Source organism: Aulonocara sp. 'chitande type north' Nkhata Bay, linkage group LG3 (assembly GCF_057382095.1).
Source record: "Aulonocara sp. 'chitande type north' Nkhata Bay isolate Kocher_YH1m ecotype deep benthic linkage group LG3, A_spYH_male_GT1.1, whole genome shotgun sequence".
Taxonomy (NCBI): Eukaryota; Metazoa; Chordata; class Actinopteri; order Cichliformes; family Cichlidae; genus Aulonocara; species Aulonocara sp. 'chitande type north' Nkhata Bay.
In genome coordinates this window covers 8,097,175-8,148,537 of record NC_141346.1, presented here as the reverse complement: position 1 = coordinate 8,148,537, position 51,363 = coordinate 8,097,175, and the positions used below count along the sequence as shown (strand labels likewise).

The 51,363-nt window shown below is 41.3% G+C and overlaps 2 protein-coding genes across 2 annotated transcripts; one reads left to right on the top strand and one right to left on the bottom strand.

Moving 5' to 3' along the window:
- Nucleotides 1-21,340: 21,340 nt before the first annotated feature.
- Nucleotides 21,341-23,355, bottom strand: LOC147333773 (C-type lectin lectoxin-Lio3-like). The gene is made up of 4 exons (XM_086269858.1): nt 23,191-23,355; nt 22,755-23,096; nt 22,581-22,669; nt 21,341-22,497 (listed from the first exon to the last, which is right to left on the bottom strand). Exons 1-4 carry the CDS (start codon nt 23,237-23,239, stop codon nt 22,372-22,374), a joined length of 606 nt encoding a protein of 201 aa, XP_086125984.1. The 5' UTR covers nt 23,240-23,355; the 3' UTR covers nt 21,341-22,371.
- Nucleotides 23,356-24,873: 1,518 nt separating this feature from the next.
- On the top strand, nt 24,874-26,981 carry LOC147333772 (uncharacterized). The gene has a single exon (XM_086269847.1). It carries the CDS (start codon nt 25,766-25,768, stop codon nt 26,372-26,374), a length of 609 nt encoding a protein of 202 aa, XP_086125973.1. The 5' UTR covers nt 24,874-25,765; the 3' UTR covers nt 26,375-26,981.
- Nucleotides 26,982-51,363: the final 24,382 nt, after the last annotated feature.

The window sequence follows — 51,363 nt, the reverse complement described above, 5'->3', positions numbered from 1 at the left end:
GGACATTGGCACTGTCCTCATTTACCAACAAGCAGAAGAGTAAAACCCAACTCTGCATCTTCAACCATAACTTTTTAGTCAGGACTAAGGAAAAAACATGCGGTAAGTAGCTCTGACCAACATATGTAGCCTTAATGTTGTTCACCTTCGCTATAGACACTCACAGTTCACAAGGACTACACGGTGAGCTAGTTCAACCTACTGACATAAGAGGTATGTGAAGTTTGGTGTAGCTTTGTATTATTAGTTCTGAACCCTACTTCGTCAATGTCCAGGATAAGCATTGTATCAATTATAGAGGGAAATCAGTCAGCTAACTTAGTGAAGGTGCTTTTTTTGTAATAAATTAAAAAAAATGCTTATGCAATGTTGAAAAGAGAAAAAAAAAGTACTTGTTAAACTTTTACATAATGTTAGTGCAAGAACCTGCATGTCCTTATATTTAAAATCCTTACTTTCACACACCATACTGCCTTTACCTCTCTATTAAAATACACCTTCCCCTATCCTCCTCCTTTGTCCAAGCCCGGCAACTTGTAATGGTACGAAGCTTATCAACAGCACTGGTGTTGGCAAGTGTTAACTCAGGGCACTAGCAATCCAGTACGCAAATTTAATTCTTATCCACATATTTGATTTGGCAGTGATTTGATGTCAGGTGCCATCCCTGAAGCAAGTCTTCCCATTTTATCTGGGACCGGAACAAGGAATACACTGGCTTGTTGTTAATAACAGTAATAATAACAATGAGGAGGGAAAGAAGTGAAGGTCATCGTAGTTTAAGGAGCTTGAAAAGTGTCTGGACTTCTTTAAGTTACTTGAAGACGTTTCACCTCTCATCCGAAAAGCTTCTTACAGTTCTAAAGTCAAATGGGGGAGAGTCCCAGATTTAAGTCCTAAGGGAGTGTCCCCCAAGGGGGTCACAGAAAAGAAGATTAGACACCAACTGTCTGCCATCTATAATCCAGTTTTGAGATCCTTTCCCAGATGCCTTAACGCCCACTCTCATCCTTGGCCTTTTGACCTCAGGAAATTACAGCATGGGGTGGGGCTAGGTTTTGACAGCGGCTTCACCTTGGCTGATTGTGACCTACACCCATTTTCACACCTTGGCTCGTGCGATTAGGTAGAGGATCAATAGGGGGTTCTCGACCCCCTTGGGGGACCCTCCCCTATGACTTTAATTGGGGACTCTCCATCATTTGACCCTAGAACTGAAGAACCTTCTCGGATAAGATGTGAAACGTCTTCAAGCAACTCAAAGAAGTCCAGATGCTTTGCATTCCAAGCTCTTCAGACCATGTATCAGCATTAAACATTAAAAACTAGTTAGTTCAATAGCTACCATAGAAATAGCTGCAAACAGTCATTCAAAAAATCTAAATTTTATGATTTTAAAAAACCAACATAATTGAAAATTAATGCAGGTATTGTGGTATTAGGAGGTAAAGAATTTCTGCCGGTGCTTGCGGTTGATGTGTTAATAAATACATTTTTTAAAAATGTGCATGTAATTTGATTACCCAAATGACATCAGTCGGTCTCAATGTGTTTATAGGATATATTTGAAATGTTTAAGATATTAATATTACTGACCTGAGAGCAGCAGGATGACCAGTAAACAGGTTTCTTCCATTCTCTGCTTATGTATAACAGATATAATCATGATTATTATTGTACCATATTTATTACCAAAGATGTTTATTTAAGATTTCTTATCTGCAGTCTAAGTTTCTTAGTATATTTAATTTAATTTCTTTATTTAGGACAGTGCATGTTAATGAACATAAATGTAAAAAATTACATGAATGTAAACATACCAGATTAGAGCCAAGGGCTAATTTCCATCTGTTGTCCATAAACATAGAAAATAGACATAATTCATAAAAAATCATAATTCATTCATAATAAAAACTCCATCACCAAACTCACACATACACACCATTCTGTTCCCAAATAAAACATTAAAACTATACAACTTGTACATGATCACATCCTTGATTTGTCCTTAACCAGTTTTTAACCTGTGCCTTAAACACAGTTTATATGCATGTCCAAAAACATTATATCCAATACTTTTTAAACATGTAAAATCTGTCGTGTCTTTAAAATGGTTTAAATGATCATTTCTAAGTTTTAGAATAATGTTTAGAATATAAAATACACAATAATATAATTTTATAATTAATGATGCATAACTTACCTGACAGCTTATCTTTGCATCTGTGGACTGAAGTTGGCTCTTAAGAAGGTCTGTATTTGGTCTTTTCATATATTTTACTGTCAAATGAGGAAACCAGAAGGGAGTGACCTCTCTGTAGAAACATACATTTACCTAAACTATTATTGTATGTTCTGAGGTCTGATCAAAGGCAAAACCAGTTTACTGATTACCTCTCTAATTGGAGATGAAAATGTTTCAGTTTAAAGCTTCAAACTGAATACTGTACATGTAAATGTTTGATATCTTCAAGTAGGCGTATCTGTAATTTTCAAAAAGGTAACAAGTTATTTTCTATAAAACCTGTGGGGCAACAGGCTTTGTGAGTCAAAACAGTCATCAAATGTTTTTGCAGTGGCACCTCAGTGATTAAAGAAACACACGCAAGGTTACGCTAAAATGATTCTGCTTCACCAACATGCAAACCATTAGGAAAATCAAGCTGTTAAATATGAAAAAAAGCAAATAAGCTCAGACGTCATTCTCGGAACAGACATAGTTGTTAGGAGGAACAAGTGGGGAAGGATTATGTTAGTCTTCCTTGGTCTCTTGTGTTCTGGGGGCCTCTGGATGTCTGGAGTTTTGATCTCCTCCATACCTGCTTCATGCCCTGGAGGACGGGGCTGTGGCCCCCCCACACCCTCTAACAGATCATTACATGAAGGAACCTTTTAAAAAAACAAGCGCGTCCATGCTCACAGGTGTACACACGGGTGATCACACCCACAAACTACACCCTTTTTGGCTCCTACCTCAAAGCACACTGTGTTCTGTTGATCTTATGTGCTGCACAATAATGTTTAATATTTAGTATTTACTGTCATATTCCCATATATCATTGTGATGTTGTTTATTCTATTACTCTTGTTCTCTTCTGCTTGTTTTCTTTTTTCTTTCTCAACAGGTGATCCAGGTGATCGATAGATGCATTTTTTCTCTGCCCGTTCTGTTGGTTTTTGTTTTTTGCCCTTCTCCCCCGTCCCTCTTCTCAGCTGTTTCTCTTTCTTTCTCCCCTTCTTTCCCCCAGTCAAGTCTGTCCCGTATTCAGCAAGTGAAAATAAAATAAACAATAAAAGGTGAATCAAATGGACCATTATGGCAAGGCTGGGATGGTCAATTTGGTAAAGTAAATCCGTTGGGCATCTTTCTTTGCCTTTAGACAATAATTCTGATGGCAAAAGAGCCAAACGGGACAGGCAAAAAAAAAAAAAAGGATTATGGAGTCTGTGTCTCCATGATTCAGTTTGTTAGTGAACCTAAGGGATGGGAATGCTTAGGCCTCTAAATCCTAACCAGTCGCTGGCTTTAGACAGGAAACAACATCTGTAAAACCTGAAAAACTGAAAGCAGCAACTCTGTGCTTTTCAGTAAGATTTGGGTTATTTCAGAAATCCAAGGCATAGTGTCACAGGAGAAGATGAAAGTCAGACAGAGAGTCAAAAAACAACAACATGTATCTTTGTAGTTCACTACCAAAACTTATTATAGTGGTATTTTTGGCCATGTGACCATACCTGTTTCTTTAAAACCAGGAATTCTGTAAATGACGTGCCTCAATGCTTAAAGAAACATAAGCAAGGTTACACAAAGATGACTCTGCTTCACCAGCATGCAAACCATTAGGAAAATCAAGCTGTTGAATAGGGAAAAAAGCAAATAAGTTCAGGCATGGTTCTCCATGATTCAGGGCACTGTACAGGTTGTTAATAAATCTCAGGGATGGGAATGCTTAAGCCTCTAAATCCTAACCAGTCGCTGGCTTTAGACAGGAATCATCCAACTGTCTTTAAACGTCTGTAACACCTGAAAAAATTTCAATGGTTTCTGAAAGCAGCGACTCTGTGCTTTTCAATGAGATTAGGGTCATCTCAGAAATCCCAGGCACAGTGTGACAGCAGCTCCACAAAGCTGAAAGTTTAGAGGAAAGATAGTCAATGAGTCTGACGCAGCTTACATAAAGCTGGCATTTTATTGGACACTTGGTTGTTTTAGTAGGGTTTTTTTTAGTAACAGGCTTTTGAGTGTCCTTGCAAAGAAAGGTGGCTATATTGGTCGCTGATTTGTTTTTGTTTTGTTTTTGAATATCAGAAATGTATATTTGTGAATGTGGAGATGTTATATTGGTTTCACTGGTAAAAATAAATAATTGAAATGGGTATATATTTGTTTTTTGTTAAGTTGCCTAATAATTATGCACAGTAATAGTCACCTGCACACACAGATATCCCCCTAAAATAGCTAAAACTACAAACAAACTAAAAACTACTTCCAAAAACATTCAGCTTTGATATTAATGAGTTTTTTGGGTTCATTGAGAACATGGTTGTTGTTCAATAATAAAATTATTCCTCAAAAATACAACTTGCCTAATCATTCTGCACTCCTTGTATATGTAAATGTTTGATATCTTCAAGTAGGCGTATCTGTAATTTTCAAAAAGGTAACAAGTGGACTTGCAGATATTTTCTATAAAACCTGTGGGACAACAGGCTTTGTGAGTCAATACAGTCATCAAATGTTTTTGCAGTGGCACCTCAGTGTTACACTTTTATTTAACATATTTCAAGGCATTTTATAATGCTCATGTTTCAAAGACTTTTATTGACAATAAAACAACTACATGTAGTTCTGGAAGTGGTGTCACTCCCTAAACTAAATATTATGGTATTTTTGGCCATGTGACCATACCTGTGCTTTCTTAAAACCAGGAATTCTGTAAATGACGTGCCTCAGTGATTAAAGAAACACACGCAAGGTTACGCTAAAATGATTCTGCTTCACCAACATGCAAATCATTAGGAAAATCAAGCTGTCAAATATGAAAAAAAGCAAACAAGCTCAGACGTCATTCTCGGAACAGACATAGTTGTTAGGAGGAACAAGTGAGGAAGGATTATGGAGTCTGTTAGTCTTCCTTGGTCTCTTGTGTTCTGGGGGCCTCTGGATGTCTGGAGTTTTGATCTCCTCCATACCTGCTTCATGCCCTGGGGGACGGGGCTGTGGCCCCCCCACACCCTTTCAATGGTTTCTGAAAGCAGCGACTCTGTGCTTTTCAATGAGATTAGGGTCATCTCAGAAATCCCAGGCACAGTGTGACAGCAGCTCCACAAAGCTGAAAGTTTAGAGGAAAGATAGTCAATGAGTCTGACGCAGCTTACATAAAGCTGGCATTTTATTGGACACTTGGTTGTTTTAGTAGGGTTTTTTGTTGTTTTGTTTTGTTGTTTTCTGTATTATTTGCCAAGATTTGGATGTGGCCATAATGGCCCTAATAATACTGAAGTCTTTGAAAATGAGAGCACCGTCACTTTCCAAGCAAAAACCTTGGCCTGTGAACACAGTTCCTAAATCCCAGCAGACAAGACAGGATAGGAGAAATTTAAAAATTTTCTTTTGTTGTTTTCAAAGCTAAAAATAACCCGAATAAAACTACAATGTTTAATGTTGAGCAAACCAATGTGGAAAATGACTTTAATAGATGTGTACACTGTTTCTACCACTGAAAACCAGCAAGAAAGGACAGAGGTAGACTTTGGTCAGATCTACTGTGCATTATCATTAATAATTTTCCTATAATACATGTAGAGTTATGTGTGTGCTGTTAAGTACCAACACTTCACCAAGTTCTTTTGATTCCTCAGAGGCATCCAATGGAAGACAAAACACTGCTCAGTAGATCATTTCACACTTTTATTCTCTTTCACATTACTTCTAGAAGGGAGGTGCGTCCTGCATGACACGCTGTCGCGGATCTCAAAATGGCGATGTGCCCCTGACCGTCTCATTACAGAAGCTCTCATTCTAGTCTAAACAACAGTGTCTCAGTAACTTTCCACTAGAGATGGTCCCTCTTATCTACATTTTCCCAGGCAAACATGAGCGAGAGTCTGCAGCTTTCTACTCCCCAAGGACACATGGTCTCATGCCTTTATTTTTCAGGGCTGTGTCCACTTAATACTATATGACTTTATAACACTTATTAATATATACTATATATAAATATATATATAATGTTCTTCCTCTACCCCCCCATTTTTGCACATGTCGAGGAGCGTGTCAGGCTACATTTCACTGTGTGTTATACTTGTATAACTATGCATGTGACAAATAAAGAACCCTTGAACCTTAATAAAAAGCATAGCATTATTGTGACACTGCAAATAATTTCATCTCAAAAGTGCCCAAAAAACACTACCTATGCATCAATGAATTTAACAAGAAGTTAACTGCTTTCAGATGAAATATAAGCAGTTCATTATTAAAATATGATCCATACCTTGAAAAACGAAATCACTCGTGATATTAAACTCACCTTGTTTTCATAGAGTATGTGATCAGGCTTTATCTCTTGAAACCAGCTGCTCTGGATCATCACCATCTTGTCTGCTCATCCAGTTTCAGTCAGTGGAGTCTTAGAGTTACCAGCAAAACAACTGGTGGTAACACAGCCAAAAATAATTTTAGTATTCACTGTTGTGTGCTCAGGTAGAGCAGAAAAGATGCTGCATACAAACCATCTATTTGGAATTTAGTTTTTACAGTGTAAACAAGTGGAAGTTAAAAGACAAAAAATATATAAAATAAATATGTTCATGTGCGAATGAACATAAATGTGTTAGAAACATAAACATATAAATAAATATTCATGCAGTGACACATGATACACAGTAATATGAGTCTGAACGCAGCCTGTCCTGTACAGATATATGTTCTGATTTAACAACAGATTTCTCCACATGCAGGTCAATGAAATAGTGAACCATATATTTGTTTTGAATTTGAATATTTCATCTTAAAACTATAAAGGAGGAAATGTACTGACATCAGAGCACATCCTTGCACTATATCCTGGGTTATAATGACTTCATGATACTTCACAGGCATCTACACTATATTCTCCAACCTCTATATCTGTGACATTGTTGAAGGACTGTGGCTGTGATGCACTAGAGCTACGTGGATAATACAGATATAGCATCTCTGAAGCAGTTACAGGTGTGTCGTTTATGACTTCTCATGTCCGTATGGAGTTTGTTTTATACTCTTTAATGTTGCTGCTCTCCATCAGCGACCTGTTCTTCCCTCCTACAGCCACTATCAGCACTTTATGTCCATCACTGGTAACTCACTGGTGTGGTCTCATCCTTTCTGTTTGGTCTCCTTTCTCTGTCACTCACAGTCACCTAACATCCCAGAAAGTACCACGCACCATGAAATATTCCCAAATGCAATGTTAAGATTACTATAGGGACACTGTTGCCTCAGTTCATGTGTTGTTGGCTTCTTGCTCTCCTTCTTTATCGTTTCTTTCCCTGCTGTCCTGCACGTCCCACTGCTCACGCCTCCTTCACGGTCTCTGCCATCGCCATCGACCGTCTCAGTGTCACCATTACCCTGGATGCTGAACCCCTTATGGCTGGCCCTTAACCTTTCACTGCTGTGGGACGCAGATCATGTTAAGCAGTGGTCCAAATGCTGAGACATGGAGACAAATCTAAATCTAGGTGTTTATTAAGGCTGATCGATAACCATAAAAAACAAACTGTAAATGGACAGTAAGACTTGATTTTTAGATTAAAATGTGTGGTCAAAGGTTTAAATCATGAGCTAAAAAGGTGGATAAGTTCAGAGTTTAAATGTTCAGTGGGTCTGAGGTCTGGTGACCGTGGAGAACAGTCAGCACAGTTAGTCTTCAGGTGGGTTTTCAAAGCTTTGAGGTGTGTGTGATCATCATCTGCAGCTTTGATCCACTGTGCTGTTGCTCTCTCTGCTTACAGCAGAAATGCTGTTTATTACCATTAAATGTGATTAAACATAAAATATTAAAATTGAAGAAGATGTGATGAAGGAATTTTTGCTTAAAAAACAAAAATATTGTTCATCATGAGTTTTCTGGGGCTCTTTGTTGGTTTAATTAAGCCACAGCCAGAAGCTCTTGTGGTGGGGTTGGGTGGACTGTCCCGGGCTCTGTGGGGCCAGGCGGCGCTGCTGTTCTGGGCCCCGGTCCGGATGGGCCTGGGCCCCCTTTCCCTGGTGGGTGGCAGAGTATGGGGGTGCCTACCCCAGGGAGGGGTCACTTGCCTCTCCCTTCCTTCCCTCCCCATCTCCAGCTGCCTCCCTCCTCCCGCTCCACTACAATCACCCACACATGCAGGGCCTTGGAGTAGGGGTATGTCAGCAGGGTGCAGAGGAGGCTACCCCCCCCCCCCTCCCCCCCGGTCCCCTTCTGGCTGCCTCTGCCTCAATTTTATCTCACAACTTAGACATTCACATTACTCACACCCTCATTAAACATACATATAGGATCTTGGGGGTGGGCACGCAACACGGACTCCAAAAGACCATCAGGGTGTACACCTCACCCCTGGCATCGTTGCCCACCTCTCAGTTTTAAATACACGTAGACATTGAGGGCTAGCAGGAGGGACTATGCGCTTACCTGCTGCTCTCTGGCAGGTAGCTCCATGCCCTCCTGGGTTTTAATTGCACCTTAGAACACACATGCATCAACACTACAATGAGCGGGTGGAGGGAGGTTTGGAGTCTTCTCTCACCCCCGTTCTCTGCGACCTGCTGGAGCAGGGGGGCTAGGAGGAGGAGTTGGCCATCCAACTGTGGTCTGGAGTGTGGGGCCTCCCTGCTGCTGTGGAGTCAGGGCGGTCTGCCTCTCCCCACCGCAGGGAAAAGGGTAACACCACCTGGGTCTGGGTGCAGTTCCCCCCTCCAGGGGCAAGGGTACCTAGACCCGGTTGGTAGAGTACGCTTGGGGAGTGTGATCGCGTATACAGCGTCTCTTTATGTCTGTCTCCACATTGGTTGAGTGTGGAGTGAGTGCATATGAGAGCATGAGGGTGGGAATGGATGTTTGTGTCTGTGTGTGCCTGTATGTTTGTGTCTATATGTCAGGTTGGGTATCAGACGCCACCTCTCTGGGGACACCTCAGGCCCTCCAAGGTTTGGAGGCCTATCTTCCCCCCACCACTTCCCCTGCCGGTGGCGGACTCCCTCAGACATCGGTGCGTTAGTGGTTCTTTATGTCCGGTGGTGGGCGCCCAGGTACACACCGGCTCATTCCTTGGTGGCTGCTTATCGGGGCCTGGAGTCTGGGGCTCGCTCGGGCCCCTTCGGGGGTGGGGTGCCCTCGGCCTCTCGGTCACTCTGGCGCAGCTGGCTGCCGGTGGAGCGCATCACTGCAACCCCCCCTGGCTTCTGCTCCGCGGCTGCTGAGTGAGCCCTCATCTGGGACTCTCCTCAGCTCTTTCTGGGACAGTGGTGCAGCTGCCCCTCTGTTGGTCTTCCTTGGTCTCTTGTGTTCTGGGGGCCTCTGGATGTCTGGAGTCTTGATCTCCTTCCAGATCCCTCAGGTCATCTGGATCCGGTCTTTTATCAGTTCCCAGAGTCAGACACGGAGAAGCTGCATTCAGCTTTTATGCTCCTTATATCTGGAACAAACTCCCAGAAAGCCTCAGATCAGCTGAAACACTCAGTTTATTTAAATGCAGGTTGAAGACTCACCTGTTCTCAGCTGCATTTAAATAAAGCACCAAAACTGCACTTAAGCTTAAATTTCAAAACTTACATTTTAACTACTGATTTTACCTGTTTTGATTTTTGATTTTATATACTGTTTTGTTTGTTTGCTTGTTTTAATCTATTTTAAATCATGCTTTTTATTTGTTTTTGTTTCTAATGTCTCTGTAAAGCACTTTGAATCACCTTGTTGTTGAATTGTGCTATACAAATAAACTTGCCTTGCCTCCTCCATCCCTGCTTCATGCCCTGGAGGACGGGGCTGTGGCCCCCCCACACCCTCTAGCAGATCATTACATGAAGCAACCTTTTAAAAACAAGCGCGTCCATGCTCACAGGTGTACACACGGGTGATCACACCCACAAACTACACCCTTTTTGGCTCCTACCTCAAAGCACACTGTGCGCCGTCGATCTTACGTGCTGCACAATAATGTTTAATATTTAGTATTTACTGTCATATTCCCATATATCATTGTGATGTTGTTTATTGTATTGCTCTCGTTTTCTTCTGCTTGTTTTCCTTTTTCTTTCTCAACAGGTGATCCAGGTGATCGATATATGTTTTTTTTTTTGTCGCTTCTCCGCTGTTTTTCCCCCTCTTCCTTTCTCCGTTTTCTTTTCCTGATTCAAGTCTGTCCAATATCTAGCAAGTGAAAATAAAAATAAATAAAATAAACAATAAAAGGTGAATCAAATGGACCATTACAGCAAGGCTGGGATGGTCAATTTGGTAAAGTAAATCCGTTGGGCATCTTTCTTTGCCTTTAGACAATAATTCTGATGCAAAAGAGTCAAACGGGACAGGCAGCAAACAAAAAGTATCCCTGGGTAAGTTGGTCATTGGAGTATGAATGTCTGAATGTAGTTAGGAGGCACTAGGTATAGCAGAGACGAAAATACGACTCTAACCACCGAAGTGTGTCATAATAAGCAACATGCAGTGACACATGATACACAGGAATATGAGTGTGAATACAGCCTGTCATGTACAGATGTGCTCATGTGGTCTGGTTTAACAGCAGATTTCTCTACAAGTTCCTGCCTCTTTCACACAAGCAGTGGGCAAATATATATTTTTGGAATATTTCATCTTTAAAGTATGATGTGAGCCATGTGCTGATATCACTGCTTCTGTCCAGTCATCAGTGCCCTTCGATCTCTGATGAATAGTAGGATGTTCTAGCTTTACAGAGGGCTTTTTATAGAGCAACATTCTCTTTTTCCAGGCTAAATGAAGATCTTCTGCAGTACTGAGACATCTTCAGCTTATGAATTATCTGCTTTAAGGTTCGTGAGTTATACCAGGGAGTGAAATTCCTATGATTTAAGGCGTTCTCCTTCAGAGGAGCCACAGTATCCAGTGCTGTACACAATGAAGATGAAACTGGCATGGTTCAGGATCAACTGACTCAGTATTTTGAGTTGTTCATAGTGTTGGGTCTTCAGTGTGTCAGCCTGTCATTCCCCCTGTGTTAAAGTCTCCCTCTCCTTTGTTTATCCCAGTTGCGTCTTTGTGTCTTGTCTCCATTTTCTGTCCTCCTTGGGTTTCATTCCATGTTTTCCCAGCCCGTCACGTGTGATGGGAAATTCGACTTAGCCCTCACATTTAGATTTATGTGGTTAGAATTTCACTGTATGTTTTTTGTGTAACCTTTTCATGCTTAGATAAGGTATTTGTGTATGTGTCAGTATGACCTCGTGAAATAAAAAACAGCTTAGCTAGGCCTAACAATGTTTCACTTTGTTATCTGCTAACCGCTTTGCTCAGAAGGATGAAGCTCGGAGCCAGCGCCAGGTGCTGCCCTGGGAAAAGATAGTGGGAGTCTGTTCAGCAACAGCGGGGGTTGGAAAAAAGACTGTTGTAACTGAAAGATACACAGAGTTTGTGCGATGTTATAAAAGGTGTGCTGCGATGCCCCAGGTCAGAGTGCTAATAACTTAGACCTGTGATGTTTTGATGTGTGTATCCCTTTTCCTGCGCACAGTAATAAATAGCTTGACCACAGCTCTCTCTGTGTTGCAGACTATTTATAAAAATTCCACAACATATGTCTCTCTCCGTTTCTCTCTCGTGTCCTCACTCCCTCTTGTGTCTGCCTTTTCTCAACCCCTGTGTCAAGCTCCTGTTGTCACAGTCCAGGTTTCACCATGTTCCAGTTTTATATTGACAGTCTTGTGTTTCCTGTGCAGTGTGTTTAGTTTTACTTCCCCTGTGGCGTTTTGTTCATTTGTCTCAGCTGTGTTTCTACTTCCATCATCACACTCGTATCTGTTTATTGTGTAAACTGTCATTCATTTGTCATCAGGTATTACATACAGATACACATTACATACAGAATTTCCCAGAGGAACCCACCCGAGGGATTTATAAAGTCACTATCAGCCAATCACATGGCAGCAACTCAGTCATTTAGACATGGAGATGCAATAAAGACATCAATGAAGTTAAAAACTGAGCATCAGATGATTTAAGGGACTTTGAACATGAGGGGCTGGTCTTGGTGTTTCAGAAACTGCTGATCTGCTGGGAGTTTCCCACACATGCATCACTAGAGTTTACAGAGGATTGTTGTAAAAACAGAAAATATTCCGTGAGCAGCGAGAAAGTGTTTTGTTGAGCTCAGAGGTCAGAGGAAAATGGACAACCTGCCTCAAGTTGATAGGACGGCAACAGCGAGTCAAATAACCTCTAATTACAACCAAGATCGGCAGAAGAGCATCTCTGAGTACCAGTGTTGGGTAAGTTACTTGAAATTAGTAACTTAGTTACATTACTAGTTACTTCTATCAAAAGTAACTTAGTTACTTCAAGTTACTCGTTACTTTCAAAGTAACTAGTTACTAGGGAAAGTAACTTTGGTTTTACTCAGAATTCTCTTGTTAATGTGTTGCTTCCATAACTTTGCCAGTCTTCTAGCTTGCTTACTTGCCACAAGTGCACTGTGCCACCTACCAATAGAAAGGAAAAAAATAATGTGCACATTTCCACGAGAGAAATCCCACGCCTGGACCGTCGTTGACCGCCGCATGATTCTAGCCTGCTTTTTACATCCAACACAAAAACTGCAGTCGTGGTGCTTTCGATTGTACTCAGAACTCGGAAATTCTGCCTTCTGAATAGGAAGATGTAGGTAACACCAGACTGCAGATGAGCTGCTTACAGGGCTGGACTGGGACAAAAAAAAAAAAATCGTCCCGGGGAATTTGACTTTGTCCACCATTATAGGAAAAATCATAAAGCCTTTGAATGAAAACAAACGCTGTTGTGACAGTGATGTACACTGTTCTGATGGTATATATGCATTAATCTATCAATCGTTTGTTGTAAGACTCAGATAATTATTTTTTTAAAAGTGAGACATTTTAAATGAGAATAAGAAAGAAAAGTATTTCTTTGTGCCCCCCTCTCCCTGTTAATGTCCTACCTGCCCCCCTGGCAACACTTTGCTAGACCCGCCCCTGCACAGTTACCAGCTGTCAGCTAAGTAAAAAAAGGATCCTGGTGTTATTTGTCTCTCAGAAACAGTTCATAACTTCCCTTCAACTCATTCATGTCACCTAAAGGTAAACCTGTTTCTCCATCACCTGTTCAGCTCTGATGATTCAGTAAGGACATCTCCTGGTTTCATCTTCATGTTTCCCTCTCACCACATATTCAAACCGACATCATGACCAGCAGCTTTACAGCTGTGGCTCCAGCAAACATCAGCTGATAGTAGAAAGTAATATTAAATAAATTCTAACAACAGCTGATCAAGCTTAAACGTGCTGCTGTTGTTTAGCGCAACATCCGCTGGTTTCCCCTTTCTGGCGCAAAGTGGGCGATAAATAAACAAGAGAGAAAAGCCGATCAGCTGATCATTGATCAGTTTCATGATTGAAGTAGAAACAGGAGAGGGAGGGGCAGAGAATGAGAGAAGAAGAGACAGCTGTGCAGCAAACACAGAATAACTCCAGCTTTGTGCCTTTTTCATTGTAGCTGAAGTCCGGGACAAACTGTTCCTTTTCACCTCAAAACGAAACGCGTAATATTTTCTCTGAATACGAGATGATTCTGTTTTTTACGGGACGGTTGGCAACTCTAATAATTAACCGTATGAACAAAATAAAGTTCAACATCAGTAACATAGCACCACCCAGCTGTATAGAAACTCCGTCATGCTAGCTAGCACGCAGTACGAAAAAGTCAGCATAACGAAAATAAACTCCACCTAAACTTGATTTATATGTGACTCAGATACACTGCAGGTCATAACTTCTTACCTGAAGTTCAGTTCACCTGATACTCGGACCAGCGGCTGCTCGGGTCTCTCCTCTTGCCTCCCTTTTCCTTCATCCACCTGCTGGCTTCCACCACTTGCTAATGTTATTGAATCTGTGGAAGCTCCGCGAAAGCCACCACACGAAGTAACGAATAACGAGCCTATCTAAATCCCAGTAACGAGTAACGCGTTCCTGGTTTTGGCATAATAACTAGTTACCGTGCTCGTTACCACAATAATAACGTAGTTACTGTAACGCGTTACTTAATAACGCGTTAGTCCCAACACTGCTGAGTACTCAGAACACTGAACCTTGAAGCAGACAGACTACAGCAGCAGAAGACCAGACCAGGTGCTGCTTCTGTCAGGAACAGCAGGTGCAGGGTCAAGTATGGGCCAGGGTTTGGGCAGGGCTCTGGCTGAGGGCCCTGCCCTGCCATCTCATTCAAGTAAAGAAAAACAAAACCGAAAGAAAGAAAAAAAACAACAACAACGATCTGTCAGCATCTCATTCACCCAGCGGTGCAGAAAGAGTTAAATTTCGTCCTCTACTGGAGTCCTACCTCATGTGACAAATATGGCCAATGTGATTGGCTGAGCATTTCAGGGCGCTCTGTTTAGTTTTAGCAGCGGCGAGCCTGCGCTGCCAGGAGGAGAGGAGGACGGCAGCAAAGAGGAAGAACCTGGATATAACAAAGTATTCTTCAAAGAAACCTGTAAGTCACTTAAAGTCAAGTTCACTCATAAAATGTGTCCGTCATAATAACGTTACAGGCTATGCTAAGCTTTGGCCCACATCAGTCTAAAACTATATGTAACCATGAATAACGTGTTTTGGAAACTAACTGCACAACATGCAGCACTATTAGTTCTCTCAGTCTCAGAGCAGCGTTTCTAATTTTGATTGAAACTGTCAGAGAAAACGGCAGCTTTGAGCAGCCAGGATATTAGTTTACAGAGGCTGTTGAAATTATATGTCTAATGTTAAATGTTGGTGACACAATAATTTCATCCTAATGGCACTGACGAGATATATATATTCATAGGGTTTATTTCAGTCTGTGGGTTTTTTTATAGTAAAAAATACAACTAGGATTTTAAGTTCTTTGTGTGTCTTCAGATCAGTAATACTAATGCAGTATGTCAGTGAAAAAAACAACTAAATTCAGTTGAGCTGAAAAGATACCAAACAAGGCATTATTTAAATAAGTTAAATAAAATGAAACAATCTGAGGGGGAAATACAAATAATAAATAATACAAACGTAAACTCAAAAGGAGTCAAAAATGGCCGGTTGTATTTCAGACCTCAGTGGGTTCATCCAACAAATCATGAAAAATTAGGTTTAAATTTTTGTTCATGACAGTGCAGATTTCTGACATTTTGTGTGATTTAAGCTGTAATAATGTGATTATTTTCTAACAAAAAACAGTGAAACTTAAGTTAGACTTGTGTTTGTAAATGAACCGCCCCATGTTGTGTAGCTTTCTGGATTTTATACTTATTGGGCTACATATTTATTTGTTATACAGGCTATGCAGTACATAACATCAAAACTCACATGTTTTATGTAACTAAAGTGTGTAATCATGTGGGCTACAGACAATAATTAAGTTATAGACTATATATAGTCTATAACTTCATTATTGTCTGTAGCATGGGATGTATATGAAAAACGTGTATACTTACTGCATTTGAATCATTTTAACCATATGTAACCACCTGCATATGTGTTTGGGGGGAAAAAAGGCTTTGATTTTGCCACCCAATTCGATTTCTTTGCCACCCTAAGAAAACATCTCTAGATCCGCCCCTGGAAGCGGGTGAATAAAGTCACGCAGTCACTAGCTGTGCCATTACCCAGCATACATCACTCCCTCCATAAATGCAATAAACCATACAAAAGTAATAGCCTATAATTAATTTATCTGCTGTATCTGCTGTTTCTCAGGTAGTTGTTTACATTATATAATTTGTGTTCAGTATACGTCACTACAATGCGATTTCGAAAATGTATAAATATACGGACAACAGGCTCTTCCATGGCAATCTCTTGTCGTCAATAAACAACGTTTAGGGAGCTCGATAGGTGAAGCAGAGGAAGCCTGACCATGCGTCACACATTTGACGAGTTGGGAGAGAGAACATGTTGGACGAAGAGGCAGCTGTGCAGCTCAATACCATTTTCTTCTGTCTGTGATAAGATTGCTTTCAGAGCCCAAGCAAGGGGGAGGGTGCATCCAACCTCCTCGGCTGTAATTGGTCCAGCCCAGAATCGAACATGATGAATTGGCCAATCCACCGCCTTTCATTGTTTATACCGTTACAAAAGATCCCCCTTCCAAAAATCAAAAAACAAAAACACATCTGCCTATAAAAACAAAAATCACCATCGGCCCAGTGGAGACTGAATTTTTTGTCATTTGTCAGAGATGAACTTGCACACTTGCTTTATTTCTCTGGGATAGCCTACTGTACTCTGAGATTAAATGCCGGTTTGGCAGCATCTAGCGAGACGTCAAATGCTTTCAGTGGGAAGTAAACATCCAGACTGCCAACAGGTGTTGCACACAACAGCCGCTCTATCATGTGACGCACACTGCTTCGACTTGCTAAGGTCATGAGCCGGGTTACACCATGTCGCAAGTTTTGTGAGGTGCTTTTGTGATACTTAATGGATTGGATTACATTTTATTTCTCCCCCGATATCCGATCCAATAATTTAGTTCAGGATCGGACTGATACATATCGGTATTGGTCCATCTCTAATATTAAGTATGATATTAATTATTATTAAATGTATGTTTGTGTGTAAAGTTACACATAATTATATATATTAAGTTGTCAGCAAATGGGTTGCAAATCCTGTTACTGCATTAAATATGACTGAAATGTACAAGACTAAAATTAATCAAACCCAGATAACAATACCTTTTGTTTGATCCTGATTATTTGATCATTTGTATTAACCACACTGATGGTGTAAATCTGGTCTGGTCCATACAGGTGTAGAAACAAGTGGTGGTTATGGGCTACAGTCTAAATCTAATGTTTTTAATCTCTCATGGCTGTTTGTCCTATAGCAACAACTACAAGATTATGCATTTGTATTGTGAGAGGTAAGAAGTCAGTTACTGCAAGCTACTAAAATCTAGGTGATGTCATTTAAGTCAGTGAGGGTTTATTTATTAAATATTACGTGCACACTGGGACTGGGCCAAAAAATACACAGAGATGCACCACCTTAAATTTACAGTGGGTTATTTTATTTTTTTTACCACTGTGTGCAGCTATTGTGTGAGTTCATGACAGTACTTTGACATTTCACAGGATGTTTCCTACCAAAAAATGGTTTCTTTCTTATCGCAGGACTTTTATTTGTTCTTTTCTTGCCAAACAGCTCATTTAAGTGAGAGTCTGATTTGAATGTCGTCTGTGCTCGAGGCTGGAAGAGAGGTAACAGTCAATAAAACTGACATGTTGTGAAATGTTTCACCAGTAGGTGTCAGTAGACTGCAGTCAACTGGGATCTGTTTTCTTACCCCTCCGAATTCAACCACATAGTCCTATCATGTTTCTATTACTGTGGGCACCAGATCCAGATGCATGCGGAGGTTTTTCCACATCCGTGGAAGGCTTGTGTTTTTTAAACTGTCTTAGAAGTGGATGTGACTTTGCTGGACTCTGACACTCAGTGAATGAACTCATATAATGTGAAAAAATAATGAAACTTTGTCAGAGATAAAGTGGGATTTTATTATGACACATAAGCCTTACATTCAACCTGGGTTACAATAACATGTTTTTCATATATCTTTTAGCATGTGAACTATAAGCTGAAAAAAGTTTGAGATAAAAAAAAGAACAGTTTAAGCTCTTTATCAGTGACGTACAACAATGCATTTTTAAATCTGTTATATCTGTGACAGTTTATGTTCCTACAGATGTGGTCATCTCAAGTCGACCCTAAGATTTAACCCTTTAGAGCCGGTCGGAGCGGGCACGCTCTGTTTTGCGTAACTATTTTTAAATCCCGGTAGCTCTGCAACCACGTAAGCTAGTGCAATAATTTTTGTTGCATATGAAACCGGAGGAGTTGTACTTACAACTTATCCCATCAGCTTGTCCTCGGTCACGGTTTCCTTCCACATATAGCTTTGCAAAAACTGAATAAAAAGCACTTGCAGCAACAAAAACATAATATTCCAGAAACACGCTTTGCCGATCTGATCAGCTGTTCATAACACTTCCTACGTTGGAATAGATGTCAGCGCGAACTTTTGCATGTCCACCATTACTTGCTCGAAACCGGAAGTGACGTCATTTTCGCGGAAATGTCGTTTTTTTTTTACCATCAGGGCCTCAGGGCCTATACTGGTGTTTTTAAAAGTTATCTTTGACTTTATGACTTTCTGTGTCGTTTCTGGGATGCTTAGGACTCATATTGCACTGCTGGAAATAGTTTATTTTGATGCATATGCTGCTTTTTTGCAAATTTGCACTATAATATTTATTTTTGTTTTTCCTGCAGTATATAAAAATTGGTGTATTTCAAAAATAAAACTATGAAGACACTCAAAATAAATTTCCTGTGGTGGGAAACTATTTTGTGCAACTTTTTTGTATTTACAGTTTTGCGAGATAAGCTTCTTAAACTTCTCTAACTAGAAATATATATTAAAAAAGCAAAAACGATTTTCAATTTTTTTGTAGTTTATTGCACTTTTTTGCAATTTATGTAATTACTATGCACTTAATGCATACATATTATTAAAATCTGGGCTATAATTGTTGTATTGATGTATAGCAACTTGAAATGCTCCCAAAAATGGCTCCACAACATGTAAAAATATAATATAAGCTCTGGCGGTCTTGGGCTACATCCACACGTATACGGGGGTTTTTTTGAAAACTGAGATTTTCTGTTTTCGTTTTAAAAAATAATCCCGTCCACATGTAAAGGCAGAAATGAAGGAAAACGCTGCTAGGAACATGCCAAAGCATTTTTAAAAATCTCCGTTTTCAGTGACTAAAAACGCGGTTCTATGGTAGGTCTTAAAGGGTTAAGAGTTAGTTTTTTCTCTTCTGCTTATTTAAGGTTTTTTTTTTGTAGTGCTTTCATGATTGCCCTGGTTAACCTGTGGTTAACATCACAGTGGTATAAACTGTGAGTAATGCCTTAAGTTAAAGTCTGCAAACATACAGACGCACGAAAATATTCAAGAGAACTTTGTGAGACCTCAGGCATCCAGTTTTACTCTGAGACAACGTTCAACCTTCATGTCTGAGCAGGAACATTGGGATTTGACCTTTTACTGTCATTGATAAAAAGTTATATATTAAACACAATTGTAGTACAAAGCATAACTGCAACATGCGTATAAAATACTTCCCAGCACTAAACATGTATAAGTTTCTCTGGAGTTTTCAGTCAGCTGTCTTCTCTCAACCTTCCTGTTTCCACTACAGCTGCTCTTTTTTAGATTGTAGAAATCACATTCAGGCCTTTTACATTTGAAAACTTCTGATTTCAACATAAACCTCAACCTTACAGAGAGAGAAAAAAGGAAACAAAAAACTTGAGCATCAAAAATATTTATGGTCATGGATCTGGAACAATGTTACATGATTTATTACTCAGTGTAAAAATCCACAAAGTACTTATTCACTTAATAATAGAAAAATAGTCCCTATTTTCACGAGTTCACTCCAGCCAAGATAATGAAACAAACCAAATTGTCAGTGTGGGCAAGATGTAAATGTTCTATAGTCAAATTATTGAATAAGAAAAGGAGCCGCACAAGGCTGTCATGGTCCTGCGGCCATGACTCAGTGACTTTTTGTTTGTGTTCCTTATTGTTATTATTCTCTTTATTATTCTTGGGCTGTTTTGGGATGGTTTGTGTTTTGGGATTTTAGATACTGGGTTCTGGGTTTGTGCTCCCTCTATTGGTCCCTGGTGTTAGTGTTCCCCTGTCTCGTCAGGTTAATCAGGTCCAGCTGTGTCTCCCACCTGTGTGTGATTTCCCAGTGTCTCTCTGTGTACTTATGGTGTGTGTTTGCCTCTGTTCCTCGTCGCGTCGTCTGTGTTCATACTCTGTGAAATCCCCAGCGTGCTCTCCCTGCTGTCCTCCCTTCATGTTCGGGTTTGCTACTCCTTGGTGTAGTTTCTCCCAGTTTAGTTCATCCTTAGTTCTGTTTGCCATCTCCACTTTATGTTTGGTATTGTTAATAAATCGCCCTCACGTCTGAGTAAGTGCTGCATTTGAGTCCTCCTTTCCACTCTTCACACGGCCACTGACCCGAGCCGTGACAAAGGCAATAAAAACCCTCAAAACCCTCGTGAAATAACCCTAAAAACCCCATATTTCCATAATTTTTTAAATATGTATCTCTTGCTTTATATTACTTTCTGTATACCTGCCTACATCGATGCATCGTTTTCAATCAAATAGCTGTTTTATTACTTGAAATAAAAGAAACTGAACACGTAAAAACCCTTTAAATTATAACTAGAAGAAAGCTGAAAGCTACAAACACAAAAGTAGACAAACATGTCAACACAGGAGAAAATACAAGTCAAAAACTAAGATCACAACAGTAACTATGGTAACACCAGCACAAGCTTTACCCATCACCTGCTCTGCTTACTACAGTTAGGTCTCTGTGACTCTGTCTGCTCCTACAAAGTGGCAGTCAAGTTAAAATGACAGATACGAGGACATCCAGCATGCTTTGAAACTGCACTCCATTGAAAGCGATGAACCAAATTTCTATCAGATAAGGTTTGGGACTGTTATGGTCTCATTCATGGCTGTTACAGTTATTAAACAGTAGAAGTAGAAACAGGACATAAACACTACAATGTTTTGTTCTCCCCCCTGACCTCCTCAAGCAGATCTCTGGCTCTCCTCACTTTCTTCTCCATCATTTGTGTAAGTCAGCAGAGGTTGCTGTCAGATGAGGGTCATTCTTACTATTCGGTGCCATTTGAGTCCTAATGACATAATATGGTATATTTAGTGTAAAACTTGTCTAATGCTTATTTCTAAACCATTTTCTTGTATGTTTAACCCCCCTCTACCATAGAACACATTGATATATACACAGGATAAATACATTAAAAGTAAATTACTTTTATTTTAGCACAAGTCACTAAAGTACTATGTCCCCAGTCATGCTTGCTCGACTTCAGTTACAAATATAACTTAAAAAAAAAAAAAAATCTAAATTTTTCATCATTTCTGGATTGGCTTATTTCTAATGTTCCTCATCAAATGTTCTTTTTTATTATTAATGCATGTTTAATACTTAAAATCTTTAAAAAATGTTGTGTCCCTGAATCAACTGTCACCCCTGTTACTCTGATAAGAATTCCATAGAACACATCACCTGATTATTCTTTTAGTCACATGACACTCCCGGATGTAACATATTTTGGAGGGAAAACTTTCAAGAAGAAGACGAGTAAGTACCACTCTTTAATCAACCCTTTTTTCAATGTTTTAGCAAGATTTTGTAATGTGGCAAAGCATAACACGTCCAACCTGTTACGCTTATTAATAGTGGAAACAATTTTTTTTTTGTAATTTTTATAATATGGCTAATAAACATGTTAAAAATGGTTCTTAGTGGTCACCATGTACTAGCTTGTTGTTCATCATACTAGTAGTAATGGCTAAGTTTAGCATAAAATCTCCCCCCTGTTACCGTCACCCCTGTTATTGCTATGCACTGTAACATGAAATTTCCTTGCAGATTTTAAAAAGGGACATTGTAGCTTTTAGAAAATGTAAATATTACTATAACTGTGTATTCAAAACAGTTATTAATAGAAAATTGAATGTCCTGTAACAGGGTGGACATTTGGCACGTCATGGGTAAAGACTTTGATTTAAAAAAATATTATAATATAATATCCTTAGCTGGACCAATACATTTTTCTTATAGGTTGAAAATCCCTCTTTTAGATGAAATGTTAAAATAATTCAAAATTTTGTATTTTTTGATGAAGAGTGATCACACTGAAATGGCACCGAATAGTAGGAATGACTCATGAAACAGAACTATGGATCCTAATAAACTGCACACAGACAAAGCCTGTGCAGTGATGTCCACAGAAGGACAGAGTCTAAAGTGTTGAAAGAGACGCTGCAAAACAAAACAAGAGACTAGAGCCTGTCAGGAAAACTAGTGAGTGGACCTCTGATTAAAGACTTTCTACCAAACTACAACTGCAGCTGAACAAATGAGCTGTTGGTGGAACTTTACACTCTGAAATATTGAAAGATTTAAAGGATGAGACAGCTCAGCACAGCATGTTATTAACTTCACACATGAAGTGGTTCAGTCCAGTCAGTCTTCAGTTTTGCAGCCACCGTCCACATCCTGCTTCTTTGACTGGTCGTCACGGTAACTCTGGACTTTCCTCCAACGAATCCTGAAGTCTGTCAGTCCTTCTGACAGCATGAGGCCTGACAGCTGGACAAAATGTGCAGATGATGACAAACATGAAGCATAGTTTGAACTTGTGTCAAGTTTGTGTTGGTGACTGAACTGCTGACCTGCTGTGAAACCTGCTGCTGGATCTCTGTGCTGTGCATGTCTGCCTCTGACTGAAGCTTCATTTTCACCACTGTTTGCTTTGTCACTGCTAAAAATGAACCACATATAACAACACAAACATTAGTGTTTTACATGATGACAGGATCTTACAGTGTTTGCATTCTGGACCTCACCTGTGAAACAGAAAAAAGAGAATCTGACACCACAGTTGCCATCATTCAATTTCCCTGACATTAAATTCAAATTTCCACAGTACTGTGAGTTGTAGTTATTAGGTTGAGAAGACATCCAGTTAGTGAATGTGGAGGTTGTGTTGTCAGACCAGAAGGCCCAGGGATCCCTGTAGAGACCAATCCACACATACTGAACCCCTGATCCATTCAAAGTGAGCGTGATGTTGGATTTCTCCTCTTTGCTTCTTATACTGGTCAGGTCTGTGTGGTATGTCCTGCAGTACGACTGAGCTGCTGACCAGGAGCGGCTCTCCTTCACTAAGATGTAACTTGTGTTTTTGGCTGTGAAAGATTAAAAGAAACAAAGAATTTTTAAAAAAAACATGTGAATATCGTGAAATTTTAGGGTAACTATGGCAACAAATCTTTTTCCTACCATTGTAACACAGGAAAGGGTAAGAATCTCCACAGGGTCTATCATCCATCTGTGTTTGTCCCTGAAGAGCCACACAGTATTCATTTGCATTTACACAGTCTGGTTGACCGTTAGCCCAGATCAGAAATTCATGTGTACGGCCAACATAAAAAAGTTTTCCCTCAATGGACCACTTCCAGCTGTAACGATCATCATAGAGCCCTATCCAAGCAAAAGCATCAATCCTTGGTGAAATTGAGAGAAGCAGTTGGTTGATGTTGCTGTTGTAGATGGTGACCAAGTCAGTGAAGTGTTCTCTGCAGTAACTCTGAGCTTCAGTCCAGGTCATCGACTGGTTCACAAAGTGGTATTCTCTGGAGTGGGGAGGAAGAGTGGAAAGTCCTCCTGAGAAACATAAAAAGTTTTTATTGTGGAAACTGGGCTGTTAGACAAACCACTGAAAAAGACTGAAAATACAATATAAATAGTCATACTTAATGGAGGTGTATCAGAGGCAGAAAGTAAAAAGCAAAAATAATTTGTTATAGTTATATTACCTAGATTATTGAGATATTTTACTTTCTTATCTTGCATTTTTACAGAGATTTCTGTCCTTTTAGTTTATATAATATTTAGTTTATCACATTTCTCCGTTCAACACATTTGATTGAAGTTTCTTTTTCATATCACTGCATAAAAGAAGGCCCTGCTGGTGAATGAGCTATATTTTTATATTTTTTATATTTTAATTGTATTTCTTTTTTTTCTCTCTTCTCTGTACTCAAAATGCAACAACTATGTTTAGTGCAACCATTACAACATTTTTGGAACATCACTTTTTTTGTTTATCAAAATATATATATATATATATATATATATATATATATATATATATGTGTGTGTGTATATATATATATATGTGTGTGTGTATATATATATATATGTGTGTGTGTATATATATATATATATATATATATATATATATATATATATATATATATATATGTGTGTGTGTGTATATATATATATATATATATATATATATATATATATATATATATATGTGTAACATAGTTAAATAGAGTTGAAGTTAAATCCCGCTAAATGGGACATTGGCGCCACCTACTGTCGAAAAAGTCACCCTGCAATATTCACAAAGGGCAAGGGATTCTGGGTAATCCTCAGAACAATGGAGGATTCCTGCGAGGTAAGGAAAGCGCAAATGTCGTGGGGAGGAAAAATCATATCGCAGGCTGTTAAAGTAATACAGTCTGACCCGATTATTTTTGTTGTTTATACATCATTCGTTGCGGGTCATTTCTCCAGTCTTTATGTTGAACTGAGTGCACGTTTATGTGAGATTTCTTTATTGGGAGGAGAGGAAACAAAATGGGAGCATAGTTAGCTAACTCTGTTGTCGCTTTCCCATTTAGGTTTTGTGCTGATTGCCCACGACATTAAAAAGAGAGCATTCTAACCATTGCCTTTTTGTTGTGAATGCAGGTATGTGACTGTGCCACACTGTTTAGAATTTACATTGTTTCATGTACAGATTTAAAATATATTTCTATATTCCTTTCATTTGGGAAACTTAACATGCAATGTTAATGGTGTTGAAGTTTTTCTATTTTGGTTGTATAAATTTACTACTATACGATCACATTGCAAGTGGAAATGTAATCCTCAGAATAATGGAGGATTCCTGCGAGGTTTTGTGCTGATTGCCCACGACATTAAAAAGAGAGCATTCTAACCATTGCCTTTTTGTTGTGAATGCAGACCAGAGAGGACACTACACAGAGGTCACATTGGTGCCGTGACTCGTTCGTGACGCTGCTGAATCGGGCTGGTGTCTTCTCGTCGCAGCATCATCGTGGAGCATCAGCTTCCTTATTGTTTAGTCTGTTGGGTAACGGAATCAAACTTTGGGGACTGTTGGACATACTTTTATATTGGCTTTGTATATTGCCATATTGTATTAAGTCCACCTTAGCTCTATTAATATTCTGCTAGATATGGATCTAAGTGACTCTAATGACACCCCAAATGTGACTCCCCTTGTTGTGGGTAGGGGCAGAGGGTTCACAACTGTTCCTTTTTCACTGGGTGACCGTCGGGTGGGGCATAGAGCAGCAGATAGTTCTTGTGAGCTTGTGGCTGAGTCGCAGTCAGTACAGTGCACTAAGTTATCTACCTCAGACCCCCCAGTAACTGATGTAAGTCTAGTCGACCAAATGAGTGACATTGTGCAGGAAATTGGGCAACGCCTGGCTGATAGCATTCTGTCACACCTGACTACGCCACACACTTTGAGCCCTGCATCTGCTACATATACATGTCCTGAGGTGACACATGAAACAACAGATCTCCCCTCCAGCCGCTCACTAGATCTCTCTCAAGTCCAGCTGGTGGCTCCACGGCAGGTTAAAGACCCACCTCTCTCTTTGGCTCTCTGTGAAGGCGGTCGCACTTTTTCTCCTCTCCTCCTTCCCCTTATCTTCCCTGCTTAGCCTCTTGTGTCCTGTCTTGTCTCGTGTGCACTACTTTTCCCTGGAACAGTCTCTCACTGTCGTTCTCTAAAACCTAACAGAGAATTATGGATTTGATCAACTGGTCTCTGAATGCTATTGACACCCTCTTCTCAACGAGAAGTCTGGGCTCGGGAGAGCCCGAGTGCCCTGGAGGGACTTTCCCTGCCGGATACACGATGAATGGGTGGCAGACCTGGAGGATCTTGTGCCTGGCGGGACTGTCTATCGAGGACGCTGAGGATATTTACCTATTTGGAACCATGATAACGGGGTTCTTGCTGATCGGAGCTGGCTTGGCCCTGACTTATCGGAGAAATAAGAGAGCGGAACCAGCTGTTCAAACCCCCCCTAAGCTGACCGCTGGAATTGAAGCGATGGGACGAGGCGCGGCCTCCCACACCGAACGCAGCATGGTCAACACCTTGGAGACGCTTACAGCTGCCGTGAAGACTCAAACTAACACCATTGAGCGTATGATGGGATACATCAGAGAGGGGCCTGCTCACAATAACACCCTTGAGCGGAAGTTGGATAACATCGCAGAACGGCTCACTGCAGCTGTGGGGTCTCAGAATCAAAAGAATGACAACACCACGGAACAGAAGCTTGATACCATCATGGGGAGGCTCGCAGCGCTCCAACGGGAAATCGAGGCCCCAGTGTCAGAGTGCTAAATTCGCTGCTCGCATAAAGGAGAAATCAACAATATTCTACATTTGGACACCATGGCGCCAGCTGCTCAGGCCCAAGGCTGGAGCCCACCAAAACAACTCCCTGATAACGACTGTGTGATGACTATTCTTCCCATCCCATGAAGGACACCTGGATCGGCTGGAGGACTGTTTACTTAGCCTGATAGGCCGAAGGACACTGTCTCAGCTGAACTCTGGACACGCACACACATACACTTACACTGATAAGCACGCACTCATCCCCCTCCCTTCCAAACGCCTTCGATGCTTGTTCCTGCGGGGGAAGACAGCAGGTCTGTGTGCCGTGCTGAAATGATAGCATGGTGCAGGACGACTGCTGTGTTCCTTCGGATTACCCCCCACCACCCTATCCATCCCCTGTGGCTTGTCATGTGCTCTGATGTTGTGATGTGGACATTAATGTGCTCTCTGTGCAGAGGAGTTTTTTTTGTTTCCTGTTCTCATGCTGTCCTCCCATAGGTTGCCCAGCGTGTGAAGAGGTCTCTTTTTTTCCTCTTGTACTTTTCCCATTGTTGTGTAATTTTTTCAGTGTTATTCTCCCAACGCTGCCGATCTCCGACTGTATTCCCATGTGATGTCTTTGTTGTTGTGTGTATAAGTCGGGGGGGGGGGGGTCCTATTCCTCTGTGGGGCAACCTGCATATGGCCAATAAAGCATTCATTCACCTGTGTTTCGGGGGGAGAGTTCGGACTCATTGTCTGTTGATGAGTGGCAGGAAGCCATGCAGAGCTACATAAAGAAGAGTGCCATTCTTCCAGAAAACCAAGCTGAGGAGATTTTGATGCATCTGAGAGGCAGGGCAAAAGATGTTGTGAAATTTGGTGTGAGGAATGGTGGAATTGATAATAATAATAATAATAATGGATACTTTATTGATCCCCATGGGGAAATTACTTGTTTTTCTCTGCATTTGACCCATTCACTCAGTGAAGCAGTGGGCAGCCCACTAAGCAGGCGCCCGGGGAGCAGTGTGTAGGGACGGTACCTTGCTCAGGGGTACCTCAGGGTAGCCGTTAAGTGGATTCGAACCGCCGACCTTCCGATCATGGGGCGACCACTTTACCTACTGAGCTATCCCTGCCCCAATGATGTCCAGCGTAATCCACAAGCTATCTACAGACTTCTGCACAAACATTTTAGTTCCACCCAGTGCTCGTCTGTGCCCCTGGCTGACTTTTATTCCACCCTGCCGAAGGACCGGGAGGATCCATATGAGTATTGGCTGAGGCTGAACAAGGCTGCTGATGTTGTTGGCAACTGTCTTAAGGAGCAGGGGAAATCTTTTGAGAACTCTGGTGTGGAGGTTGCACGCATGTTCATCAGACACTGCCCCTGCAGGGACTTGGCTCTTATTTTTAGAACCAAAACATGTGATAAATGGTCCGCTCGTGAAGTTCAAGAGGTACTGGATGAGTATCACCTGGGTAAGGGGTTCCGGTCTCCTCCACAGACGGGTAACTGTGTCTATGTGAATAAGGCAGAGGTTAGCACAAACGGTACTCCTTGTTTGGCTGACCATGAGCAGAGGCCAGCTGTGAGTCAGGATGGCTCTGCTATTGAGAGGTTGATCAGCATGCTAGAGAAGGTGCTGCTTCAAGGCCCAGGCTATGCTCAAGTTAATGCCAGGCGACAGAGTGCCCGACTGCCGAGAATACCGGGCTTAGATGACACACCATGTTCCATCTGCAGAGATAGCTCCCACTCCACACTCACGCACTGTCGGGAAAACAGATTGTGCTTCCTGTGTCACCTACCTGGTCATTCGAGACGTAACTGCCCAGAGGGCAAGCGTACTCCTTCCAGTGGTCATCAGGGAAACTGAACGATCTGCGTGGAGGGGAGGACAGCGCAGACCCAGCAAGTAAGCCTCCCATCTTGGATGTGACTGATATTAATGATTATGACACTTTGTATTCCACTTACAGTGGCATTGTCCTGTCAAATAAAACACTGATTGCACAGGGCTTGCATAGGCTCTCAAACACTGATAGTTTATTCTACTCTGCAGTGACTACTAGTGGTGGACAAGTTCTTAAAGCATTAGTGGACAGTGGATCTATGGCGTGCACCATAAGTGAGACAGTTGATGAGAAACTTTCACAATCGATACCTGCTATTGAGAGACGTTCAGCTGAAGACGTTGTCATTGTTGGTTGTGGGGGTCACCTCATTACGCCTTCTGCTATGTATGATCTTACAGTGTCAATATATGGCTTTAAGGTGGTGATTCCTGTTCTGGTGGTTCCGGGCCAGGCTGATGACATGATTCTGGGCAGCAATGCGATAAAGTGGCTTATTTCACAGTTAAAAATGACTGTTGGTACCCAGGATGATGCTTTTCCTCATTTGGCAACTTTGCTGTCCTATTCTGATGACTGTGGTGGCAGAGCAATGCCTCCAAGTTTTGGCACTGCAAAGCTTAAGAGACGCATCACCTTGCAGCCCTTGTCTGAACATTTAGTGTGGGCTAAGCTGCCTGCTCCTGATGCCTCAGCGGTGGGAAGTGCTGTCATTATTGAACCCACTCAGTCTCGATCCAAACCTGCACAGATCCTAGTGGGGCGAGTTGTCACTTCCTTGTTTGGGGATGGTTGGGTCCCTGTTAAAGTGGTGAATCCCTCCGACAAGCCCCTCACTCTCAGGAGAAATGCTAAGATTGCTGATGTGTCCCCCTGTCTTTCTGTGCAGGACTTACCTGAACCTGTTCAAATTCAATCCAGTTCACAATACACACAGAACTCGTCGCCCGCACCGAGATCAGAAGCGGAGATGTCACAGCGCTTGTGTGATTTGGGCCTGCAGGACCTGGACCTCTCGTCCTGTGAAGTTTCCCCAGAATGGAGAGATAGGCTGCTGCGACTCATTGAGCAGTATGAGTCCATCTTTTCAAGGCACAAAATGGACTGCGGTGAGGCTGCTGACTTTGTCCACAGAATCCGCCTGGTGGATGACAAGCCCTTCAGACTGCCATACAGACGGGTCCCACCATGCCATTACGAGAAGCTTCGCACTGCCCTAGATGAGATGGAGGAGTCAGGGATAATCCGTAAGTCCCAGAGTGAATTCTCATCCCCCCCTTGTCTTAGTTGTTAAGCCAAATGGTGACCTGTGCATATGCAATGACTTTAGATGGTTAAATGCAAGAACAGTTAAAGATGCACATCCATTGCCTCATCAGTCAGACGCCCTCGCAGCACTTGGTGGGAATGTTTTTTTTTCTACAATGGATCTCACATCGGGGTTTTACAATGTCAGACTCCACGAGGACGACAAAAAAATACACGGCATTCTCCTCCCCATTTGGCCTTCATGAATATAACAGGATGCCTCAAGGCCTGACAAATAGTCCTGCTACTTTTATGCGAATGATGATGTCCATTTTTGGTGATGAGAACTTCACAAGTTTGTTGTGTTATCTGGATGACCTTATGGTCTATGCCCCATCCGAACAGGTGGCTCTTGAATGTCTGCAGATGGTTTTCTCACGACTTTCTGCCAACAACCTGAAGCTTGCACCAAAGAAATGCCACTTTCTTCAGCGGTCTGTGAAGTTCCTGGGACACATCATATGTGGTGAGGGTGTGAAAACAGACCCAAGTAAAGTGCAGGCTATAGACAATGTGGAGGAAGCAGACCTGATGGAGTCTGACGGGGTGACACCATGTGCAAGGAAAACCAGATCCTTCCTGGGGATGGTTCTCTACTACCATCATTTTATCGAGCGGTGCTCTGCAAAAGCTAAGCCACTGTTTGATCTTGTGGCTGAACCAGCTGCGCTACGCAAGAGAGGTAGAGGCCGTAAGCCTAAATTTAAAAGGGGCCACGTGAAGCTGTCTCCGGCTGACTGGACTGATGAGTGCAGGGAAGCATTCAAGGCTCTAAAACATGAACTTGTGCATAGTGTCACATTAGCCCATCCAGATTTTACTGCGCCCTTTCTCCTTGCAGTTGATGCTTCCTTTGATGGCCTTGGAGCCGTCCTCTCACAGTTGCCCCCTGATGGTAGCATCGCCAGACCAGTGGCATTCGCCAGTAAGACCTTGTCACACTCTCAGCTAAACTATCCAGCGCATCGTTTGGAGTTTCTTGCTCTGAAATGGGCAGTCTGTGACAAGTTTAGCCATTGGCTGAAAGGGAGCCACTTCACAGTGTGGACGGACAATAACCCGCTAACATACATCTTAACCAAGCCTAGGTTAGATGCATGTGAGCAACGATGGGTTTCAAAGCTTGCAGCATACAGTTTTGAACTGAAGTATGTCCCTGGCACCAAAAATGTTGTAGCAGATGCATTGAGTAGAGAGCCATTTGTCCAGTCGTGCATAGGCCACAGGCTAGTCACTGAACCTTATGCTGCCCTATTGAACCAAATGCACGGTCTGGTGGATGGGACTGTGCAGGATATGTTTCGGTGTGCTGCAAACTGCCAGTTGGTTGTGGACCAGTCTGAGGAAGGAGCTACAACTATCCTAGCTAACCCTCGAGGTTCTCTCTCGTCACAGGATGTTTCTGCTGTGTTGGCTGCGCATGACACTGGTGGTATCAGCCATGTGAGGGGTGTGGGATCTGATATCCCTCAGGTCCCAACTATTGCCCGTCCTGCCTGTACGCCGAGAAGTGAACTCGCTAACCTGCAGGAACAAGATGAGGTTTTGGGCAGAGTTTCCTTTTTTGTCCGGCGTCACAAGAGGCCCACCAGGCGTGAATGTGCTGGCGAGTCCCGTGGTGTGATGAAATTACTCAGACATTGGTCCAGGCTCTTGATTAAAGATGGTATGTTGTATAAGGTGAAGAAAGACAGGAACATGAACATGACGATTTACCAGTTTGTTGTCCCAGACACTCTGAAGACTGAAGTTCTCCGAGGCATCCATGATACGGCGGGTCATCAGGGCCAAGTCCGCACCCTGTCTCTTGCAAGGCAGAGATTCTTTTGGACAGGGATGGAGCGTGACATCGTCAATCATGTCAAAAGCTGTTTTCGTTGTGTGGTTGGGAAAACCCCGGAGCCGAATGACCGTGCCACACTGGAGAGCATTTGTACCACTGAACCGATGGAGCTAGTCTGCATCGACTTCTGGACTGCTGAACAGACTGACAAGAAGTGCGTTGATGTTTTGGTTGTCACAGACCATTTTTCCAAATTAGCGCATGCATTCCCTTGTAAGAATCAGTCTGCCAAGCAGGTTGCTCGCCGCCTGTGGAATGACTTTTTCTGTGTGTACGGCTTTCCCAGACGTATACACTCTGATCAAGGAGCCAACTTTGAGAGTCAACTCATTAAGGAGCTCCTGGACATGGCTGGCATCCAGAAATCACACACCACTCCTTACCACCCGATGGGGAATGGTATTGTTGAGCGATACAACAGGACCTTGGGAAACATGATACAGGCTTTGCCCCCTCAATCCAAAGCCAGGTAGCCGCAAATGCTTCAGATGTTGACGTTCTGCTACAATTGCACTGAGCATGAAACAACAGGTTTCGCACCTTTTTTTCTCTTATTTGGGAGAATTCCTCGTCTGCCTGTTGATGTTGTTTTCCAGCATGTTCTCCCTGATGGTGCCGTTGTTGACCACGGTGAATTTGTCACCCATTTGAAGCGTGACCTGTCTGAGGCTGCCCGCATTGCCAGGCAGAACAGCCGTATTGCCCAGGCTCGCCAGGCGAAGAATTATGACCGCAAGGCTAAGGGTGCGCCCCTCTCAGTCGGTGACAGAGTCTTGCTTGCTAATCGTGGTGAGAGAGGAAAGAGGAAGATCGCTGACAAATGGGAATCCACAGTTTTTGAGGTGGCGTCTGTGAAACCTGACATCAATGTGTACCACATCAGAGACCCTGTGACACTCAAGGAAAAAGTTGTTCACCGAAACCTACTACTTCCTGTGAGTTTCATTCCTGCAGGAAACGAGTGCATACCAGTGTCGACCTGCCCCTCGGTTGCGGATAGTGGACAAGGTGAACCAGAACTTCCAGGTGATGTGCAGGATGGTGAGACGAAGACGGTTCGCTGGCTCATGCAGATGGACCAAGCAAGTGACAGGGACTCTGCGGTTGGTCAACCTGGTTGTTCTCTTGGTGCGGCTTTCAGCATCCCAACCTCTGAGGCAGAATCGACTGTGGCCCCGCCTGCTGTGTGTGACCCTTTGGTTTCCCGGTTGCCCTCCCCTGCCCCCTCTATTGAATCTGTTGTGTCCCAGAGTGCCTCCTCGCAGCTTCTGGCGGGAGATGCTCCACATGTCGTTTCCCCTGATCTTGTGACTGACACACGACTGAGTGCAGAGGACCGTGTAGTGCGTACACAGCCACCACCTCTTTGTACTAGATCAGGTAGACCTGTGAAACCTCCAACACGTCTCATTTGTGAGATCAATGAACAACAGGTTGATGATTCAGTGTCGACAGTTGACTCCTTGTTTTCATTTGTGCGAAATATGTTTTCAGGATAGATTACTAGCCGTTTTGCAAATGTGCTGTTACTCAGAACGTTTTGGGCAATACCTGCGTGGAGCAATGTTCACATCATGGGAGGTGTATACGGCATCTTTCATATCTGGGTTGGCAGGGGAATTGGCCGCTCTCTTGCTTGCCTTATTCCATATGGAAAGTTTTTTTAACTGACTTGAACTATATTGTGCTCCCACGGTCACACTGTTATGTTTTATGCATTGGAAGTTTCTGTTTTTCTGTTGTCATGCCCCAATTTAGCAGGATTTAGGAGGGGTGTGTGTAACATAGTTAAATAGAGTTGAAGTTAAATCCCGCTAAATGGGACATTGGCGCCACCTACTGTCGAAAAAGTCACCCTGCAATATTCACAAAGGGCAAGGGATTCTGGGTAATCCTCAGAACAATGGAGGATTCCTGCGAGGTAAGGAATGCGCAAATGTCGTGGGGAGGAAAAATCATATCGCAGGCTGTTAAAGTAATACAGTCTGACCCGATTATTTTTGTTGTTTATACATCATTCGTTGCGGGTCATTTCACCAGTCTTTATGTTGAACTGAGTGCACGTTTATGTGAGATTTCTTTATTGGGAGGAGAGGAAACAAAATGGGAGCATAGTTAGCTAACTCTGTTGTCGCTTTCCCATTTAGGTTTTGTGCTGATTGCCCACGACATTAAAAAGAGAGCATTCTAACCATTGCCTTTTTGTTGTGAATGCAGGTATGTGACTGTGCCACACTGTTTAGAATTTACATTGTTTCATGTACAGATTTAAAATATATTTCTATATTCCTTTCATTTGGGAAACTTAACATGCAATGTTAATGGTGTTGAAGTTTTTCTATTTTGGTTGTATAAATTTACTACTATACGATCACATTGCAAGTGGAAATGTAATCCTCAGAATAATGGAGGATTCCTGCGAGGTTTTGTGCTGATTGCCCACGACATTAAAAAGAGAGCATTCTAACCATTGCCTTTTTGTTGTGAATGCAGACCAGAGAGGACACTACACAGAGGTCACATATATATATATATATATATATATATATATATATTAGGGGTGCAACGATATTCGTATCGATATTGAACCGTTCGATACAGTGCTTTCGGTTCGGTACGCATATGTATCGAACAATACAATTTTTTTCAATTTTTTTTTTTTTTTTTTTTTTTGTGTCCCGTTTGGATCTATAGCCATCAGAATTGTTGTCTTGAGGCCAAGAAAGATGCCAAGAGGATTTATTTTACCAAGTGGATCATCATATTGGTCCATTTGATTGACCTTTATTATAATTATGAATTTATTTTATTTTCAGTTGCAAACGGGACAGACATGACTGTGGGATAGGACAGGGGGAAAGAATGAAAGAAAGAGGGGGAGAGAAAGAAAGAAAACCAAAGGGGAGAAAAAAAAAGAACAATACAAAATTTGTAATTTATTTTATCAACTTTCCTTCTGACGATGCTGTCTGTGTTGAGCGCTCAGTGAATCTGCATTTGACTACTCCGCCTAGGCTCGAGAGTGCAGCCTAGGCGGAGTAGTCGAACGCAGATTCACTGAGCACTCAACACAGACAGCATGGTCAGAAGGAAGAGCGCAGGGCAAGCTAGCGAGACAGAAGTGGACCTCCCCACCCTCATTCAGATCTGGCGTTTGGAATTATTTTGGTTTTCATGTGACGTATGACCCTGAAGGTAAGCGAGTCATGGACTAAAGTAAAACAGTATGTTGGATGTGCCATGCAATGCTCAATTACATGGGTGGGAACTAGTGTGTTAGCGCAGTTAGCTCGTTAACGTGTTGGCCGTCTAGCCCCTCTGTATAGGGTAGCTCGTTAACGGAGATTTGCCGTGTTGTGGCGTTAAGGTTATTTCAACGAGATTAACCTGAAAGCACTAGTGGGAACACAACGAATATGACTGCACATTTACACCGACATCATCCTAGTGCAAAGACAAAAACAACAAGCATGCATGCTACAAACTTTAGCCGAGTCATTTAGACAGCTGTTAGCACAGGATTCTCCTTATGGAGACCTGATATGTTTAATATGCTGCTGAGAATATAGCCCAGAAGAAGCGGATAGTATAGCTTTTATTTTGGAAAGAGACATTTCTCTGTAATAAACTCTCTTTTCCAAAGATGAGTGATTCCTCAATCAGATACAGGGCTCGCAATATCGCTAGCCCGACGTCCCGGGGCTATCTCTGCCCTGCCTGTCGGGCTATTGTAGGAAGGAAAAATATATGTCAATGCTTTTGCATTCTTTCAGAAATGTAGCTGGGTAATTATGTCATTGGGTGAGCCACTGTCAATATGTGACATATTGAAATCGTGTTTGAATTTGCGCTTGTTTTTTTGCTTTCACTTTGCAATCGCGCAAACTGTGTATAGAGCGACAGCACTGATCTGTGAGTGATGATAATTTGTGCACCAATTCCTCTGACATCGTCTTATTAATTGTTAGCTTACTATGCAAACATGACAAGTGAAATCTGATCGCGCAGAGAATCGCTGAGCTTATGTGAGTGCGGCAGGATATATATTTCACTACGATGACCTGGATGATTGAGAACCTTCACAGACAGATATATATTTTAGTTCTGCTGAGCCAAATAAGACAGGTCAGGGTGAAGAAGTGACAGCCAAAGAAAAGCTTACCACAAAACGGAGAAGTTATGACAAATCAGACTATAAGGCAAAAAGAAAGTGCAGCTTTATGGTTTCATGGACAAAAGAATTTCTGTGGCTGCAATATGACGAGCTAAATAACCAGGGCTGCACATAAGTGGTCAGCAGGTGCGTATTCGCTGTCAAAATAAAAAAGACGCACAAGGGTTAGGGTTAAATTTAAAAACTGTACTTTTGTGTTAAAATATATATTTATAATTTTAATAAATGACAAATTAAAAAGGCATGAACATTTTTTTTTGTATCGAAAAAATATCGAACCGTGACACCAAAGTATCGAACCGAACCGAACCGTGAATTTTGTGCACCGTTGCACCCCTAATATATATATATTTATATATATATATATATATATATATAGTTTTAATTGGTGATGTACAGAGATTTTGCAGAAGGAACTTTACAACATTACAACATACATGGGGACAGAGATCAAATAGCCATGTACATTGTTGGTCAACATATCCAACAGAATTTCAATTTCTCAAAAGTGTAGTAAGATGTAAGTAATAGTTCCCAGTTGTTGTAATCTTTCTTAATTGTCCAAAATTCAAAGATCTAGAGATTAATGCTCAAAAAACATCTCACACAACATATCAATATTAACGCAAACGATTGCCTCAGTTGTTGAGTACTAGTAAATTTAACAGCTTAACCCTCTGGGGTCCAGGGTATAATTGGCTACTTTTTGACTACTTTTGATTTTACCTCTATATTTCACCTTTAAAATATGTTTTTTTGGCCGTGTTTGGTATCAGTATTTTCAGCACAACCTCAAATATCTGAAATTTGAGTTATTTTTTCATTTTGGTATACTATATTAGCACAGTTGATCTAAATTCAGACAAAAAATTCAAAATCCAGGTAGAAAAAAGTTACATTTTTACTGTAAAACCAACAAACTTGTTTAACGAATCATTTGCATAACTTGAAGTGCAAATAGAAATTGTACATTTCTAAAAATTATGCACAAGTTTCGCAAACAACAAAGTTATTTGGTACTATTGACCTACAAATGCAGCCAAGGCCTCAGTTTTTTATATAACCATTTAAATCTATTTCCAGAACAATCAGCTGGGCTGCATCAAATAAGAAGGCACACAAATTATTTGTGCCAGTCCAAAAAAATAGTTTGTGTTCAGTATAAGACAAAGGAGAACAGCACAGGCCTAAACCCTGCAGGTCTGACTGCAGGAGGTGCATCAGTCCAGTTTTCCAAGTGGAATCAGAGTTTACACTGGAATCTGCCTTTGACGGCTTTTTTAGAGCAAATATGAAATTCAGCAGTCTAACTGACACACAACACAATAATAATAATGGATTGGATTTATATAGCGCTTTTCAAGGCACCCAAAGCGCTTTACAATACCACTATTCATTCACTCTCACATTCATACACTGGTGGAGGCAGCTACAGTTGTAGCCACAGCTGCCCTGGGGCAGACTGACAGAAGCGAGGCTGCCATATCGCGCCATCGGCCCCTCTGGCCAACACCAGTAGGGTAAAGTGTCTTGCCCAAGGACACAACGACCAGGACAGAGAGGCCAGGGATCGAACCGGCGACCTTCCGGTTACAGATGTGATTCCCAACCCCCTGAGCCACGGTCGCACTACACAACACACTAACTACAGCCTCCAAACACGCTAAACGTCACTAATGTCTCACATGTGAAAACTCGCTCTCTCTCTCTGTCTTTCGCTCGCCCGCTTTCCGTCGCCGGTGTCACTCCTAAAAACTTCCCCTTCTCCCTAAACAAGCAAGTGCCACATGTTGCCTTATCATTTTTTTGATTGGCTGACATAGTAAACTCTAACACCAATGGGGAAGGGGTGTTTTTTCTTTTTCTTTTTTCACTCACAAGCGGAGAGTGTTTGCTAGCGCTGTCCATAGAAAACGCAGTTTTTACCGTTCTTCCCGCTGTAAACACCACTGTTTTGTTCAGAAAAAAACATTGCGTGTATTTTTTATCATTTTATTATCATATAATTCAAAAAATGGTATATAGTTTGAAGTCCGCACTTTCAACCCAAGTTGAAATGGAGACTCTGACGCGCTGCATCTTGATTTTGACGCGCGGGCGCGTCCGCCGACCCCATTATATTTAATCAGTCTCGAAACTTCGACTTATTAACTCAAACTTTTGAGAAAATAACTTAAAATTTCAAGTTAGCGCTGCCAATCAGTAATCTACGTGAATGATGTAATTTCCTTGTTACCTGGTGCGGATCGATCCTGAAATATCGATTCCTCCGATACCAATCATTTATGTTCTAGAATCGATTCTCACATTAAAATATTGATATTTTAGTCATTTAGAGTAAATTTGTAGTTTATCATTAACAGGAACACAGTGGAAAGAAACTATAACATTCGGATTGTCTGCATTCAAAGGAACTACCTCCTCTCCCGCCTTTCATAGTCGTGCAAAATACGGCTGTATAAATGTCTCGCAGCCCCTTGGTGTGCGCACTCACAACAATGGCTGAGCGTAACTGTGCGGACGTATTTTACCTCCACAAGCTGAGACGTGGTTTGCGATACATGTGACAAAAAAGTGAGGTGTTGTGGCCATAGGGAGACCTTCAAAAGGGCTGTTGGGGGGGGTGGAGCTCCCTCGGTGGAGTGAAACTCTGCTGTCTGCTCCTTGCTATCTAAAATATAACCGGGCGCTCACACTTTGTCTAATTAGTTTTCTGTTTGACGTTTATTCAGCTGTGTGAAAACCCAGAGGAACCCTCCTGAGGGATTAATAAAGTTAAATTTAATTTAATTTAATCTAATCTAATAACTTTAATCTCAGCCAAACCGATTTACTCATGAACAAGTAAAACACTGAAAAAGCCAAACAAGAACATTTTTAAGTTATCAAAGTGACTTATATATCATGTTTAACCCGAGTAGCGAAAGACCGCGGGGGTTTGAAGACGATGTGTCGGTCGGCTCAGATATTTGAAGTTTACACAGCTACACTCTTTTTTTTGCAACCCAGAAAGAGAAATAAGAGTAATATTAAAACTAAGCAGCTGCCGCCATTGTTGGAAACTGGAATTGGCTGGGCTGCACTATGAATTCTGCGATACGGTTTTTCAATTTTGTTGTCTGGGTGAAAAATCGGGAGAAATTCGGGAGAATGGTGGCTCCGGGATATTTTCGGTTGGGGCACTGAAATTCGGGATTCTCCCGGAAAAATCGGGAGGGTTGGCATGTATGGTTGTGGCAACATCACTAACCTTGTCAAACACCTCAATGTAAAACATATCACAGAATATGACGAGCGTATGTTCAGACGAACTGAAGAGGAGGAGAGGGACAGGTGCTGCTAGGGCGAGACAGACGTCTCTCACGGAGTCCTTTAGTGCTGCAGGTAGACAACGTGTTCAAATAGCGCACAACTTCAGTTTTTGTATTTCTATATGATGAACTCTGCATTATTAAGTGATAAGAACACGTAATCTGATGTCCTGTAATCATTATGATGCTATAAATTGAAATACAATAAATAAAATAAGTTTTTGTACAAAGTATCGGTATCGGATCAGTATCGTCGATACCACCCTGAATATTACTTGGTATCGGATCGTAAAGAAAATCAGTGGTATCGCACATCACTATTACCCGGAAACTGAAGCCCTCAGCTACAAATGCTACAGCTAAGCTACCAGTATTACATCCAGTCATGAATGCACAGATTGCTGAGTATTTTCAGCATGGCTTCACAAATGATGAAATCCTTGTGTTATTAGCTGAATCACATGGTGTTACTATCAGCAAACGTACTCGCAAAAGCGCCAATTTGTTGCAATCCGGTTTTCAGTGCCTATTCCTCTGTGGCATATGCTTCTGGGTAACAGGAGAGTGACTTCATTCGGAAATTACTGATTGGCAGAGCTAACTCAAAATTTTGAAATCTTGAGTTATGTTTCTCGAAATTTCGAGAAAATAACTCAAAATTTTGAGAAAATAACTCGAAATTTCGAGTTATAGATACTTGGTTTTTTTTTTTTTTTTAGTGCCGGAAACAGGCTTCCATAAACAACACTGCATTGTTAATATTAAAAAAATATTAAAATATACCATTTTTTAAATGTCAAATGCCAAAAACGATATGTAGTGCTGCATATCGGAATAGTAGATTTGACTAAGAAAACTATTAAAACTCTAATATGTACATATACTATACCACTGTTATGGGTTTCTTATTTTAATATTTGCAATACTTGCTTGGTTAACATTCATATTCAAAACAATAACAATGAGAAGTTTCTTGTAGTCCAATTTTTGCAACAACAAAAAAATTTAACTAAGTATTATGCTCTGATACACTGATCCAGACTCGAGTTTTTAAGTTCGTGAACATTACTCTGAATGAATACAGTGTCATTCAACCCCTTGGTCATAATTGTAGTAATATATGTAGTGTATAGATCCAAAGACCATTCATATTTATATTATCTCTTTACAAAAAACATCTCCGATTACCTTGCAGCAGTGGTTCTCAAACTGTGGTCCACGTAGTACTGGTGGTACTTAGGCTCTCTCTAGTGGTACACGGGGAAATCTTTGATCAGTTTTTTAAGATTTAACAATATACCATTGTGGAGCTATGCAAAGATGACACGAGAGGTTCTTCTGGGAGCTGGAGTTTACCAGAAAATATTTCCCCAAGCTCGGGTGCTCTATGAAGAGTAGCCTTTCCTTACCGCAAGTGGTCACGGCTGCTACAGAGCACTGGTGGGCTCATTTCCCTGGACCTTAAAACTGCAAGGCGGCAGACAACGCTGTGCAACGGTGCCAAAATGCTGATGGTAAATAAAAAGAGCCCTTTTCCGCAGTGCTGTGATCCCAGCCACTATCCATGAGTTGGAGGCCCCTGGGATAATCAGTGGGGTCACGGAGGGTTATCACATTGGTGCTCATTGTGAAAAGTTTAGTGGACAGTGGATCCAGCGAGGCCACCACACGATGTAATATGTGTCATCAGCTGAAATGCCACGAAGAGCAAACTGAGCTTTGATGTCCCCAAACCACGAAGGAGGGTCATGAAGCCAACAATCTTGGAGCTTAACCACCACAGCAAAAATTACAACGTACAGCTCTGCTATCACTTCCGACATAAATGAAGACAGAAAACTAAACAGCAGTGGTGTTTGTAGGGTTACTGAAGTTGGGCTAGTTGGTATATAATGTTGTGCTTTTTTTAGGGTCTTGTTCAGATTAAAGAGAACAAGATAAAAGGCATTAAAACATGTTAAAAACACAACAGCCTTAATAAACTTAGTAGTTTGGAACTGGAAGCAGGATTCACAAGGTTTAATCACGTCATCACTTAAAGATCGGATATCCCACCTGCTGTGAATATTTTAATGCGGTACACTTTTTATGATTATCACTTGTCACATCTTCTTTATGGCAGTTAAAATAGATAACATTCATATAAGATATGAAATTGTCTCATGTAAACTGTATATGGTGTTAAATAGGCCTATACTACTGTACTTTAATGTCAGTCATAAGGGTGGTACTTCAAGAGCCATATATTTTATGAAGTGGTACTCATTGTGAAAAGTTTGAGAACCGCTGCCTTCAAGTACTGACAATTAAGGAAATAAAAAAGATAATGCAATACCTAAAAGTAACATTTAGCTAACAGTTATCTTGCTATGCTAACACAGTTAGCAGAAAAAAACCCAACTCTGCATCTTCAACCATAACTTTTTAGTCAGGACTAAGGAAAAAACATGCGGTAAGTAGCTCTGACCAACATATGTAGCCTTAATGTTGTTCACCTTCGCTATAGACACTCACAGTTCACAAGGACTACATGGTGAGCTAGTTCAACCTACTGACATAAGAGGTATGTGAAGTTTGGTGTAGCTTTGTATTATTAGTTCTGAACCCTACTTCGTCAATGTCCAGGATAAGCATTGTATCAATTATAGAGGGAAATCAGACAGCTAACTTAGTGAAGGTGCTATTTTGGTAATCAATTAAAAAAAAAAATGCTTATGCAATGTTGAAAAGAGAAAAAAAAAAAGTATTTGTTAAACTTTTGCATAATGTTAGTGCAAGAACCTGCATGTCCTTATATTTAAAATCCTTACTTTCACACACCATACTGCCTTTACCTCTCTATTAAAATACACCTTCCCCTATCCTCCTCCTTTGTCTAAGCCCAGCAACTTGTAACGGTACGAAGCTTATCAACAGCACTGGTGTTGGCAAGTGTTAACTCAGGGCACTAGCAATCCAGTACGGAAATTTAATTCTTATCCACATATTTGATTTGGCAGTGATTTGATGTCAGGTGCCATCCCTGAAGCAAGTCTTCCCATTTTATCTGGGACCGGAACAAGGAATACACTGGCTTGTTGTTAATAACAGTAATAATAACAATGAGGAGGGAAAGAAGTGAAGGTCATCGTAGTTTAAGGAGCTTGAAAAGTGTCTGGACTTCTTTAAGTTACTTGAAGACGTTTCACCTCTCATCCGAAAATCTTCTTACAGTTCTAAAGTCAAATGGGGGAGAGTCCCAGATTTAAGTCCTAAGGGAGTGTCCCCCAAGGGGGTCACAGAAAAGAAGATTAGACACCAACTGTCTGCCATCTATAATCCAGTTTTGAGATGCTTTCCCAGATGCCTTAACGCCCACTCTCATCCTTGGCCTTTTGACCTCAGGAAATTACAGCATAGGGTGGGGCTAGGTTTTGACAGCGGCTTCACCTTGGCTGATTGTGACCTACACCCGTTTTCACACCTTGGCTCGTGCGATTAGGTAGAGGATCAATAGGGGGTTCTCGACCCCCTTGGGGGACCCTCCCCTATGACTTTAATTGGGGACTCTCCATCATTTGACCCTAGAACTGAAGAACCTTCTCGGATAAGATGTGAAACGTCTTCAAGCAACTCAAAGAAGTCCAGATGCTTTGCATTCCAAGCTCTTCAGACCATGTATCAGCATTAAACATTAAAAACTAGTTAGTTCAATAGCTACCATAGAAATAGCTGCAAACAGTCATTCAAAAAATCTAAATTTAATGATTTTAAAAAACCAACATAATTGAAAATTAATGCAGGTATTGTGGTATTAGGAGGTAAAGAATTTCTCCCGGTGCTTGCGGTTGATGTGTTAATAAATAAATTTTTTAAAAATGTGCATGTAATTTGATTACCCAAATGACATCAGTCTGTCTCAATGTGTTTATAGGATATATTTGAAATGTTTAAGATATTAATATTACTGACCTGAGAGCAGCAGGATGACCAGTAAACAGGTTTCTTCCATTCTCTGCTTATGTATAACAGATATAATCATGATTATTATTGTACCATATTTATTACCAAAGATGTTTATTTAAGATTTCTTATCTGCAGTCTAAGTTTCTTAGTATATTTAATTTAATTTCTTTATTTAGGACAGTGCATGTTAATGAACATAAATGTAAAAAATTACATGAATGTAAACATACCAGATTAGAGCCAAGGGCTAATTTCCATCTGTTGTCCATAAACATAAAAAATAGACATAATTCATAAAAAAATCATAATTCATTCATAATAAAAACTCCATCACCAAACTCACACATACACACCATTCTGTTCCCAAATAAAACATTAAAACTATACAACTTATACATGATCACATCCTTGATTTGTCCATAACCAGTTTTTAACCTGTGCCTTAAACACAGTTTATATGCATGTCCAAAAACATTATATCCAATACTTTTTAAACATGTAAAATCTGTCGTGTCTTTAAAATGGTTTAAATGATCATTTCTAAGTTTTAGAATAATGTTTAGAATATAAAATACACAATAATATAATTTTATAATTAATGATGCATAACTTACCTGACAGCTTATCTTTGCATCTGTGGACTGAAGTTGGCTCTTAAGAAGGTCTGTATTTGGTCTTTTCATATATTTTACTGTCAAATGAGGAAACCAGAAGGGAGTGACGTCTCTGTAGAAACATACATAAATGTTTGATATCTTCAAGTAGGCGTATCTGTAATTTTCAAAAAGGTAACAAGTGGACTTGCAGATATTTTCCATAAAACCTGTGGGGCAACAGGCTTTGTGAGTCAAAACAGTCATCAAATGTTTTTGCAGTGGCACCTCAGTGATTAAAGAAACACACGCAAGGTTACGCTAAAATGATTCTGCTTCACCAACATGCAAACCATTAGGAAAATCAAGCTGTTAAATATGAAAAAAAGCAAATAAGCTCAGACGTCATTCTCGGAACAGACATAGTTGTTAGGAGGAACAAGTGAGGAAGGATTATGGAGTCTGTTAGTCTTCCTTGGTCTCTTGTGTTCTGGGGGCCTCTGGATGTCTGGAGTTTTGATCTCCTCCATACCTGCTTCATGCCCTGGAGGACGGGGCTGTGGCCCCCCCACACGCTCTAGCAGATCATTACATGAAGAAACCTTTTAAAAAAACAAGCGCGTCCATGCTCACAGGTGAACACACGGGTGATCACACCCACAAACTACACCCTTTTTGGCTCCTACCTCAAAGCACACTGTGTTCTGTTGATCTTATGTGCGGCACAATAATGTTTAACATTTAGTATTTACTGTCATATTCCCATATATCATCGTGATGTTGTTTATTCTATTACTCTTGTTCTCTTCTGCTTGTTTTCCTTTTTCTTTCTCAACAGGTGATCCAGGTGATCGATAGATGCATTTTTTTTCTCTTTTTTTTTCTGCCCATTCTATTGGTTTTTGTTTTTTGCCCTTCTCCCCCGTCCCTCTTCTCAGCTGTTTCTCTTTCCCTCTTTCTTTCTCCCCTTCTTTCCTCCAGTCAAGTCTGTCCCGTATTCAGCAAGTGAAAATAAAATAAACAATAAAAGGTGAATCAAATGGACCATTATGGCAAGGCTGGGATGGTCCATTTGGTAAAGTAAATCCGTTGGGCATCTTTCTTTGCCTTTAGACAATAATTCTGATGGCAAAAGAGCCAAACGGGACAGGGAAAAAAAGAAAAAAAAAAAAAAGGATTATGGAGTCTGTGTCTCCATGATTCAGTTTGTTAGTGAACCTAAGGGATGGGAATGCTTAGGCCTCTAAATCCTAACCAGTCGCTGGCTTTAGACAGGAAACAACATCTGTAAAACCTGAAAAACTGAAAGCAGCAACTCTGTGCTTTTCAGTAAGATTTGGGTTATTTCAGAAATCCAAGGCATAGTGTCACAGGAGAAGATGAAAGTCAGACAGAGAGTCAAAAAACAACAACATGTATCTTTGTAGTTCACTACCAAAACTTATTATAGTGGTATTTTTGGCCATGTGACCATACCTGTTTCTTTAAAACCAGGAATTCTGTAAATGACGTGCCTCAATGCTTAAAGAAACATAAGCAAGGTTACACAAAGATGATTCTGCTTCACCAGCATGCAAACCATTAGGAAAATCAAGCTGTTGAATAGGGAAAAAAGCAAATAAGTTCAGGCATGGTTCTCCATGATTCAGGGCACTGTACAGGTTGTTAATAAATCTCAGGGATGGGAATGCTTAAGCCTCTAAATCCTAACCAGTCGCTGGCTTTAGACAGGAATCATCCAACTGTCTTTAAACGTCTGTAACACCTGAAAAAATTTCAATGGTTTCTGAAAGCAGCGACTCTGTGCTTTTCAATGAGATTAGGGTCATCTCAGAAATCCCAGGCACAGTGTGACAGCAGCTCCACAAAGCTGAAAGTTTAGAGGAAAGATAGTCAATGAGTCTGACGCAGCTTACATAAAGCTGGCATTTTATTGGACACTTGGTTGTTTTAGTAGGGTTTTTTGTTGTTTTGTTTTGTTGTTTTCTGTATTATTTGCCAAGATTTGGATGTGGCCATAATGGCCCTAATAATACTGAAGTCTTTGAAAATGAGAGCACGGTCACTTTCCAAGCAAAAACCTTGGCCTGTGAACACAGTTCCTAAATCCCAGCAGACAAGACAGGATAGGAGAAATTTAAAAGTTTTCTTTTGTTGTTTTCAAAGCTAAAAATAACCCGAATAAAACTACAATGTTTAATGTTGAGCAAACCAATGTGAAAAATGACTTTAATAGATGTGTACACTGTTTCTACCACTGAAAACCAGCAAGAAAGGACAGAGGTAGACTTTGGTCAGATCTACTGTGGATTATCATTAATAATTTTCCTATAATACATGTAGAGTTATGTGTGTGCTGTTAAGTACCAACACTTCACCAAGTTCTTTTGATTCCTCAGAGGCATCCAATGGAAGACAAAACACTGCTCAGTAGATCATTTCACACTTTTATTCTCTTTCACATTACTTCTAGAAGGGAGGTGCGTCCTGCATGACACGCTGTCGCGGATCTCAAAATGGCGATGTGCCCCTGACAGTCTCATTACAGAAGCTCTCATTCTAGTCTAAACAACAGTGTCTCAGTAACTTTCCACTAGAGATGGTCCCTCTTATCTACATTTTCCCAGGCAAATATGAGCGAGAGTCTGCAGCTTTCTACTCCCCAAGGACACATGGTCTCATGCCTTTATTTTTCAGGGCTGTGTCCACTTAATACTACACTATATGACTTTATAACACTTATTAATATATACTATATATAAATATATATATAATGTTCTTCCTCTACCCCCCCATTTTTGCACATGTCGAGGAGCGTGTCAGGCTACATTTCACTGTGTGTTATACTTGTATAACTATGCATGTGACAAATGAAGAACCCTTGAACCTTAATAAAAAGCATAGCATTATTGTGACACTGCAAATAATTTCATCTCAAAAGTGCCCAAAAAACACTACCTATGCATCAATGAATTTAACAAGAAGTTAACTGCTTTCAGATGAAATATAAGCAGTTCATTATTAAAATATGATCCATACCTTGAAAAACGAAATCACTCGTGATATTAAACTCACCTTGTTTTCATAGAGTATGTGATCAGGCTTTATCTCTTGAAACCAGCTGCTCTGGATCATCACCATCTTGTCTGCTCATCCAGTTTCAGTAGGTAGAGGATCAATAGGGGGTTCTCGACCCCCTTGGGGGACCCTCCCCTATGACTTTAATTGGGGACTCTCCATCATTTGACCCTAGAACTGAAGAACCTTCTCGGATAAGATGTGAAACGTCTTCAAGCAACTGAAAGAAGTCCAGATGCTTTGCATTCCAAGCTCTTCAGACCATGTATCAGCATTAAACATTAAAAACTAGTTAGTTCAATAGCTACCATAGAAATAGCTGCAAACAGTCATTCAAAAAATCTAAATTTAATGATTTTAAAAAACCAACATAATTGAAAATTAATGCAGGTATTGTGGTATTAGGAGGTAAAGAATTTCTCCCGGTGCTTGCGGTTGATGTGTTAATAAATACATTTTTTAAAAATGTGCATGTAATTTGATTACCCAAATGACATCAGTCTGTCTCAATGTGTTTATAGGTGAGGAAGGATTATGGAGTCTGTTAGTCTTCCTTGGTCTCTTGTGTTCTGGGGGCCTCTGGATGTCTGGAGTTTTGATCTCCTCCATACCTGCTTCATGCCCTGGAGGACGGGGCTGTGGCCCCCCCACACGCTCTAGCAGATCATTACATGAAGAAGCCTTTTAAAAAAACAAGCGCGTCCATGCTCACAGGTGAACACACGGGTGATCACACCCACAAACTACACCCCTTTTTGGCTCCTACCTCAAAGCACACTGTGTTCTGTTGATCTTATGTGCTGCACAATAATGTTTAACATTTAGTATTTACTGTCATATTCCCATATATCATCGTGATGTTGTTTATTCTATTACTCTTGTTCTCTTCTGCTTGTTTTCCTTTTTCTTTCTCAACAGGTGATCCAGGTGATCGATAGATGCATTTTTTTTTCTCTTTTTTTTTTCTGCCCATTCTATTGGTTTTTGTTTTTTGCCCTTCTCCCCCATCCCTCTTCTCAGCTGTTTCTCTTTCCCTCTTTCTTTCTCCCCTTCTTTCCTCCAGTCAAGTCTGTCCCGTATTCAGCAAGTGAAAATAAAATAAACAATAAAAGGTGAATCAAATGGACCATTATGGCAAGGCTGGGATGGTCCATTTGGTAAAGTAAATCCGTTGGGCATCTTTCTTTGCCTTTAGACAATAATTCTGATGGCAAAAGAGCCAAACGGGACAGGCAAAAAAAACAAAAAGGATTATGGAGTCTGTGTCTCCATGATTCAGTTTGTTAGTGAACCTAAGGGATGGGAATGCTTAGGCCTCTAAATCCTAACCAGTCGCTGGCTTTAGACAGGAAACAACATCTGTAAAACCTGAAAAACTGAAAGCAGCAACTCTGTGCTTTTCAGTAAGATTTGGGTTATTTCAGAAATCCAAGGCATAGTGTCACAGGAGAAGATGAAAGTCAGACAGAGAGTCAAAACACAACAACATGTAGCTTTGTAGTTCACTACCAAAACTTATTATAGTGGTATTTTTGGCCATGTGACCATACCTGTTTCTTTAAAACCAGGAATTCTGTAAATGACGTGCCTCAATGCTTAAAGAAACATAAGCAAGGTTACACAAAGATGATTCTGCTTCACCAGCATGCAAACCATTAGGAAAATCAAGCTGTTGAATAGGAAAAAAGCAAATAAGTTCAGGCATGGTTCTCCATGATTCAGGGCACTGTACAGGTTGTTAATAAATCTCAGGGATGGGAATGCTTAAGCCTCTAAATCCTAACCAGTCGCTGGCTTTAGACAGGAATCATCCAACTGTCTTTAAACGTCTGTAACACCTGAAAAAATTTCAATGGTTTCTGAAAGCAGCGACTCTGTGCTTTTCAATGAGATTAGGGTCATCTCAGAAATCCCAGGCACAGTGTGACAGCAGCTCCACAAAGCTGAAAGTTTAGAGGAAAGATAGTCAATGAGTCTGACGCAGCTTACATAAAGCTGGCATTTTACTGGACACTTGGTTGTTTTAGTAGGGTTTTTTTTAGTAACAGGCTTTTGAGTGTCCTTGCAAAGAAAGGTGGCTATATTGGTCGCTGATTTGTTTTTGTTTTGTTTTTGAATATCAGAAATGTATATTTGTGAATGTGGAGATGTTATATTGGTTTCACTGGTAAAAATAAATAATTGAAATGGGTATATATTTGTTTTTTTTTAAGTTGCCTAATAATTATGCACAGTAATAGTCACCTGCACACACAGATATCCCCCTAAAATAGCTAAAACTAAAAACAAACTAAAAACTACTTCCAAAAACATTCAGCTTTGATATTAATGAGTTTTTTGGGTTCATTGAGAACATGGTTGTTGTTCAATAATAAAATTATTCCTCAAAAATACAACTTGCCTAATCATTCTGCACTCCTTGTATATGTAAATGTTTGATATCTTCAAGTAGGCGTATCTGTAATTTTCAAAAAGGTAACAAGTGGACTTGCAGATATTTTCTATAAAACCTGTGGGGCAACAGGCTTTGTGAGTCAATACAGTCATCAAATGTTTTTGCAGTGGCACCTCAGCGTCTCTGCAATGTTGCGTGGAGATCAGGGGCAGTACCTGTGGACTGGCAGACCGGGGTGGTGGTCCCCATCTTCAAGAAGGGGGACCGGAGGGTGTGTTCCAACTACAGGGGGATCACACTCCTCAGCCTCCCCGGGAAAGTCTATGCCAGGGTGCTGGAGAGGAGGGTTCGTCCGCTAGTCGAACCTCGGATACAGGAGGAACAATGCGGTTTTCGTCCTGGTCGCGGAACACTGGACCAGCTCTTTGTCCTCTCGAGGATACTTGAGGGTGCATGGGAGTTTGCCCAACCAGTCTACATGTGTTTTGTGGACCTGGAGAAGGCATTCGACCGTGTCCCTCGGGGCGTCCTGTGGGAGGTGTTGCGCGAGTATGGGGTGTCTGGCCCATTGCTACGGGCCATTCAATCCCTATACAACCGTTGCAAGAGCTTGGTTCGCATTGCCGGCAATAAGTCGGACTCGTTCCCGGTGGGTGATGGGCTCCGCCAGGGCTGCCCTTTGTCTCCGGTTCTGTTCATAATTTTTATGGACAGGATTTCTAGGCGCAGCCAAGTGGCGGAGGGCTTTCGCTTTGGTGGCCTCAGAATCTCATCTCTGATTTTTGCGGATGATGTGGTTCTGTTGGCTTCATCGGGTGAGGGCCTCCAGCTCGCACTGGAGCGGTTCGCAGCCGAGTGTAACGCAGCGGGAATGAGGATCAGCACCTCCAAATCTGAGGCCATGGTTCTCAGCCGGAAAAGGGTGGAGTGCCCACTCCGGGTCGGGGATGAGTTCCTGCCCCAAGTGGAGGAGTTCAAGTATCTCGGGGTCTTGTTCGCGAGTGATGGGAGAAGGGAGCTGGAGATCGACAGACGGATTGGGGCTGCGGCTGCAGTAATGCGGACGCTGCACCGGTCAGTCGTGGTGAAGAGGGAGCTGAGTGTAAAAGCGAAGCTCTCAATTTACCGGTCGATCTACGTCCCTACCCTCACCTATGGCCACGAGCTGTGGGTAGTGACCGAAAGAACGAGATCGCGGATACAAGCGGCGGAAATGAGCTTCCTCCGAAGGGTGGCTGGCCTCTCCCTTAGAGATAGGGTGAGAAGTTCGGCCATCCGGGAGGGGCTTAGAGTAGAGCAGCTGCTGCTCCACATCGAAAGGAGCCAGCTGAGGTGGTTCGGGCATCTGGCAAGGATGCCCCCTGGGCGCCTCCTGGGCGAGGTGTTCCAGGCATGTCCCACCGGGAGGAGGCCCCGGGGCAGACCCAGGACACGCTGGAGAGATTATATCTCTCGGCTGGCCTGGGAACGCCTTGGTATTCCCCCGGACAAGCTGGAGGAGGTGGCTGGGGAGAGGGAGGTCTGGACCTCTTTGCTTAGGCTGCTACCCCCGCGACCCGACCTCGGATAAGCGGATGAAGATGGATGGATGGACCTCAGTGTTACACTTTTATTTAACATATTTCAAGGCATTTTATAATGCTCATGTTTCAAAGACTTTTATTGACAATAAAACAACTACATGTAGTTCTGGAAGTGGTGTCACTCCCTAAACTAAATATTATGGTATTTTTGGCCATGTGACCATACCTGTGCTTTCTTAAAACCAGGAATTATGTAAATGACGTGCCTCAGTGATTAAAGAAACACACGCAAGGTTACGCTAAAATGATTCTGCTTCACCAACATGCAAATCATTAGGAAAATCAAGCTGTCAAATATGAAAAAAAGCAAACAAGCTCAGACGTCATTCTCGGAACAGACATAGTTGTTAGGAGGAACAAGTGAGGAAGGATTATGGAGTCTGTTAGTCTTCCTTGGTCTCTTGTGTTCTGGGGGCCTCTGGATGTCTGGAGTTTTGATCTCCTCCATACCTGCTTCATGCCCTGGAGGACGGGGCTGTGGCCCCCCCACACGCTCTAGCAGATCATTACATGAAGAAGCCTTTTAAAAAAACAAGCGCGTCCATGCTCACAGGTGAACACACGGGTGATCACACCCACAAACTACACCCTTTTTGGCTCCTACCTCAAAGCACACTGTGTTCTGTTGATCTTATGTGCTGCACAATAATGTTTAATATTTAGTATTTACTGTCATATTCCCATATATCATTGTGATGCTGTTTATTCTATTACTCTTGTTCTCTTCTGCTTGTTTTCCTTTTTCTTTCTCAACAGGTGATCCAGGTGATCGATAGATGCATTTTCTTTTTTTTCTTTTCTGCCCATTCTGTTGGTTTTTGTTTTTTGCCCTTCTCCCCCGTCCCTCTTCTCAGCTGTTTCTCTTTCCCTCTTTCTTTCTCCCCTTCTTTCCTCCAGTCAAGTCTGTCCCGTATTCAGCA

Coding starts and splice junctions, on each gene's coding strand:
- LOC147333772 (XM_086269847.1), top strand. CDS start 25,766: ATGGATTTGATCAACTGGTCTCTGAATGCTATTGACACCCTCTTCTCA.
- LOC147333773 (XM_086269858.1), bottom strand. CDS start 23,239: ATGGATGATAGACCCTGTGGAGATTCTTACCCTTTCCTGTGTTACAAT. Junction 22,670..22,754: donor CTCTTTTTTCTGTTTCACAG/GTGAGGTCCAGA, acceptor GTTCATTTTTAG/CAGTGACAAAGCAAACAGTG. Junction 22,498..22,580: donor AGCAGCAGGTTTCACAGCAG/GTCAGCAGTTCA, acceptor CATTTTGTCCAG/CTGTCAGGCCTCATGCTGTC.